Source organism: Rosa rugosa, chromosome 7 (assembly GCF_958449725.1).
Source record: "Rosa rugosa chromosome 7, drRosRugo1.1, whole genome shotgun sequence".
Taxonomy (NCBI): domain Eukaryota; kingdom Viridiplantae; phylum Streptophyta; class Magnoliopsida; order Rosales; family Rosaceae; genus Rosa; species Rosa rugosa.
This window is the reverse complement of record NC_084826.1, coordinates 38,838,007-38,910,095: the sequence shown is the minus strand read 5'-3', so window position 1 is coordinate 38,910,095 and position 72,089 is coordinate 38,838,007. Positions and strand designations below refer to the sequence as shown.

Sequence of the window (72,089 nt, the reverse complement as noted above, 5' to 3'; positions counted from 1 at the left end):
TTGAGGAAACTAAAAAAAAAATGAAAACCCTATTCTCTCTAGCAACGCTAGTTCTCGCACTCGCTCTAACGCTGTCTTCCTATGTCGACGATGCACATGGCGGTTCCGACCGACTTCCAAGCCCAAAGCATTTGGGTCCGATCCTCTTCCTCCCATCTGCCTTTGTGAGGGATAGGCCTAATCCTTTTGTTTCGCCAATTGTTGAACTGTCTTCTTCGAAGAATAGTGTTCTGCTCGATGGAGGCCTGAGGTCGTGGTGGCACAATTCACAGATGTTTCGACATGACGGTGGTGTTCCGGGCTATGGCGGTGGTGGGAAAACAGTCTGGTTGCAGGAGACATCCCACACTCTCTTTGCGACTTCAATGGCGTCATTGATTGAGACGCAGATGGATGGGCCTCGTCACCATGCTACTCTTGTGTTTCTGGCAACAGTGATGGGCGGAACTTGACCTGCGCTGCAAAAGACGTCAAAGACGATGGTGCGATGCCCATGGATCTGGGTGTCCAAATCAGTACGAATGGACTGCTTTTGGGCTCCAATCTGAGCCCAGTTCTTGGGAGTTCTGCTGGAGATTGCCTGGTTTCCATGGATAGCGAAACTGCTCTTTGACGGTGGTCCAAGTGGCTGTGTAAACGGCGAGCTGCTTACCTGCTGTCACGCCCCTGATTTTTAACACAATTAAAAATCGATATATAACCCCATAATTATACATGCGTGAAATGTTCAGCCATCAATACCAAATACCTGGAAAACTTTTTCCCTTTATACAACATACATATTGATGCCCTGAACCCACTATGTCCATATTGACCCGCCCACAGAGTCATATATTACATAAGCTTACGAATTAAATTGTCAACAACAAGATAAAACGCAAAAGCTCCTCAGAGTTTACTACATAGCGGAAGTCATAACAATGGCAAAGCCAATCAAGTTTGCTTCCTACCAGTTCTGCTGCCAACAAGCTACCTCAGCTTCAGCCCCAATTATCCTACCCTGCAGGATTAACCCCTACACCGTTGGAATGGTGCACCGGGTTGTCACACAACAAACCCGGTAAGCTTTTGCAAGCCCGTATGAGTAACTCAAAACAACTCGCACAAAACTACGGGATAAAAGCCCGCACGTTTCGATCGAGGAAACAACTCACACAAATCACGTTTAAATCAATAAACAAAGATTTACCACGAAGCCACTAATACATGAATACATATGTATATATATATATATATATCCCATAATATATATATGTACACACATAGTCATCCACTCAGAAATGCACGTTTAAATCAATAAAAAAAGCACGGGATAAACCCACACAAATCACGAGATAAACTCACTCAAATCACGTTTAAATCAATAAACAAATCACGGGATAAACCCACACGAATCACGAGATAAACTCACTCAAATCACGTTTAAATCAATAAACAAATCACGTTTCAATCAAGAAACAAAGCATGGCGGACAGACTAGAGCTCTAACTGATCGTATCCACAAACCCGGCCAAAGGCGTGAAGTCCCGATTTCCCACCCACAATCACATTTCGTGATCCACGACCCTCAACTCGTAAGTCTATGGATCCACGATATAAATACCAAAACATTAAAGGAGTCACACTGGACCCAAAATGTTACACGAATCTAAAATGAAAGATTCCCCGTAATTGATCCCTATCAATTACTCCCGGTACAAGACCCACATTTAAATAAACCACCCGCGAACTAAAATGTTCCACAACACAACACTTTTCAAAACAATAGAAATCAACCCTTTCACAAAATATTGTTTCACGAAAAGTCACACCCAAAACAATAAAATGAACGCACCCACAATTATTGTTTTATCACACAAAACCACCTACACATATATATTTCACGTAAATATATATATACGTAGTCATCCGCTCAGGAATGCCTACTCATACCAACTATAGTTTGCAGTTCACTAAATAACTAACAAAACGATAAGGTAAGCCCGTTCGTAAATGAACATTGTGAGATTACTCACCTCGAAACTCCTGCTGCGTCTTCACACCACTAGACTAGTTACAGAATGCACTCTGTCAAGCACCTAAGGAAAGTACAGCCTTGATTCAGTAAATGAAACACAAAGAATAACGTTCGAAACCCTAAATCGAACCAAAATTCCCAAAGTGACGCCAAATGAGGCGAAACCACATCCGAGACCACCCAAAGTCTCCGGAATACTACTACGATCGATATGTCCAAACCACAAGTCGATCGAACGCTCGGATCCTCACGGATCGAATAAATTCACCTATATGAAACGGTTAAAATCATAACAAATCCATACGAACTCCAAAATATGCGTATTATATATCAAAACGCTCGTATCGACGAGTAGAAGACATATAATATCAGAAACAGTCCCATACATGGCCGGAACACAGCCAGAACGCCGCCACAGGCGGTGGCGCACCGCCGCCGGCCAAAACTCCATATTTCACAAAACTCCCAACATCAAAAAGCTTCATCTAAGCATGCTTGTGAATTCTCATAACTAGCTCGAAGTCAAAAAACAATCACAAAGGGTCGAAAACTACCTCACAAGGTTTGGATTTTTGCTCAATCTGAGTTGAACCGATTTCTACGTAAATCGATCCAAACAAACACCATATATCGATCCAGAAGGTTGCTCTGAGCCCACAACAAGAAGCTTGAAGCCGTGCCGTCGCCGGAGCTAAGATTTCCGGTCGGGTCCGAAAACACCAAACTTTGCCGACTTGCAGCGCCGCCGTGGAGGAGAATCGCCGCTAGAGGACACCAGAGGGATGACCAGAGAAAGGATACGAACTGATCTGGAAAATTTCTAGGCCGGAGACCGCCGGAAACAGCCGGAAAAGTCGGGTCGGGTCAGACGGAAATCTTCGTTTCTGAAGGAGTCGACCGAGAGAGAAAAGAGAGAGAAAAGATGGTTTCCGGAAATGGAAATGAGGAAAAATGAAAATATTTTCTGATTTTCTCTATTTATACCAAAATGGAAACTTCTTCCAATGGCCATAACTTTCTCATACGGACTCCGATTCTCGCGTTCCATATGTCCACGAACTCGTATCGACGCGCTCTACAACTTTCGTGAAGGAAGTTTTCGGAGAATCCCAACGTATTAAAAGTCAACCTTTGCGCCCCCCCCTAAATCCACACTTTTCGAATAAAAATTCGTCCGAAACACTTCCGCTCCGTCCACGAGCCAAGAAACCATCCAATAATCACAAATTAGATTCCGGAAAATCCTCGAAAAATAATAAAGAATTTCCGGGGTATCACACCTGCGATGGAGATGGTGTGGACGGTGGCAGAGGTGTTGCCTTAGGGAGTTTGGATTTGGGCCCAAATGGGCTAGGGCAAACTGTTGGGCTAGTCCTTAGAGCTCTTGGTAATGGGCTCATCAATGTTGTGAGCTAGAAACTGAAAATGAAGGAAGAGCGTGGACTTGGGCTCTTCATTACGAGTTTGGGCAGCTGTGGGGCCCACTTCACCAAGCTATTGAGCCCAATATCTCTATGGACTGGACAAAGATTGTGTTCGACAAAATCTCCTAGCCCTAACTTGAAGGGCAAAGGAAAAATCTAGGTTCATGCATGTGGTGCTAGCCTATGTTCTATGTCTTAGTGTCTCCATAGTCATAGGCTCGCTTTAATAAGTGAGCGGTTAGTTCGAATATAGGTGGTCTATCCCTACTATCACAGTAGTTCTCTTACTACAACTTCTTGATCTGTCTAGTTGAAGGCAGCAGAAGGATATGTAATGGTCATCTTGGCATGTGTTTAATGAAATCCACATTTACTCAAAAAAAAAAAAAAGACTCTTAAAATAATAAAACAAGGTTAAAGCTATAAAATAAGGAAAATAGCATAACAAAATATGGGAAAATAAACAATATAAACATCGTATTTGATGGTTCTATCATCGTCTAGTGAGTCCTACGAAACCAACGGTCAAGTTTATTTTCCTGGGCCATGGTAATTAGTGTTAAATTTTATAAAGAAAATTTTCTTATAAATAGTTTTTCACTACTCGTCGGCACTTCAGTTTTATACTATTTTCAAACCTAGCTATGTAGAGTCCTATTGAGTAGCGAGGATATAAGCTCACCTCTACAATAGTCTTTGGATGCAAGTACTGTGTACGAAGATGAGACAATTGGACGAATGCTGAGCATGGCCCAGTTACTTTATTCGTTAAATTGTTTCATTGATTGAATTTGTTCCGCTTGATAGGTTCCCCATTCTTTCTTGTCTTGTTTTCTCTCTCAACGAGAAACCCTACCCCAAACTAGGTTTTTTCCAGATTTCCATCTCGTTGCTAGTCCGGCGGCTCCCGCCCATGGCAAGCCTCTGGCTTCGTCGTTGTGTGGAGAGTGCGGCCGGACGGGACTGTCTTGAGACTATGGCTCTGGTGGTCTGAGCAGTCGCTGCCGCTTCTGCAGGTTTGTTGAGGCAGCGGGGTCTGATTTAGAGCCTCCGATGCGTGGCGGTGGGATGTACAGCGGTGGAGCTTGGAGTTTGTTGGCCGTGGCAGCGTGGTCATTGCGGTGTGATGCAGGCGGCGTGGTCGTGGTGTTGATGATCGTGGCGGCTTTGGTGCAGGCGACGTGGGAGTGGGCATTGATGGTCGTGGCGGTGTTGATGATCGTGGCGGCATGGTGCAGGCGACGTGGGCATGGCGGCGTGATGGTCGTGGCGGTGGCCTAGACCGAAGGCAGGGAAGCCTGCTGTATGTGTTGCAAGAACGTGGAGGAGGGGAAGATTTGGGCCGGGTGCTGATCCACCTGCTGGGCTTGGGTTGTGGCTTTTAGTTGGGCTGCCTTTTGGGCTATTCTATTTAGTTAGTTTCTTGCTTTCTAATTAATTTCCTATTGTTTTAGGGCAACTATGAGTTTTTACCTTAGGCTTGCTTATTTACTATGTTATTTCATAGTGTATAGGCTTGCTTAAATAAGTGAGCATGGGTACCGTCAAATGATCGGACCTAATCTATGTATCGCTGTGGTTTACCACAAACTCTTTATCTACCCAGGGATGGTAGAGGGAGGATATGTAATGGTCATTTTTGGCCTGAGTATTAATATATCAACATGATATTCTTCCAAAAAAAAAAAAAAAAAATTCTTTCTTGTCTTGCATAACTTATTTGACGAGTTTTGATTTGTCCGTAATATATGTCTTGTAAACTCTCAGACTTTTTGACTTTGAATAGGACCATTATTCGTAAAAGGCTCTTTCCAACTTTGAAATAACTTGTGCATGTTTCAATGGATCTTTAAACATATTAAGAGGTTTTGACCTCGTTTAAATATAAACTTCAGCACTCACATTCTGTAATTGAATTCTCAAAATACTCTAATTTTTATTCTTTTGCCTTGTGGATTTTTAGGGCCTGAGTTAAGAATATCATAACTGGGGTTCTAAGAGTTTGCGGCCCTGTAATTGATTCAATTTGGTAAGGTGCAAATTGAGGTGTTACATTTCAATCCCGAAACAAATCACGTATGACCCTTAAATCAATAAAAATGTAATAGAAGCGTTGTCTTAAATATACAATACTCCCTAGATAGAGTATTATGGACAAATTTATTTAACTTTTTTTATTGAAAAAAAAAATTTCTTAATTCGAATAATAATTCAAAACGGGGAACACTATTCTCAAATGAGAACCCCCATTACTAGCATCATTTGCTTACATTAATAATTTCATGGAGCAATGGAGGCCCGACTTCCTAGCAAAACATAGCTTGCACCATCTTTAAAGCCCTTCTAGCAAGATTATGAGAAACTTAGTTGTTCCGCTTTCGTACATGTTTCCAAGTAGCCAGTTCAAATTCTAACATCATCTAACGAATTGCATAAAGCACTCCACCAATATCACTTAAATCAAGTTCAAACACGCCCAGGGCAACAATCACATTGGTTGCTTCCCCTACAATTACCAACTTATTCACTCCAATTTTCTTGAGAAACTTTAGCCCATTCTATAGTGCCAACGCTTCAATTCCATGGGTTTTGAATGATGCAGTCATGAGCATAGCTAAAGCCACTTTCAAGTCCCCATTCTCATTTAAGACCACTGCTTCCATTCCAATGTAACATGTAGCACTATCACATGCCTCATCAAAAACCAATATAATCTCCTTTTGTTGCAACACTCCCTCAACAGACCCACCCTATCCTCTCAAGTCAGACCTGCTCTCTGATGGAACACCCTTATTCCCATACACCACACTAACAAATTCACCCTGCTATTCAATACATTTGTTAATAATTTGCTGTGGCTCCAAGCCTTTTTTTTTTCTTTTTTTTCCAAGAAAAACCTCATTCATGTTCTTCCATGAATCAATTTCTCTTGGTTCACCAGCCTTAGATACAAAAAGAAGTAGATCAGCAAAGCAAGGCAATTTTCAAACTGTATAAACCCCAATTAGCCAACTAATCTTCCAAATTTTTTTAATCATAAGGCAAGACATGACCTTCCTCGAATTTCACCCTGAAATCCCAAATGACCCTGTGGGGCCCACTTTAGGAGTAATTTTACCAAAAATTTGGTAGAATTACCCCTAAATATGAACTACCCAAACCTGTGATAACAAATCAACAATAACTCAATCTCTATGAGTCTACATGCTCTCAACAATTCAACTTCCACCAAGTAATGTAAAAGAAATATTAAACAAAATATCCAACATCAACTTATTATTACAACTGAATTCAACATCCAGAGCAATCCAAACCAAGGATTGAAGTAAAATATAAGTAGGTTTAACATATAACCTACAATGAGGATAGAAGTGGTAGCTAGACTCTATGCCTCGACTCCTATGTACGCTCGACGTCAATTAATCTGTAGACTGGGCAAGAAAACCAAGATGCCCAAGGAACGGCATTTGAAAACTGTTAGAGTAAGTGGACAAATAATAAATGATTTCATGGAAAATAAATTAAAATTTAATGTTTTCCTAATTTAGTTCTTAAGTAAAAACCAAAGCACGTATAGTAAGTTTTCGTAAAGTTACTGTTAATCATCCGCTAATATTGAAATCTCAAAACATGCTATAAAATCCTCTATGGTAGTGAAACCTCCAAAATATATTATAAATTAACTCATTTAAAATACGAATATCTCATAAACATTTTAGAAATCTCAAATGTACTGTAAGTCATCTTAAAACATGATGATATCTCAAACTCCATTTCAACTCATCACTAAATCATATAGGCGATGACTAGAGGGTACTGATGACTAGTCATCTCATGCCACCTTGAGAGTACTGTCGACGAAGTGACGCATCGGAGGGTACTGCCGACTGAAATACGAGGAGGCAATGGCTAGTAACAAAACCCAAAAATGATTTCACCATGAAACCTGAACCAGACATGCGGGGCCTACCTTAGGTAAAGTTTTACCAAAAATTCGGCAGAACTTTCCCTAAAAATGGACTACCCAAATTTAACAAAACCTGGGCATGAAGCTCAAACTAACAACACAACACCAAATATACATTCCAAATATTTACATTCCAGGTATAATACATTGCGGATAGTAATTCATCTTAGCACACCCATAACATCCAAATTCTCAAGTATTAAACATTCTTCCAACTTAAGTTTGGTTATCAGAGCAATTCTACGAATCTAAGCCGATATAATACATAAGGAGGTTAACTGATAACCTACAGTCAAAACGGAAGTGCTGGATCCTAAGCCTCAAATTCCTGAACGCACGACCTCGGCAATCTAAAATCTGGGTAGCTGAAAACCGAAGGGCGTAGGGAAGAGCATTGAAAACGGTTAGAGTGAGTGGACAAAAATAAAGTAATTTACTAAAGAAATTAAGGTAAAGTGAATGCAATTCCATTTTCTTCATCTCAAATCCAGCATGCAGCTTAGTAAAATAACCATTTAAATCCATCATTTTAAAATCAAGGTTCAGTGTAAAACATTCGATGACTAGAGGGTACTGCCGACTATTCATCTCATGCCATCTGAAGGGTACTGCCAACCAGATGACCCATCGGAGGGTATTGCCAACCGAAATCTAGGAGGCGGTGATTAGAGGGTACTGCCGACTAACCACAGATAGTTAGAGAGTGATGCCGACTAACTACCTCATGCCATCTGGAGGGTGCTGCCGACCAGATAACGCATCGGAGGGTACTGCCGACCGAAATATAGACTGGAGGGTATTGCCGACCAGACTATTACCTGGAAGGTACTGCGGACCAGGTAATGCATGCATGCGACATACGATAGCCTCCTTGTCAAGTCATGTTTCAAAAACACAATTCTTTTCGATAACAATGAAATCGTATTTAATCAAATATTTTTATGTCTCGAATTAAATTCATAATCAAAAATCCATACTGCATGCATAATTTAATTTAAATCAAAAGTCCACTCACAAATAAGCCTCACAACTATGCATGTTGCCTGCCGGGATCCTCCTCACTCACAGGTTCACTACGTCCTGTACAAATTGGCAGCATATAAATAATAATAAGGGAACAATTTAAAATCAACAATTATTTTCACAAAATATTAATAACTCAATTACTCATATTTTCCCCTAAACCCGGCTTTTCCAATTTAGGATCCTTAATATCCGTAATCCAAGATTCTCAATGATTACCAATTTCCAAATCCTCTTTTACATTCTCTAATCCTTTGAGGATAACATTCGAATTCAACTCACAACAACAAATATAATACTCAATTAATTTCAAAACTAACACTTTTCGATCAATATCTAAATCCGTATTTCTAACACGAAGGATGGCCAAAGGTTTCTAATCACAGGGTATGATTTATAAGCTAAAACAAAGTATTTTAAGTGGCTGCATGCACCTCCACGCGCCACTACCAGTGGCGACACGTGGGCTTCACACTCCACCATACCAACACCCAAATCTGGTCACACCACCTATACCAAAATGATCCCCACAACCTATAGAATAACTTTTATATCTGTACAAACAACCAATTGGCCGGAAATCGGCCCAAAAGTAACAATTCCGGCGAAGCCCCGATGCATAGTTAGATTTCTTCTCCTTTGGTCAAATCGAGCTACAAATGGGTAGCAAAATGATCAGCACCTCCCAAGCATCAAAAACCACCAAGATTTTCGGCCGGAAACCGCCGGAAATCGGAAACCCAACGAAAATCTGGCAATTCGCCGATTTGAAAATCTCACTTTGATTAGCTCGAATCAAATCTTCTCAACGTAAAATACTTATATGGGTTGGAAGAGGAGGAAGAAAGGATCACTTTGACCAGTGGCGTGCTCAGTGGCGGTCCAATGGTGAAGAAATAGCCGAAATTCGATTCCGTGTCCGAACGGAGAAAAAGAAAAGGGCCTCGAGTTTGGGGTCTCAGTTTTGCTGTAATAACTCTCTCCCTCTTTCCAAAAATAGAAACCCCAATAAGTGCACCAAGGCTAGGAATTCCGATTTTGGCAAACTACGCGTCTACGGACTTGGTTCAACTTACTCTATGACTTCCACAAGAAATTTTTCTAAATTATCAGGTCAACGAAAAAGTCAACTCTTCATCCCCTAAACGGTAAAACAGAAACCCATGAAGTAAAATCGTCTTTTTCTAACGGTAAACTAGTAATAAGTTAAAGTTTTGGTACGGGGTATAACAATCTCCCCACCTTAAAAAAAATTCGTCCTCGAAATTTGTACCTGTCAAGGAAAAAGATATGGTACTGCTGTCTCATCTGATCCTCTGGTTCCTAAGTAGCTTCCTCAACAAGATGATTCCTCCATAATACTTTAACCAAAGGTATGACCTTGTTTCAGAGTACCTGCTCACGGTGGTCAAGGATCTGAACTGGTTCTTCTTCATAAGTCAAATCCTCCCTGAGTGTAATAGGTTGAGCTGGTAACACATGTGAAAGATCAGCCACATACTTGTGAAGCATGGATTCGTGGAAGACATTATGTATCTTAGACAACTGCCGGGGTAATGCCAAGCGATAGGCCACAAGACCAACTTGCCCCACAATCTTATAAGGACCAATATATCTATGACTAAGCTTCCCATGTTTACCAAATCTTACAACACCTTTCCAAGGAGATAGCTTCAAGAATACCTAATCACCAATTTGAAATTCCAGATGCTTCCTGCGGTTATCAGCATAGCTCTTTTGCCTACTTTGTGATGTTTTAAGCCTCTCCTTGATCACCTTGATTTTATCAGCTGTGATTTCGATAAATTCAGGGCCAACAAGTTTCCTTACCCCACTTCATCCTAACATAAAGGCGTTCTACACTGTTTTCCATATAAAGCCTTATAGAGAGCCATACCAATGCTAGAATGATAACTGTTGTTATAAGCAAACTCCATCAAGGCCAGATGATTATCCCAGCTTCCCTTGAATTGTAGAACACAAGTCCTTAACATGTCTTCCAAGGTCTAAATGGTCCTCTCAGATTGTCCATTAGTCTGAGGGTGGAAAGTAGTGCTCCAAAATCGTGATGTGAAACCGAAATTATGATCAGAACAATGGATTCAGGTACACCATGAAGTCTCACAATTTCATTCACATACAGTCTTGCCAACTTATCCAAACTGAAGGTTTCCATAACCACTAAGAAATGAGCGGACTTAGTGAGTCGATCCACAATCACCAAAATACCATCATTACCATCCTGAGTACGAGGTAATTTGTGAATGAAATCCATGGTGATATGTTCCCATTTCCATTCCGGAATTAGTAAAGTCTGTAATAAACCCGATGGTTTCTGCCTCTCTACTTTCACTTGCTGACAAACAAAGCATCTACTCACACAAGCTACAATTTCTCTTTTCATGTTCGGCCACCAATAATATTCATTGAGGGTTCTGTACATTTTCTTACCACCAAGGTGCATGGCATAAGCAGAATTATGAGCTTCATCAAGTATTTCTTGTTTAAATGACTCATCATTAGGAACACAAAGTCTCTTTCCAAACATCAGAGTTCCATCCTTTTTAATGGAAAAATCTGGCTGTGAGCCGCTACGTACTCCCTGCTTTATTTGGTCTATTGATGGATCTTGGACTTGTGTCGTATGCATCAACCAAAACCAGTCTAGCATGGAAACTAGCCATCAAGGTACCAACTTCATCAGTTGACAATTCAGCCCAAGTAGCTCTTCACTCAGACAAAAGCGGAACTTGAACAGTCCTTAAGTAAGACAATGTCACGAAGGGCTTCCTACTAAGTGCATCTGCCACCACATTAGCTTTGCCTGGATGATACTCAATAGTATAGTCATAATCCTTAATCAATTCCATCCATCTCCGTTGTCTCAAATTTAGTTCATTCTGTGAAAACACATACTTGAGGCTTTTATGGTCTATAAAGATCTGACACTGGGTTCCATATAGATAATGTCTCTATAGCTTGAGGGCAAAAACTATGGCTGCAAGCTCAAGGTCATGTGGGATAATTCAACTCATGTGGCTTCAACTGTCTAGAACCATAAGCAATCACATTACGATGTTGCATTAAAACACAACCTAAACCTTGTCTAGAGGCATCACTATAAATCACATACTCCCCGCTATCATCAGGCAATGCCAGAATTTGAGCACTAGTCAAACGATTCTTGAGTTCCTGAAAACCTGACACCCTTCCTAGTTAATCTCGTAAGAGGAGCAACAATTCTTGAAAAGTCTTGCACAAAACATTGGTAATAACCAGCAAGACCCAAGAAACTACGAATTTCTGTCACATTGGTAGGCCTTTCCCAATTCAACACTGCTTCTACTTTTTGGGGATCCATACTAACACCTACAGTCGAAACATGATGACCTAGAAATGCCACATTGTCAAGCCAAACTCGCACTTGCTGAATTTCGCATACAACTAATGCATCGTTAAGGTCTCCAATACAATACTCAAGTGTTGTTCATGTAACTTATCGCTCTTTGAGTAAGCCAAAATATCATCAATGAACACGATCACGAAGTAGTTAAGGTATGGGCGAAACACTCTTTTCATAAGATCCATGAAAGCAGTAGGTACATTAGTCAATCCAAAAGGCATAACAAGGAACTCATAGTGACCATAACATGATCGGAAAGCAGTCTTGGCTACATCATCTTCCCTTATGCGTAATTGATGATACCCTGACTTTAAGTCAATCTTAGTAAAGACCTTAGGGCCCCTCAACTCATCAAACAAATCATCAATACGGGGCAAGGGATATTTATTCCTCACTGTGACCTTATTCAGCTTCCTGTAATCGATACAAGGCCGCAAGGTACCATCCTTCTTCTTCACAAACAATATAGGTGCACCCCAGGGAGACATACTAGGTCGTATAAATCCGTTATCAATTAGCTCTTGCAACTGAGTTTTCAATTCCTTCAATTCTACTGGAGCCATCCTATAGGGTGTTTGAGAAATAGGTGCAGTACCAAGAAATAAATCAATGGTAAAGTCTATTTCTCTTATAGGAGGCAAGCCAGGCAAATCGTCTGGGAAGACATCTGGATACTCACAAATGATCGGAATGTGGCTGATATCCAATACTCTCACATTTGTGTTCACCACATGTAATAAGTAGGCCTAACAACCCTTATTCAACAATTTCTCAGCGGTTAAAGCTGATATCAAGCAAGATGGGAGAACATTTCGTTCACCGTAGAAAGTGATTTCTGGTTTGCCGGGACTCCGGAATAGTACAGTCTTACAGAAAAAATCTACCAAGGCATGATGTGTCCGAAGGAAATCCATCCCCAAAATCACATCAAACTCCACTAAATCAAGAGGAATCAAATCTGCCTCCAACTAGAGACCTCCCACCAAAACTCCACAAAATCGGTAAACCCATTCTATTTTATGCATTTCTCCTTATGGTAGCAAAATATGCAATTCTCCAGGAAGAAGAGATGAGGGCACATTGACAAAGAATGCAGACCTTCTAGATATAAAGGAATGGGAGGCTCCAGGATTAATCAAAGTAAAAGCTGGTTAACCAAAAACAAATAACGTACCAATAATGACGTCTGGTAAAGCGCGACCCTCTTGCTGGGTCATACCATGAAGTCGAGCCTGAGTCACCAAACGCCCTCGCTGTCCTCTGCTCTATTGTACGTTGCTCCTGACAGTCGAGTCAGTATGGGTAACAGTACTAGTAGCATAGTCAGTGGGCTGACTCACAGTCTGATCAGATACAGTAGCAAACCCCTAGCTTAATTGAGGGCAGGCCTTCCTGTAGTGGCCCCACTGACCACACTGATAACAGGTCCCTACATCTGACTGGCTCTGTCTTGCCTAACACTGGCCCATATGATGTCTACCACAAGTCGCACAGGGTAGTCTCTCTGAATCGATCGTCTGCTGGGGACTAAACTAGAACTAGTAGTGCTGCCACTAGGTTGTCTCCTACTAAACTGACCAGGTCTCCTAAAGCGTCCCCTAGAGCTCCGTCGGGAATCAGAACTCGAACTACTCTGTCTACTACCAGCTAACGATGCATAACCTGAACTGGAAGCAATCCTCTTAGACGGCCCCTGGCTAGGACCACCAAACTCTAAGGGTCGGGAACCAGCCAAAACCCTGGCCTCACATCTCATAGCAGCCTCAACAGCTAGCTTGTACTGTGGGTAGTCATGAGGCGCCAACCAATCATGATACAACAGTAGAAGACCCTCAATAAACCTCTTCGCCTTCATTCTTTCCGTCGCTACCAGCTTAGGTGCATAATGAGACGAAGTGGTAAAACACTCCTGATACTTCATCACTGTCATATGCTCATCCTGCTTCAACCTCATAAAATCACCCCGCAAACGATCCTGGGCGGCCAGATTTTAGTACTCATTAAAGAACTTGGTCTTGAACTGATCCCAAGTCATAGTACTCGGGTTGAAACCCCTGTTCATGATAGTATACCACCACATATAAGCATCACCATCCAGGAAATCAATGGCTAATGGGACTCTCTTGGCTGCAGGACAACCCAAAGACTCAAATACTCTCTCCATCCTAGTGATCCAATCCCCTTCTGTGGACTCACTCAGAGCACTAGAAAAGGTATAAGCTTCGTGGCATCTGGCACGCTCAATAGTGTTATTAGTACTAGGATTCGGAAACGCTACCGCAAAGCACTCAAACATACGCTTAATAATATTTAACAATCCACGAGGAACCCTCTCATCATTACCCTCCTCGGCGGGTGAAGGGCCCTTATCTGCACAAGGTTGGCGTCCACAACGCATTCTACCTGAAAAAAACCAAAATTTAAGTACACAAGAGATATTCGTACCAAAATATACACCTTACACACTTGATAAGTACATTAGCACCAAAGAGTGTATGATGGGGATCCGCTGTAGTTGGGCCATCACATGGAAGGTACTGAGTACAATCAAGCATGAAAGGAGACTATAACAAAATATCGGCCACAGAATCCAATAACCTAATGCTCTGATACCAAATAACAGAACCCGAACCGGATTTCACTTTGAAACCCGAACCGGGCCTGTGAGGCCCACCTTAGGTAAAGTTTTACCGAAAATTCGACAGAACTTCCCCTAAAAATGGACTACTCAAATTTATCAAAACCTGAACATGAAGCTCAAACTAACAACACAACACCAAATATACATTCCAAATATTTACATTCCAGGTATAATACATTCCGGATAGTAATTCATCTTAGCACACCCATAACAACGAAATACTCAAATATTAAACATTCTTCCAACTTAAGTATGGTTATTAGAGCAATTCTATGAATCTAGGCCGATGTAATACATAAGAAGGTTAAGTGATAACCTACAGTCAAAACAGAAGTGATGGATTCTAAGCCTTGAATTCTTGAACGCACGACCTCGGCATTCTGAAATCTGGATAGTTGAAAACCGAAGGGCCCAGGGAAGAGAATTGAAAACCGTTAGATTGAGTGGACAAAAATAAAGTAATTTACTAAAGAAATTAAAGTAAAGTGAATGCTTTCCCATTTTCTTCATCTCAATTCCGGCATGCAGCTTAGTAAAATAACCATTTAAATCCATCATTTTAAAATCAAGGTTCAGTGTAAAACATTCGATGACTAGAGGGTACTGTCAACTAGTCATCTCATGCCATCTGGAGGGTACTGTTGACCAGATGTCGCATCATAGGGTACTGCCAACCGAAATCTAACCATAGATAGTTAGAGGGTGCTGCCGACCAGATGACGCATCGGAGGGTACTGCCGACCGGAATATAGTCTGGAAGGTACTGCCAACCAGGTAATGCATGCATGCGGCATACGATAGCCTCCTTGTCAAGTCATGTTTCAAAAACACAATTCTTTTCGATAACAATGAAATCGTATTTAATCAAATATTTTTATGTCTCGAATTAAATTCATAATCGAAAATCCATACTGCATGAATAATTTAATTGAAGTCAAAAGTCCACTCACAAATAAGCCTCACAGCTATGCATGTTGCTTGCCGGGATCCTCCTCACTCACAGGTTCACTACGTCCTGTACAAATTGGCAGCGTATAAATAATAATAGGGGAACAATTTAAAATCGACAATTATTTTTACAAAATATTAATAACTCAATTACACATATTTTCCCCTAAACCCGGCTTTTCCAATTTAGGATCCTTAATATTCGTAATCCAAGATTCTCAACGATTACCAATTTTCAAATCCTCTTTTACATTCTCCAATCCTTTAAGGATATTCTCAACTCACAACAACGAATAAAACACTCAATTAATTTCAAAACTAACACTTTCTGATCAATATCTAAATTCGAATTTCTAACACGAAGTGTGGCCAAATGTTCCTAATCGCAGGGTATGATATATAAGCTAAAACAAAGCATTTTAAGTGGCTGCATCCACCTCCATGCGCCACCGCCAGTGGCGCAGCAACACCCAAATCTGGCCACACCACCTACACCAAAATTTTCCCGACAACCTATAGAGCAACTTTTATACCTGCAAAAACAACTAATTCACAATCAATTGGCCGGAAATCAGCCCGAAAGCAACAATTCCGGCGAAGCCCCGCTGCACTGTTTGATTTCTTCTCCTCCAGTCGAATTGAGCTGCAAGATGGGTAACAAAATGATCAGCACCTCCCAAGCATAAAAACCCCCCAAGATTTTTGACCGAAGACCGCCAGAAATTAGAAACGCAACGAAAATTCAGCGATTCGCCGATTTGAAAATCTTACTTCGATTAGCTCGAATAGGTTGGAAGAGGAGGAAGAGATGATCACTTTGTGACCTGTGGCATGCTCAACGGCGGTTTGACAACGAAAAAAATTGTTGGAATTCGATTCTGGATCCGATCAGCGAAAAAGAAAAGGGCCTCGAGTTTGGGGTCTCAGTTTTGCTACAATAACTCTTTCCCCTTTCCAAAAATAGAAACCCCAATAAGTACACCAAGGCTAGGAATAGTAACCTAAGTTTTTTTTTTATTATAACTTTTCCGTACGAAATTTTATTTTGGCAAACTATGGACTAGGTTCAACTTACTCTACGACTTCTGAAAGAAATTTTTCTAAATTATCAGGTCAACAAAAAAGTCAACTCTTCATCCCCTAAATGGTAAAACAAAAACCCACGAAGTAAAATTATCTTTTTCTAATGGTAAACTGGTAATAAGTTAAAATTTTAGTACGGGGTATAACATCTAGAGGTACTGCCGACCAACCATCTCATGCCATCTAGAGGGTACTGCTAACCACATGACGCATCAGAGGGTAATGTAGACCGTTATACTATGAAGCGTTGGCTAGAGGGTACTACCGACTAACCATCTCATGCGACCTTATGGATACTGCCAACTAGATAACGCATCGGAGGGTACTGCCGACCAAAATATATATTCTGGAGGGTACTATTGACTAGAATATTGTCTAGAGGGTAATGGCGACCAGACTATTAACTGGAGGGTACTGTCGACCAAGTAATGTATTCATGCGCTAACTTCATCATCTTTCATAATTCACCTCCTTGATTACATAACTCTGACTCATTAATTTCTGATAATATATAAATCTTTATTTTCCTAAAGAAATTCTCGATAACTCAATAATTCAAGTATCGGCATAAACTCTAAGGATACTCAAAACTCAAAATAAACTCAAAACTGATACTAACATTCTGAAGAAAAAAAAAATCAATATCAAATCTCGACCATTATCAAGTCAATACTCAAATCTCAACCAAGTCATCAAAAACATAAATTTTGATAAATCATAAGTACATCGTAAAATTAATGTTAAGTCTCCAACATTATCAACTTATATCAATATGAAAATTTAATAATAGAAAATATAATAATGCATGCATATTTAATTGGAAAAGTAAATGTCCACTCACTGAAATTCGGCTATGACAGTCGTCCAACGAATTCCTACTCGAGCTCGATCTACATGTCATCCTTTAAAGTTTCGGAACCCGAAATCTTCAATCGTTCGATTCTCACAACTTTGATTGATTCGTGCTACACCACTTGGAGGGATACTTAAGCATCGAGAGGGCTTGAAAACCCAAGTCTAAAATAATGGTCGGAGCTGGAAGTTTTGACCGGGTAAAGAAAACGGGTCGGTCGGAGAGTTTTTCGCTTGCTGGGCCTTCCACCGCCGAATTTGCCGTACATCGGCGCCGGCAAGGCCTACAAACGATGGCTTGGTACTCACACCCCTTGCAGCCCAGTCTCCATAACAAACAAACTTGGCCTGGAGAATCTTATTAATAAATAAAGAATCTGGATTCAACACAGTTCTCCAAAGTGTCTTAGGTAACAATGCTTGGTTAAAACCTCCCAAGTCTTTAAATCTCAAACCAACCCCCCCCCCCCCCCCCCCGGGGCCGCCTCCTTTTTATTTTAGCAAAGCAACTCCCACTTGCACCAGTGTATTCCCCTCTTATTTCCACTCTTGCCCCACCAAAATTTAGCTAATTTGGATTGATAGGATCGACAGATTCCTTTAGGAAGCCTGAAGTAGAATAGAACAGAATGGCTTGTGCAATAGCCTTGATACGTAGTTTAATAATAATAATAAATAAAAAAAGGTCACTGACCCATAAAGACAAAAGTCTCCCAAATATTTCCAAAAAGTTGACCATCCAAAATGAGGCACCTTTCTGATTCACTTAATTCAAAAATATACTAATTTACATTTTTACCCCTACCCACCCCAAATGCTTCTCTCTCTCTCTCTCTCGTTGATGTACGGCAACCGTCGTGACACACCTTCATCTTCTTTGGCAACTTCAAGGTGTTTTATCTAAAGATGAAGCTAAGGGAGATTACCATCGCTACCTCACCAAGTTCATGACCGGTGCCAAACACAAGGAGGCGACTAAGAACACCCTCACTGCCTACAAGATTGCTTAGGTACAACCTCTCGCTTTGGATTCTAATTCTATGCGGTTTTTACGGTTTTAATTTTGTATTCAATTTCTGAGAACCTGTTGGGTCTTTTGAGGATTCGCATTCAAAGAGGCGAAAATTCTTCTACCCACCCAAGTGAGTGGTCACCCGATTGATGTGTTAGACTTCCAGCCACTCTTAGGCAACTAACTCATGTGAGCCATCTATTGAGTTGTTAGTCTAATATGACCGTCAGTCCGTCACCATCAGAATTTGAAACACAGTTTGAAAAAAAAAATGAAGGAGAAGGTCTTAGGTAGGGCTGCCACGTGGTGGGGCAGTGAGGCCCTCCAATCACTGTCTAGCAGGGGGGTATTTTGGGTATTTTATTTTGCAAATTGAGGACAGTTTTGAAACAAGAATTTTTTTTTTTTAGTTTTGATTGGTGGGCCGCACTGCCCTACCACTTGGCAACCCCTACCCAAGACTTTTTCTAACTGAATGTGGGCTTAACCGGTGGTTTATGGGTCGGGTTGTGACTTTTCGGAGGAAGAACCATCGATTGACGCGGCACTTGCAATGACGTAGCTACATATGGAATGTGGCGGGCTGCAGCCCACCCCCAATTTAAAATATATATATATATATATATACAGGAAGGATCTGAAGCGGACGTCCGCACTTTCGCTAAAGTACGGACGTCGACGCAGCAGGCGGTTCCAGGTGACGACGGCGGCGCGGGGATGGCCGGAGGGAGGCCGGAGGGGTCCCAGACCTCTTCTGGGCGGCGTTCGAGGTCGGAGGAGGTCGGGCTTGCCGGTTTCTGAGCAGCCACCTCACCTGCAGTTGCAGGTTCTATGCAGCACCGCAGAACCGTCGCCGACAACTCCACCGGACCGCAGACCCCTCCGCAAGACCCTCGGCGTCCCTCTGGCAAGCCGCGCCGCGCCGTCGCCGCTCGATCGAGGCCGGAGGAGCGACGTCCGCACTTTTTCTGGGTTGCGGACGTCCTCTTCAGAACATTTTTGTATATATATATATATATATTTATAATTTAATTTTAGTTTAAACAATTAAATATTGAAAAATATCCCACCCCAAATTAGTAAATTTTTATTAAAATATTTGAGTTAGCCCACCCCATTTTAAAATCCTAACTCTGCTCTTGGTGGCAGAGTCATTTTTCGAGCTTGAGTCCTTGATCTATCTCATACTCAACAAAGAAAGAAAATTGGGGAATTGGGTATTTGAGTTTTTGGGTGAGAAATAAATGGGTTTTACTCAGATTGATGGAAGGTTCAAGAAAAGGGCCATGGCTCTGGCTCTGCCTCGAGAGATTTCAGAGAGAGGAGTGGGTATGTTGGACATGATCAAGATTTGTTAAAGATCAGAAATACCCAATTCTTGCTATTCCCTTTAATTTGTATTGACTCTTTAATGTGATTTGGGGTTTTGGTGGTGGATTTGGTTAGTTGATGATGAGAAAACTATGAAGATGTCAACCTCATTCATAGCACGTGCTGCAGTAAACAAGTTTTACCAAGTTGTACATTTTTTGTCAAAGCTAACATCTGTCAGCGCGTGTAATACACCACTATGCCAAAAAAGCCTTCAGACGACAGATCACATCTGTCGTCTGATGAAGTAAAAATCTGTTGTCTAGGTGGCTGCCGTCTCTAAGCCACTCAGACGACAGATATTCTCCGTCGTTGATAATGCACTCAGACGACAGATTCAGTTTAAGGTACTGTCGTCTGAAGTACCTAATATTGAAGAATCGGGGTCTATCTGTCGTCTGAAACACTATACGACTACATATTAATGTTGTTGGAAATTCACTTCATCAACGGATTAAAAAAATAACCGTCGATGTAGTTAATGTAAGATGACGGAGTTTTTGTTGTTTCTGTTGTTTGATTGAACCAATATTAAGCTTAGTTGATGCTTCTGTCGTCTGATTTAAAGTACAATGACAGTTATATGTCGACTGATTTCGTATGCAACAACATTTATATCGTGAGTTATGTTGTTTGAGATTTGTTTGGACTACAGATAATTGTGATTCTGTTGTCTGAGAGCTCTTTGAACTCCACTTTTCTGTTGTTTGAAGTAGGTAGAAATAACATATCAACCACCTACTTATGTTGTCTGAGAGCTCTTTGAACTCCATTTTTCTGTTGTTTGAAGTAGGTAGAAATAACATATCAACCACCTACTTCTGTTGTCTGAGAGCTCTTTGAACTCTACTTTTATGTTGTTTGAACTTGGTAGAAACAACAGATGATCATTTGTTTATGTTGTTTCTATTTTCTTGATACAACATAAATTGTGAAACCTGCATATATATATATATATATATATATATATATATATATATATATATATATCTGTTGCCTTTCAACCATTTCAACATCATTCATTTACAATCATCAAAACCATAAAATTGGACTAAAATCAGCATTCAAAATTATGCCTACGTTTCATTGCATCAACATCATCCAAAATACAATTCATAGTTCCAACTCTAAACCTAGCCAACAGTTACATAATGATCGAGATCGAGAACCAAAAAACCATCTTATCTCGATCATTTACCTAATATCTGTTTTAAAGTAAAAAATCATGTCTGCAAATCCATTTCTCTGAGCTCTGCTTCCATGTCAATTAAGATAAAGTATTAAGGTTATCTCTTGTTCATAAAGACAACAGTTGAACCATTCAGACATTGTGGACAAGGCAAAACTTGAATCTTAGGAGATAGAAGATACTAATTACAACTTTGACCACACTAGACTTTAACATGCTTCAAACCTTTATCTGCAGCGATCTTTCCTCCTATGTAGCCCTTACTCCACATAATACCTGCAACCAAAAGTAGAAGCAGAAGTGTTGCAGTTAATATTCCGATTGATGTTATGGCTTTCTTCTTTTTGCCATCATCTGAAGGAACTTCAAAGTCTGCAAAGATGTACATTAATTCCAATCAAATTAATCAAACAAAAAATAAGCTCAACTTAACTTGTGTTTTCCAATAAAAACTTATACTGCATTATCAAAAGCATCAACAATGAGTGCAGTTCTAATTCATGCATGAACGATTTCAAGTAGGATAAGTACAAAGTGAGAGTGTAACTTAAAAAGACTTACTAGGATCTACTGATATAGCTGATATGAGAGGACCATAAAATCCTCTATCTGGGATGCCAGTAGTTCCTTTTCCAGCCCAGTAAAAATGGATCTTGAGTGTATGACTTGAAACCATCGAAGTGAATGTCTGCATCAAGGGCTTACCAGTACTGCATCAACATCATTATCCATGAAGTTCCCTGTACTGCTGAAGGCCCAGTTCTGGTTCTGAGATGAGTAATAGAATGAAGCACCTTTTTGTTCTGTATCAACTTGATACTTAACCCCACCGATATTTATCTCCCTTCCACCACAATTAATATGTAAGGAATGATGTTCTGTTTTCCATCATGACAAATCAAAACATGTTCATAAGAAATCTCTCTCAATATACTATCTGAATAAATTGATGTGAAAATAGATTGAAGTAGATCACACATGTAGAGGTCAATTTTGGGACCAAAAGATATTCTTACTTGCTCCCGAAGCAGAACATGGATAATTTATTTTTAAGCATGTTGCGACTCTACTTCTGTAACAAAGAACAATATGAGAATCAAGAAGAGAATGACAAAGGTTGGCATGTTTGATCAAAAACCAGAGAAAGCATTAAGTTTCTCCTATAGTTCAGAATCTTACATATTATCAGCTGATGAGGAATAACTCTCTACTAAATTTCTGCAATAAAGAACCAAGGCAGTCTTTATCACACTCTACAAAGTAATTGGCTAAGATTTAAGAGAAAGATATGTATAGCATATATCATCATACTCACACACTCCCTCTATCACATTCATTAGGAAGTGAGCTTGATTCATCATATACTACTAAAACCAGAGAGATGAAGCAAGCCCAAGATGTTTACTACTGCAAGGAATAAAACACTTGCAAAGAATATATATCTTGAATGAGGTATTTAATAGTTTTTAATTTTAGTTAACTAGAGTCTTACTATATACAATACAGGCACGGACCAGCCTTTTTTTCCTGCACTATGCCCCACAATTTTTTCTATATGCCCCACGACATATACAACTTAAACACAACGATACTAACATGTTCAATCACCACAATAGAAGCTGATGTGAAACTAAACAAAAGTAAAGTCCAAACTAAACAGGTCATTCCAACATAGCTTGTGAACAATAAAGGAAAACAAAAGAAAAGAGAACCTGAATACTCATGTCTGCGCTGCCGAAATATGATCTTTCCAGATAACATACAGCAAACTCCAGAGACAGTTGCACAGTGGCCACAATTATTGCTTCCGCTTGCTCCACTATGTATGCAAATCCAAAAGAAAACCAAAAAAGTCAGTACATTTATAACCAAAACAGTAAAAGTTCTACAAGCGTTAAAAACAGAGAGAAAATCAGATATGAATTTCTACTTCAAATTCCAGACCATCTACTTCTACATCCCTTTCTTCTCAACACGAAAGCATAATCCTTCCGAATCAGAACCACTTGAAGCACGAAAATTCAAACGCAAACCGATGAAGCAGAAAACAAAGGCAAAAGTTACCTGAGAGAGATCGAGAGGAGACAACGGCGTAGGCGAGGGAATATACAGCTTGAATTTGCGAATCTGTCCATGATTGGAGCCCTAGCTTTCCGTCTGCGTCGGCCTCGACGCCGCGTTTTAGAATCAGGAGAAGGTTCTGGAAACCCGGTCTGATGGAGTCGGAGTCGGAGTCGGTGCGCAACCGAAACAAGAGATCAGTGGCGGTGATGGGCTTGGAGTCGGAGTAGAGAGAGTTGGTGAGCTTCGCCAAGGCCTCGGCCATGACAAAAGCGAGACGATCGGGTGTGAAAGTGAATAGAGGAAATCAAAGTTTGGTTTAGGGAATTAGAATCATCAAGATGACAAGACTTCCGTATGTGGAAGAACATTACTAAAAGTTGAAACTGACAATATGGAGGTTTAGGGAGTCAAGTCGAACTTACTGTCACAATCACCAATGTGGTATCCGCCAACGAAAACATTGGGCAGAGTACGCTGTCCAGTCCACTCAGCAAGCGCCGATTGTATCTCACTACCATCACCTTCATAATGCCACAACAAAAACCACCATTAATCACTATTTCATTTCCTAAATCAATAATCCTATGCTTAATGTCAAGTCTAATTTATCACTGATCATCTATAATCCATCTTCAAACTTCACAAAACTCAACACAAAGGATCATTGTGTTTCATGCTGCAAGTAAACCAACCGAGACCAAAACCAAAATCCAAGTCTAGTTACATCACCTTAGTTTGAAGCATATAGACAGACACTGCATCACAAACTCAAAAACATTAATCAAGGTTTTCACCAACTATACATATATAAGTAGATACATGTACAGATATATGGTATACACATATATAAGAATAATGAGTATACGAATTTGAAAGGAGAAGAGTGGGTACTGACTCTCTTGGTCCAATTCAATGGCCTTGTACTGGACTCCCAATTTTAGAACGAAGAGCTGCTTCACGCAAACATAGTAAGGACAAAACTTGTTGCTGCGAAACAAAATCTCATTGTCAAATTTCCAAATTGGTTCAAAACGATCGACAATTCTATATATATAGACACACAGAAGAAGATGAAGAGGTAGAGAGAACCTGAAGATGACTACCGGATTGGACGAGACGAGCTCCTTCACCTTGCCCAACGCCATTTCGAAAACGACGACGCTTTCGATTTCGAAACCCTAAATCCCCAAATCGCTTCCGATTCTGTGATATCGGTTGGGTGTAGATCCGGACTGGCAGTCGGAAGCATGTGGTGCTGACTTTCGATATCGTTGGATGACGCAGCCTGGGTCAACTAATTGGAGGCCGAAGAGTCCATTGGTAATGGCGATGTCACCGGATGATGCTCGGAGGTAGAAGATGGAGAATTGAGAAACCAGATCTACTTTCTCTCTCTTCGTACTGTCTTCTCTCATCTCTACGCTTCAATTTCTATTTCCTTGAAGAACTTGACTTGACCCGGCTTTGGTTGTTGGTTTGTAGACCGATATGAGAGACCAACGAGGGTGGAAGAACATCGAAGAAGAGGTGCTGCTAGGTTTGGGAGATGGAAAATGAGTTTTCTGATTTTTTTTCACCAAGTGTGGGAAAGCTGATTCTGACTTTGCTCAGATTCATGAAATCCATACCAAGGCATTCAAGATAACTCTTTACTTTGCTCAGAATGGACAACGTGTGTCCCTTTACTTTGTTGCTTTGAAGAACATCTGGTTGGAGATTGATCAGAGGCACCCTAATAAGATGAAGAATGCTGATGATATCAAGCTGCACAATGAGGAGAAAGATTTATTGCGGGTGCGCATATTTCTGAATGGACTTGATTCCAAGCATGCTAGTGCAAAAAGTGAGTTGTTAAGGCTTGCTACTCCTCCTTCCCTTAATGGAGTCTTTGCCTATATTCGCAAGGATGAGGCTCAACTAGAGAGTGCTAAGGCAATTCACTTTGAATTATCTAGTCTCACAATTCAGTCTAATCCTACACCACCTAAATATGTGCCACCACATACTAATTAACAGTTGCGTCCTCAGTCTAGCTCTACATCACCTACTAGCAATCCTCCTTTCTGTAACTATTGCAAACAGCTAGGGCACATTAAAGCTAAATGTCACAACCTGAATGGATATCCTGCATCTTGGAGAAAACCAGCACCTAATCAACAAGGACGTGCTACGTACAGCTCATTTAGTCCAAAATCCTGATTACTATGGTGTGGAGGGGCGAGATCACACAACTGCTGCTGGTAATCCTTCGGTATCCATGGTTGGACGTGGTAAGATTGGTGTTGCTTTACATATATTTGATTTTGTTGGGGAAGATACCTGGATCATTGATTTTGGGGCATCAGACCATATGACTTATGATAAATCATATTTTACCCACTTGTCACCACCACCTGTGTCTAAAGTTACCAATGCAAATGGCGAAGCCTTCCCTATGTTAGGAACTGGTTCGGTTAGACTTACACCTACATTAGAGCTCCATAATGTCTTATATGTCCTGCTTTATCTCACCACTTGATATCTATACCACAATTAAATGCTGAACCTAAGTGCTATGTGACCTTTTTTCCTATGTATGTTGTGTTTCAGGATCTTCTTAACATGGAGACTATTGGTCGGGGAGATCTGAGGGGGAGGTTGTACCATTTGGACAAGATGAATGCAGGGGAGAAACCAGGGAAGATGGCCCCAGTTGCTTTGATTTCGAGTTCTGAGCAGTTGAGTGAGCTGTGGTTATGGCATTGTCGCTTAGGACATCCTTCATTTAGTAACATGAAAAAGTCTATGCCTTCTTTGTTTTTGGGCATTAATGATTCTTCTCTTAGATGTGAAACTTATGTCTTGGCCAAGAGCCATCGTGTTAGTTATCCTTTAAGTATTTCCAATAAAAGTACTACCCCTTTTGAGTTGATTCATTCAGATGTTTGGGGACCTTCTCGTGATCCTACTCCTACTGGCATGTGTTGGTTTGTCTTATTTATTGATGATTGTACTACAGTTTCTTGGGTGATTTTACTTAAGTCTAAATCTGCTGTCTTCTCAGCTTTCCAAGCCTTTCAAGCCATGATTCAAACTCATTCCAATGGTCAAATTAAGGTCTTTTGATCAGATAATGGGTTGGGGGGGAGTACATGAGTCATGAGTTTCAGGATTATCTCTAGGCACAAGGCATTGTCCACCAAACAACTTGCCCACAAACACATGAGCAAAATGGCTTGTCTGAGCGTAAAAACCGTCATCTCCTGGATGTTGCCCGCTCCACCCTCTTTAGTGCACATATCCCCAAGTAGTTGTGGGGAGAAGCTGTTCTCACTGCTTCTCATATGCCTTCTAGTGTCCTTTAGGGCCAAATCCCATTTGAGGTACTCTCCACACGTCTCCCTTCCTTCTTTTCATAACCTACCTGCTAGAGTCTTTGGTTGTGTAGCCTTTGTTCAAGTTCCCAAGAACCAACACTCTAAGTTGGAGGCTCATGCCTTAAAATGTGTCTTTGTCGGGTATGGGACTCTTCAGAAAGGGTATAAGTGTTTTCATCCTCCCACAAAAAAGTTTTATGTTAGTATGGATGTTACTTTCTTCGAGGATGCCTGCTATTTTTCTCCCACCGACACTTCTCATCAGGGGGAGAAGTTCAGCTATTTTGAAGAGATGGTCAGTGGAAGCTAAGAGGATGAAAAAGATGAACAACAGGATGAAAAAGCTGAAGAACGGTCAGTCGTTCCTGTTGTTTCTGAAGAACGGTCGAGCGTTCCTCTCGTTCCTGTACCTCCTGAAAAACGATCGAGCGTTCTTGTTGTTCCTGAAGAACGAGCTAGCATTCCTTTCGTTCCTTTCAATCAATCGAATGAAGAAGTTTCTACATCAACTCCCCTTCCTCCATTACCCCACTCCGACCAAGGTTCCTAAGGTTCTGAAGATCATTCTGAAGTAAATCCTGAACATGTGTCTAATCCTCTTAATATTGTTAATCATGATGAAAAGTCTGAACCTACCAAATACACTTTGCCTAATCGAGTCAATCGTAGTAAACCTTCAAAAAGATATGAACCCACCATTAGTGCCAAGTAAAAGTATTCTGTTGCCAATTATGTGTCAACCCATAGGTTATCTAAGTCATATGAATCTTTTGTACACCAGATATCTTCTGTATCTGTTCCTAACAAAGTACAGGAAGCTTTGAGAGATCCCAAGTGGTCTAAGGTAATGGATGAATAGATGGAAGCATTGCAGAAGAATAATACATGGGAGTTAGTACCACTTCCAAGTGGAAAGAAGACTGTGGGGTGTAGATGGATTTATACAGTGAAGCACAATGCATATGGTTCAGTTAATAGATACAAGGAAAGATTGGTGGCCAAGGGGTTCACACAAACTTATGGTGTGGACTATGATGAGACGTTTGCCCCTGTAACAAAGATCAATACCATTAGAGTGTTATTGTCTTTGGTTGCAAACCTAGATTGGCCACTTCGGCAATTTGGTGTGAAGAATGTGTTCCTTCATGGGGGTTTAGCTGAATAAGTTTACATAAGCCTTCCTCCTGGATATAAAACTACTACAAATATTGATGCATGTGGTTTGCAGATTAAAAGAGTCCTTGTATGGTTTGAAATAGTCACCTCGTGCATGGTTTGGGAGGTTCACTCAATCAATGTGCCGCTTTGGTTATAAACAAAGCAACTCATATCACACTCTTTTTCTCAAGCGTCAGAAGGGTAAGATAACTGTGTTGATAATCTATGTGGATGATATGGTTATTACAGGAGATGATAATGATGAGATTGGAAGACTACAACAGCAGTTGGCTTCTGAGTTTGAGATAAAAGATCTTGGAGACCTAAAGTATTTTCTGGGATTGAGGTAGCAAGGGGGAGAAGTGGAATCTTCTTATGCCAACGGAAGTATGTTCTGGACCTCCTAACTCAAACAAGTTTGTTAGATTGCAGACCCATTGACACACCTATTGAGGAAAATCACAAGTTGGCAGAGTACCTGATCAAGTTTCTACAAATAGGGCTAGATATCAAAGATTGGATGGAAGATTAATTTACTTGTCTCATACCAGACCAGATGTAGCATATGCAGTCAGTGCACTATGCCAAAAAAGCTATCAGACAACAGAGTTCAGACGACAGAATAGTCATTTTCTGTCGTCTGAGTGTTTCAGACTAAACTCAGACGACACATAAATTAAATGTGTTGTCTGAATACAATGAGAAACCATGCTTGTTTCATTTTGATGATATGGTCAGACTCAGACGACACTTAAATGTCGTCTGAAAAGATGAAAATTTTCTTAGCAGAAAGTTTAGATTTCCCTCCAACAAGATTAAAGATTTTCCCTCCCAAATGCCCAAACCCTATCGGTGACTATAGTGAATGTAAAACTATTCAGACAACAGAGATAAGAAATTCTGTTGTTTGAAGAAGGTGAGTTTGACTTTTTTTATTTGAAGTCTCTTTTGACATAACACAAAACCTAGCTTCGTGTTTTTCATTCCCACAAACATTACCTCTGTCTAAAACTCTCTTACCAACCAGAAACTCGGTACCTCATAGAATTTGGAGGAAAACTTAGCCATTTATACCTCTCAAAAATCGGCCATCTCTCAAATCTTATCTCTCCTTACCCAAAACTAATCTCTCCTTCAACCCCGACATCCTTAAACGCATTCAAGTCTGGCTTAATGGAGTTCTCCACCAGCAACTCAAGAGATTAGAAGAAGCTGGACTATTCTATTTTCGATTGGGTTATTGGTAAGAATTTTGCTTCATTTAGTTTAGGGGTTTCGATTGGGTTCAGTGTTCCATTTTAGGGTTTTTCTGGAAATTGGTTTGGGGTTTTTCATTGCAAATTCGATGTAGTTGTTAGGTCTTTGTTCGATTGAGTTTCGATTTTGCTTCATTTAGTTTACGGTCAACATTCAAAACGACGAATAAAGAGACTTCGTCTCTCATTCTTTAAACAGAAAGTCTGATACGCAGTCCTCTCTCAATCCCCTTGATTCAAAACTAAAAATCTGACCTCTCACAATCCTTTCTAAAACCGAGTCCTCTCTCACCCAGATTTCTCTCCTAATCTCCTTGACAAATCGATGATCGACAGCGGTTGCATGACGGGCAGCGACACATCTCTTCTCTCGGTCTCTCCTCGAATGACGGTCTTCATCTCTCTCTCTCCACATCAGTCGATATCTCAGTCTTTAATTCAAAATTTTGATCAGTTTACTAGGTGGGTTTTGATTACTAGGATTGGTTTTGATTGATTGCTCTGAATCTGGAACTGATTAAACCCAGTTCTTGGCTTATTCTATTGTTCTGTTTATAAATATGATTATATGAATTATGAGAAGTGATGTTATTTTGTTAATCTGTTATCCTCAAAGGGAAGTGATGTTATTATAGAAGCCAGGCAGGGAGTGTTATTCTGTTTTGAACTTTTGATGGGTTTTGAATTGAATCAATCGATTACTCTTGTTGGTTTTCCAGTCCATATATCCACTTAGTCATTAATTCTTCTTCCTTGCTTCTACGTTGTGAGTCCTGAAATAGTTTTCACGTTGTAATTGCAGGAAACAAAGGAAATACAGTTTTGGAGAAGGAAAACCTAGAAGCGAGGGATTTAGCCACAAGGGAGGTAAGGGTGATGTGCTTCATTATGTTTCCTATTGTTTGGAATAACTGAATTGGTATTCTGTCATATTCTTCAATCATGCTTCTTCTAGTCACTTTGCTATTATTATTCAATTTGGAGAACGTGCTTGTTTACTGACTTATTTCTTTAGCTTCTTTAAATCTTATATCTGTTAGAATGCCAACACATGTTAATGTGTTAGTTGTTTTGCATTGCGTCATATCTGAAATACATGTGCAATATATATGTGCCGAAACATTGAAGGTATTACACTCAATTTGTTTATATGGTGTGAAACCAAGTATTGTGAGTATGATCATAGTGTTTATTTGATTTGTTTGTGCCACTTGATTGATCTTTTCGATGTGGGTGTCCGTGTTTGGATTGAAAGACCAGTAATATTCATAGGATCATAAATTTTGTGTGATTGTCAAGGAAAGTAATGCGACTATAACTTCAATGGGACAGAGGAAAGGTGAATGAGGAAAATGGTGAATAACAGTGCAAGAAAAGAAATTAAGCATTCCATGCTTGGTACCTTCATATATTCAGCACAAGTAACAAGCAACAAGAAATCTCATCACTTTTGTTCTTGCTTTTTTCCATTTTTTGCTGATACTCAGTAATCCAGGGTTTTTCCACCTATACTGATTTGAAGTGCAATTTTGTTTTCATTCAAGACCTTGGTTCACAAAAAAAAAAAAAAAAAAAAAAACCTTTACTTTTCTAAGATCTTTGTTATTTGTGACTATATAGATTAGATTGCAGCAGAAAATAATTAGAATGCCACAAAAAGAGCTAATCAATTGATACTCCTCGAGCATAGCATAAAGTATTGGGTGCATTTTAGTTTAGTTGTGTGTATGATCAGCATGATGCCACTGCAAGTAAGGGTACGATCACAATGGTCTTCAGTTTGTTTTAGTTAATGAGAAGGTAATAGCTACCATTCCCTTCACAATCTAATTATAGCAGCAACTCATTATCATACCTCAACAATTACCATCATTCAGCTAACAGATACTTTTTATGTCCCATTTCTCTTAAACAGAACGAGGCAATCCAAGGATCTTTTCTAGAAGCATACTACACCACAATAAGGACTGGTATAATAATCTGAAGTTTACTTTATCTATTCGAAATGAGATGGTACTTACTGTTTCAATCGGTTTCTAATATAAATAAAACTATATGATTAATTTCTCGCGTGATTCTCAGGTCCGATTGCAGCTGTATCCGAATATTGTCTGGGTTTTCTTTAAAGCTCTAATCTGTGGATGGAAGTTGAGGGTTTCGGGGTTGTGTATTTTTGATTGTGTTGTTTTTTGGTCAAATTAAGTTTTGGGTATGGTTTGTTTCATGTTTGATTGTGTAGTTTTGATTCTTTAAGTGATAAATTTATTGTGTGTATTTGCAGCTATAGTCAAAAGATTGAATCGATTTTTGTCATCAGAACGAACGAACGAACTTGGTAATTTTTTTTTTTTTTTAATTCATGTAGAAACTGGTTGTTTAAATAGAGGTAAAAGATTGGAATGATGCGGACATCATTCATATGGTTATGGAAAGGACCGATCAAATAAATAAAGCATGTTAAACATTAGAAATCAACTATATAATCTGTAAACTGAGGTTAGATGTGGTCTACATATAAGCCATAGTTCTTTGTGTTCTTCTCTGTGTCCATTAATTTTATATATGAGAGCTTTAGGTGATATGAGTTGATGTTTCTCTATAGATAGGTGCTGCTCAATTTTTGCAAATTTCATGTTTTAATCTCTATAATGATCTGTAATTGTCATTACATTGTACTTCTTCTGTGCAAATAGAAGTCCTAAATAACACTCTTTAAATCTCAGTAAATTATAGTGACAGTATTTATTAATCTCTTCTAAAGTATCTATTTGTATTATTGTAGCTGCATTTTGGTTCAAAGAAAAAAAAGATTTACATGCTGCTTTCTATTATGAAATCTGATTTTTGATTTGGTAAAGCTGTAATATTTTTTCCAGATATAAGCTTAAGCTATTAGGGAATGACTCAACTATATTTAACCTTACAATATCATGCCATTTTTGTTTCAGGTATGTCAATGTTCCTCAAGAAATCAACAGGCTGAGGTGCGGGGTGAACTATCACGCTCTTAAATTTCTTCCCGAGATAGAGCAGATGGTTGATTTATTGGCATCAAGGATGAGAAACCGCACTGGAAGTTCCAATCCTTATATGTATGTACATTCTTACATTTTAGCTTCTTAAGGAATAAGAAATCAATGTTTCGACACTGTACTTTTTCTTTTTGAAACATGGTTAAAGAACGTAATGGCTTGGTATATTGGAAGGTGAATTTGGTGTATTGGTGATATATCAGAATAGTATTAGAATGGTTCTACAAGCAAATGATTGTTAACTTTTCTTTAATTAAAGGTAATAACTTTTGCTCTTCCAAGTGATAGCTTTTCTCTGATGATTTTCATGTATAATGTGGATAATTGTTTGCTTTTCAAAGGTGTTACTCTGTTTTTAAACATTGATTTCATCTTTGTATCTTTTTTATTTGATTTTTATGTTTCCTTAATCTAAGTTTCAAGCTTTTGATTTTTTTTTTTTTGGTTTTTTTTTGCTTTTATGATCATACTGGTATGTGTTTTTCATAATGACATACATTTTTGATTCATGAACTGCTCCTTAGTATACTATAATGATGAAGTTTTAATTTTTTTTTTCTTTTCATTCATAAAACATGCAGTAGAGTTTGTTATTAGGTCTCTGGTTTCAGTCTCTACTTCTCACCATTTAACAAATCTATTAATCTCTTTATGTTCCATTATTGTTTTCCAAAGTATCCTATAAGTCTCTCTCTGACAGGTTATGGAGGTCATGAAGATATTGGAGATTGACCTTGAAAGTGGATGGATTTTGCCCAAGTTATTTCAGGTAATTGATAATAACTTTTACTTGGTCAAATTAAAAGCATGCCTCCAGAGTTTTTGTTGTATCTTTAGGATTATTTGTGATAAATAAAGACAGCAATGTATGAAGTGCTTAAAGCTGTTGACTATGAGTGTGCATATAAACTTTGTTAATTTTCACTTCTTTTACTTGCTACCTATTTACCAATTTCTTTCTCTCTCGATCTGTTGGTATCATATGCCAAAGCTATTCATGTGTTATTTGATGTGCAGATGTTTGAGTTCTGTACTTCTGTATATCTGTTTTTTTTTTCGGGTCCAGGGCATAAATGAAATAAATCTAAGAGAAGATTTGCATTTGTTGCTTTAAAGCGGTTTCCCTTATCATGATCTCTCCTTCAAAAGAGAAGAACAGAGTGAAACTAATCCATATTAATAGTCTGTGAACTCTATGTAGCATGTTTCAGTGAAATGATCAATTTTGATTAAACATTAAAACTAATATACATTAATAGTCTCTTTGAATCTGCACTACCGGTTACAAATTTAGACCGACTGTTTCTGGTTACAAATTTAGACCGACTGTTTTTGTATCCAGAATTAATTAAAGCTATGGTTCATCTACTGTTTGTTCACTTTGAAGAATCAACTTTGTTTTAAAGTGACAGGCAAGCAGAAAAACATGGAACTACATCATCATCATCAGCACCATTGTCAGCTGCTAAAACACAAAAACAATTGAATTGAAATAGCTATGTTATAGCTTTTGCTAGACTAATCAATTTCGTGCAGCTGCAACTACAACTCCAATCGGAGCCGTCACTTTTTTTAACCAACACCAGCATTTTACAAAGCTGCAACTGAAACAACCAACTGGAGTACTTTGTCTCCTTAAATACACTCCAGCAGCTCCTTTTGATAGATTAACCTATCGCTTATATCCTTTTTGTAAAGCTGCAACTAGAATAGCTAGCCTTTTTATGCAGCTAGCATGTTTGCATCATCTCCTTTCGAATAGACTGCAGCTAAAATCTAAGATGTATGAAAATAGTTTTCACTATTTGAATGAAATGTGATGATTTTCCTTTTGTATGTTATTTTTCTAATTTACTCACAAGAACAAATTCCTCAGCAAAGCGCGGGTAGTATTTCTAGTATATATATATAAATATCAACTCCTTCCAATTCTGATTACTGTTGTGAAACATATCCATTCACATTAACTTGTATTTTTTTTTTTAATACTTGCAGTGGGAAAGGAAAGCAAATCACTTCTACACACAAAAAGACATTGATCAGGTCCGGGCCAAGTGGGCAAAGTATGTCAGCCAATTTCAACAAAGCTAGTGTGTCGAGAAGATTCTAATTTTGGACATGCATCATCTATAACCCATATTAACTAGTTATGCAGTTGGTCTAAGTATCTATTTTTGGCCTGCAAGTACAGTTTATGATCAGTAGTATGAGATATCAGTGTTTTTTGGGTTACATTTGTTGATCATGCCAATTGCTATGGGTTATTGAACTGATGTTTATTAAGTTTAGCTCCATGATGGATGTATGTATAGCTGCAGGAACAGATTGATCAAATATTGGTATTTTTGTGAATGGATTTCATATTTGATGAATGCATTGTGTTGTTCCCAGATTTACATGATTATGGCACAACAGGGATACGAGTATGACATCTGGAAAAGAAAGCAACAACAAAATGATGTTGTTGGACGCGTCAAAGAACAACAGAAACAAGAAAAAATGTGTTCATATTTGGACACTCAAACAACAGATAATTGTCGTCTTCATGTCAAAACAAAGACAGAGTCGAAAATGAAACAACATTTAACTGTCGCTCAAATTAGCTTCAAGCAACAAATAATTGTCCTGTCTGTGCTCTTCAACCTTCAGTTAATTGTTGTAGAGTATAAACCACAACAATAGATAAATGTAACCTTAACAACTTTTAAACCACACTTAATTGTAATTCCAAGTTATATGCCACAACAGATAACTATTACTATAAGTTAATAAAAACCACAGACAACTGTTATTTATATTCCCTTTAAACGTCATTTAATTGTCATCTGTGACTAAACTCAAACGGTAAATAAATGTAGTATTAACTAAGTTCAATGTACACTTATCTGTGACTATAATGCATATAAAACAACATATAAATGTTATCGTAGGTGACTAAAGACGATAGATAATTGTATTCTAAACTGAATAAGAATGACAGTTAACTGTTATTGAACTGGAATAAAACAACACTTAACTGTTATTATAAGTCCATTCAGACCACAGAAATTCTAAGGAACTGTTATTTGTTTCTAGATCACACGACATTTATCTGTCGTTTGAATTCACTAGCCTCATGTCTCGATTTCATCAGACAACAGAAGACCTAACAAATTTCTGTCGTCTGATAAATAAGACGACAGAGGAAATCTGTCGTCTGATGCCCCAAGAGACGGCACCGTACTAGACAACAGAAATTTTTTTAATCAGACGACAGATCTCCTCTGTCGTCTGATAGCTTTTTTGGCATAGTGGTGTAGTGAGTTAGTTCATGCACAACCCAAGTGAGGCTCATATGGATGCCGTTGTGAGAATTTTAAGATATCTAAAGACTGCACCAGAGAAAGGTCTGATGTTTTCTAAACATAATCACCTAGAGGTGAGTGGCTTTACTGATGCAGATTGTCTTTGTACCCAATTTTGGTAAATCGGCCCTTAAATCTTTGGCCGATAGATGAGGAAAATATGGTGCTTTTATTAATGGTATCTCAATAAAATTTCATTTTATGAGATTTTATTAGATATCAACTTTAGGAGAAGAAATTAGAATGGAAAGAAATAACGGCGGTAATTATTTGTTGAGATAATTAATGCCGAGATTTTATTGAGTTTGAAGGCATTGAAGACAATATTGCAGAAATTAAAACAAATCAAATATAATGGCGCCGTAAGAAGGAAGTAGTAATAGTGCGATTAAGGAATGAAGTAATATGGAGCATATCTTAATTTTGGTCATTAAGATCGAAATTCATTTAATTTAGTTGTAATTTATTTCCTAAACCTTATGTATGTGATTGTATAAATACAACCCTCCTAGGTCATTGTAAAAGGTCCCCGACCAACACAACTCAAAATCAATACATCAAATTCTCTACAATATCAATATTTTCATTCTTTCCAGGGCACGATTGTGGACTGGAGCACAGCCGGGGATGAATCAGGTGGCCGGACAGGAACTGGGTCGAGTCTGAGCACGAAGCAGATTGGGCGACGAACTGAAGAGATTGATCTCTTCTCTGGTGTCGGAGGCAGACGAAGGCAGCTGGACAACGAGGCCGACTGGGCAAGAGGAGCGACGGCGGTCTCGGGGTTGGAGACGAAGCCGATCGAACTGACTGTGAGATGATGAAGTTGACCGAGGAAAAAGATGATGACGTCTGCCAACAGTGAACGACGTCGTCTAACCCAAATGGGTTCTAAGCCAATTGTCTTCCTCGTATTGAGAGAAGACTAAAGAAGAAAAATAAAGAGACAAAGTCCTTTTCGGATCTTCGCTCTGATACCAAGTCAAATAAGACACTATTGAGAGAATAAATTTTCTGATATATTATTACACTCATTCTGTGGTGTATATAAACAGATTACAATCGTACTACAACGTACTACAACTATTGTGTACTACTGTACTACACAACATATACAAGGTAAGTAGTTACAACAATATATTCCCTTGTGGTCTATTCCTAATAGGGAACGATGACTCACACTAACACTTACTGCATGCAATTAGGAATGTAATTATTCCTTTAATTGTAATTAGCACTTACCTAGTTAGTATATGTAACCATGGTGTATAAATACCTCCTGTGAGAAGAATAAAATTATCTCATTATTCTCTCAAATACGTTCTTATTCTCAAGTGTATGCTCTCCCCCCATTGTTATTTTTGTAGCCATGTCAAACCAGTTGTTTCTTTTAAAAATAGAATAGTGTTGCTTAAGTTTTGTCTGATTGCATGTATTGGATAATTGTTGGATGTTTAGCTTTGACAGTCAACTTTAATGGTCTTGTTCAAGTAAACAAAATGCATGATTCAAAATCTTCTCCTTCCCTTTTATAATCGACGATGATATTCCCTCTCAAAGGTTTATGATCTTCCCCAATAAATTTGATAGAAAACTGTACGTAAGCGTTGGTTATTGCTCAAAGATGCGTCCAGTTTGGTTTAGCTATATATTGTGCCTGGAAAGCACAAACCAGATTCTTTGCGTGCCTCGCTATAAAGAAATGCCAAGGTAGAGAAACAAAATAAAGAACAATTCTCTTTCTAGACAAAACCCAGAAGAAACCTGTAAGGCCGGCCAGAATATATATACCAGAATACCAGATCCAGATATATATAAGACAAAGATATATCATCCATATATTTCAGTCAAATTAATCATTATTAATCCTAAATATATAGAGCAGCTTTTCATTCCCATATATGGATACCAATAGTGATGTGGTTACCATCGTACGTTCTTATGAGGATTTCATGCCTTATTGCAAGCTCCAAAAAGAAGAACTACGTGACACTTACCAGATTCCTCTCCATGGTACCGTATCATTTCATATATCTTTTTTTCTGGAGAAATTTTAGCAGTTTCAGTATATAAAAGTTTCTGTAATTGTTGCTGCCTTTTTACGTGTGTGTGTGTGTGTGTATCTATACAGGTTTCAAGATTGAACAATTCAAGGTCTGTGTTAACGACAAGAAAGGAACGATAAAGATTGAAGGTGAACGTCCTGTGGATGGAAATAGATGGAGCCGCTTCCGCCAAAGTTTCAAAGCTTCTCCTGATGTTTATAGAGTCAAGGATATTTCTGCAAGGTTTCAGAATGGTGTTCTTTCTCTAATATTACCAAAAACCAAACCTTCAAATGATCACACATCTAATCGATTTCCGTTTGCGAATACGAGTTTGCTTCTGAGGATTGCACCAGCTCTTGTTGTGATGGTCGCTGTTGGAGGTTATGGAATCTTCAAATATTTCACATCTATGCATGTTATAGGGAGCTGACTCTTGTATTGTACGTATGCATGGATTTAACTTATACATATAGTTAATTATGTTCATGAATATCTGGAAATGGGAGCTTTTTACACGATAAAATGAAACTTTATACACGGACATGCACAGGCACTCTCTAGCAAGAAAATAACATATCTATTAACTTGGTGTTGGTTATTACAATAATACGACAATTTGTGAATGACAACATGAATTTTTTCTTCTTAGTGGAATAATATAGTGTAAGTTATCTACAAAAAAAAAAAGTATGTGGAAGGCCATAAATCTCCACTCTAAATTTTTTTTTTTTGTTATAATGTTTATTTGTTAAAAAAAAAAGAGAAAAGGTTATTATAATATCACTGCCTCATATTTGGATGGAAAAAGTTACATTACAATGAGGGTATATATTGGTATTATTTGTCAAGTTCAGGAGGTAAATTTCCGCAATTGCAAGTTTGGAATGTAAACGACAAGTATTGCCAGTTTAAGGGGTGTTTTGGCAATTAAGCCTTAAAATTATAATTTTTGCGGAATTACAATAAGGATTATAATTAATTTCTAGTTGAGAAACTCGTTGACAATTAGACTGAAGCGCGGATATCTCGTTCTCTTTAAGGAGATTCAAGCCATATCTGAATAATACAAGTGCATCATAAATCTGTTGACTTGTTCCCTCTAGGATACAACAGCTAAACAACAAGTTATATAGCTCACACTAATCTGCACAAATTGGAGGAACCCAAATCTCCAACAAACGAACACCCTTATTTGGACACAAAAGAGACACAAGACACTTGGAAATTTTTTTGAGAAAAAATTGATGGGTGAATATTATTGTTTGAGTAGTTGTACATAAAATCATTGTCACGCCCCGAATTTCGAATAAAGAAATTCGAATCCGAAACACGATAACTCAAACAAATGCCCAGAAAAATAAAGAAATTTATTCAATTAAATCTAAGAAATAAAACAACTGAGTCAACAAAATGTAAATACCGACTCGTTCTCTAGAGTCACATATTACATCACTACGTGTTTACATAAACTCGAAAGCATTAAAGTAAATGTAAATGCTCACTAGGAGCATACTACAAACAACAGTAAATAAAATAAACAAAATAGGTTCTAAACCTAATACTGCTGCGACAACAAGCTGCGGCCTCAACCCTGGTTACCCTGACCTGCAGGAAAATCCATACGCCATGGAATAGTGCACCGGGTTGCAACAACAAACCAGGTAAGCTTTTTAAGCTCGTATGAGTAAACTCAATTAAAATGACTCAAACAACACATGCTTATATTTCTCAACTCATGAGATAGATTAAGCAACAACATTTAACTCCACAAAAACACAACCAAACTTACAATCACACAAGGTAAACATTAGTAATCCCTGCATAGAAAATTAGTTCAGAAGATTACATCAAAATGAAACAAAAGAAATTATAGTAATCCCTGCATAAATTTTAGTTCAGGAGATTATATTAAAATCAAACAATAGAAATGAAGAAGTAAAATAATAAGGAAATCACAAGACGTAGGCTGAATTCAAGAAACCACTCTTCCAACTCCAAATAAACGATCCCACAAAATGACTCGTTTCAAACTCAACATCCTTCCTCTTAAGGGTAACATACATCACTAAAGTGATAAAATCATATTATTTCAACTCACACCATAATATGAAATCAAGTCCCTCCTCGGACATTAAAAGAAAGAATACACCCCAAATTCTCTTTTAAAAACACGTACTCATGAGTTGTAAGTAACCTACTTGTTACCCCCCATGACATAAAATGGCTGACAGACTAGAGCTTTAACTAAGTCGTAACCATACCCCGGCTAAGGGCATTGTTCCAATAACCAGTCTTTCACTATTGTGACCCTCGGTACAAAAACCCTCGGTACAAAGACCAAAACATTTAAAAAGTCACTCAAGACTCAAAATGTTACACAACCTCAACACTTTCCAAAACAACATAATTGACTGCAACAAATATTATTTTTCAAAGCTCAACTCTCTTTTAAAAAACAATATAGAAATCAATTTCGAAATGTTGTTTTCACCTCTTAAACCAACAACACAATTTGACAAGAAAAACTCTCAAATACAAAACGTCGATAATATAATTGTTTCCATTCAAAAGAACCAAAATTGATTCATTTCCTTAGAAAATTAAATTACAACAATAGCAACATCAAACACACAAAATATGTTACTTCCACATCATTACACAATTGCACCAATATATATATTCCACATAAATATATATATATATATATATCTACACACACACACACGTAGTCACCCGCTTAGGAATGCTACTAAAACCCGTAAAAATCATTTTTTATAATAAAACTTCATTTTACTTACCTATGAACCGTTGATGATCAAGTTCATATAATTTAAAATAAATATTTATTTCTGAAAACGATTTGACAATTTATCAAACAATTCCGAATAATAAAGTAATTTCGTTTATAAATGAACTACGTGAGATTTACTCACCTCTAATTCCAGCTGCGTCTTCTCTAACAGCCAAGATCACACAATCACAAAATGTTCGCCCAATACAATTCCATCAAGCACCTAATCATATACGGTCTCAACTTAGCACACAAATCGCAAAACACAATTATACGACGATACAACGATCGGATCCTCACGGATCGCCTTTAGGATCATACTCACAAAATTATACGACGATCCAACGGTCAAATCCTCATCCGAGACCACCCAAAGTCCCTGAAACACTCCTACGGTCAATACAACAAAACTACAAGTCGATCGGACGATCGGATCTCATGGATTGAAAATCAAGACGATCGGAACGGTAAAAATCCTAACATATTCATACGATCTCCAAAATTTACGTAGTATATATCGAAATGCTTGTATCAACAAGTAGATCGTATATAGAACCAGAAACTGTCCCTGACATGGCCGGAACCGCCTCCAAGCGCCGCCACAGACTGCAGCGCCACCGCCGGCAACCTCCAAAATTGGGTCACAATACCTATGCCAAAATCTTCTTACAACATGTACAACAACTCTCACAACTACACTGAAGTCAAATTGTAAGCCAATTGGCCGGAATTTACCTTGGAAGGAAGAGGGCCGATTGAAACCCTAGAATTTCAATTCCAAAATTCGATCTCCACGCTTTGAATCATTGCAAGCCATTTTTGGAGAAAGCATCTATGTCCTCTGGGTTCCAAAAGCCCTCAAGAATTATCGCCTGAAGTGGCCGAAATCTCGAGTTCCGACAAGCCCCTAACGCAGAGCTGCCGTGGATCTTCTTCTCCTTGTTGCGCCCTCCATAGCTCAAATGTTGCGACGATTCTACCACGGACTTGTTAAGGGAGGAGAGAAGAAGAGTTTGCGACTGATGGCCGGACGGTGGAGAAATCGATGGATGAAGGGAGAGAGAGATTTCGGATCGGGGAGAGAGAAAGAGAGGCCGGTTTCCAATTTTGGAAATCTGTCCTTTTTTGCAATTTTCACAAAATTTCGTCCTTTATACAAAAATGGAAACTTTTTCTGAAAGCCATAACTTCTTCATATGAACTCTGATTTTCGCGTTCCATATATTTACGAACTCGTATCGATGTGCTCTACGATTTTTGTGAAGGAGATTTTCACATAATCACAATGAATAATAGTCAACTCTTTGACCCCTCGAAAATAAAACGTTTCGAGTAATTATTCATACGAAACATTTTCGCTCCACCCTCAAACCACGAAATCGTACTAACGAACACTTTATTAATTCTAGGAAATTCCAAGAAATTAATAACGAATTTCCAGGGTATTGCAATAATTTTTTTTTGAATACGAATTGATTTCATTAGTAATCAAGCCATCGAAACAGGCCAGAGTCTAACAGAACTTACATAAGAAATTCTGGGCCAAACCGAAGAACCTATCTAAGCTACAACTAAACTCATTGAAGTCTAAAGGGACGCTCGCTGAAACAGCAAGCCTAAACTAGGCAAGAATAACCTCGCTCTCTAAGGAAAACATATTCATGTAGTCTTATCTGCCAATCACACACTTGTGGTACAAATATCAACTACAAACGTCTTAGAAAAGCTTATAGAAATTACTCCTACTTCAAAAGGCTTGAGTCCAGAATGTCTAAAAGTCGACAGAACATAAGAAAGCGCCAGTCCCTCCCCCTTAGTGTAACGTCCTGTATTTCAATTTACCTGTTTACTAGTCATTTGGACGGTAAACGACAACTACTTTTACTTTTTACTTTGTTTTGATACTTGCAGTGGCCCTAAAAAATCGACTTTTTGATCGGGTCAAAATTTGAGAAAGTTTCCTTCATGAAAGTTGTAGAGGACGTTAAACCGAGCGCGTGCATATGTGGTACATAAAAATCGGAGTTCGTATGTGAAATTTATAAGTGAAAAGGTGAATTTACTGTTCACAGTAACTCTCTCTATATAAGGAAACTTACCGAGGTAACACTACACCAATTTCGGAATCAGACAACACATATCAGACGACAGCAAACATTTTAACTGTCGTCTGAAATAATCAGACGACAGCAAGAAATATTATGTCGTCTAAGTTTTTGAATCCAACAATAATTTTTTCTTGGCTCTTGTGCAAAAGCATTTCAGACAATGGTTGATTTTTTTGATGTTGTCTGAATGAGTCAATTCAGACAACAGTTATTATGTGATGTTGTCCAAGGTTCATTTATACAATGGTTTATTTTTGCTGTTGTCTGATTATTTTCAGTCACACAACTGTTTTATTTTACTTTAGGTGTCTGTTGTCTGATATCTTTTAAGTCAATGCCTGGTGAAAGATGTTGTCTGATTGATCTGATTCACACAACAGTTTTTTAGTTGTCTATTGTGCTACTCTCTTTTAGACAATGTACTGAAATTGATGTTGTCTGAGTTTTAGGGTTCAATATGCTGGCGCGCTGGTTAATTGACTCAAATTTTTAGCGAAATTTTAATTTCCCTCCTAGAAAGTAGAAACTGACGCCAAATTCTAACTTATCTCTCTAGAGTCCAGATCAACTCTCCATTCTTCTCTTCTTCTGTGTGTTTTTTTTTTTTGCTTCTCAGTCTCCACCAAAGATAGAGAAAAAAAAAACCAAACCCTCACCCCCTGCCTTCGATTAACTATGCAAAAGCCAAGCCGGTGTCTTTTCCAGATTTGAATATATGCAAGTCGACGATAACCTAAACCGGCTTCAATCTCTTCTCTTCGGAACCGAACTCGCCGCCGAGAGAAAAGACTTCTCCTCCGCTCAGATCTGCAGTCTTCGTCCCACAGTCCCACTCGATCTCAGCTCGACCATGCTTTCGTCAGCCTTATTCTCCGCAAAGCCGTCTCCAAGCTCGGTGAGGCTCGTTGTCCGCGCATTTCTGATTCCGATTGGTACGCCTATTTCTCTTCCCCTCTCAGAGATTCGACTCTCTTCACGGTATTATTTTTCAAGTTGTTTTTTCCTTCGCTCGCTTAATTATTGCTACTGATAGTGGGTTTGGCTTGGAATCCTTGGATTGTTGATTATGGATTTTGGGTTCTGTAATTTCATACCAGTGAGTTCTTGTTTCCCCTAAAATTGTTAATTTTTGATATGATCTTTATTTATTGTTTAATCGTGTATATTAGGTTTATATTGATCTTGTTAGGGATTTGAGTGTGGAATTTTGGGGAGCGGATTCAGTTTACGACTGAATGTGGAATTTTGTTAGGTACGACTGAATGTCAGCACAGGAGACTCGAGTCCCCGACATCTTCCCCCCTCATGGCATCAACAGCTTCAATTAACTTGAGTGTCTCGGTGATAGTCACCATTTCAAAAAAACAGCAGTCCACACCACCTCTTGGCGACCCAACCCGGAGATGAGTTCCGGCACCCACCGACCTCCTTCACCAACTCGATCATTCAAGCAACAGACACTCCGAGATCATTCAAGCAACAAACACTTCGAGATTCAAAAAAAAAAAAAAGATGATTTGCTCAGGACACCTTGTATCTCAGCACCTTCTCTAAGTACCCCGGACAATCATCTCGGTGACTTCCTGCAAGTCCACTCGTGACACCAACTTCGCTTGCAATTGCCTGGAAACTGGGAACACAGCAACTAAAACAAAGCTAAGCTATCTCAGCTTCTCAGTCTTAATTATACCATGAAACTAACTTATTCCTTCGGCATATATATATATACATTATGACAGCTCACCAAGCATGAAGTGTATGTACTACACCACACATCATAGCATGCACAATTATAAATGGACATGTGTTCTTTGCTAGTCCCTTATGCTCATGGTCATCATTATAGTCAACTTCCTTTAAAAGTAGAGTTACAACACATTTCGTATGCCTGTGATCTATATATGCCGCTGCCAATACATGTTGCAATAGGATACTTTGCCTCTTAATTGATATTATGTTCAACATGCACACGTCCAACTTAGGCTCTATGGCACAATTCATAGATGTCAAGTGTACATCTTACCATTATATAATTAAATATGATACATGGTATTGGCAGAGCACATCTAGTGCACATCAATATAGCATATTTCCTATATCTACATTTTACTTCTTCAATTCCACATTAAATTTGTTGCTACTTACCTTGCCATGGCTACCCATGATTATTATGAACTTGTGATCAGTATATATCTCCCATGCACCAAAGCCTGAGACCCCAAGGCGCAACTTCTTATTCTTAACAACTGCACCAACATGCTAGTTAAAGCATTTTCAATTAAACATCTTTTGAAAGTGGCATGACCTAGCTAGTGTAGAACTTCACTACCACTTGAAACATCATGAGTGTTACGGGTATACACATGCTAGCATACTACCGGTACCACGCATCTACATGCATGGTCAAATATGGCTACTATTTGCTAGCTCGGGTACATGCCATGCATGTATGTGTTACATTTAGTCCTCACCACATGGGAGCTGCATTGCTCGATCACCACGTACTCTTCAAGTATAGTGTACATATTTCTTTCCTGCTAGTATGCAGACACTTATCATAGAGGTCTATATCTCATTCATTTTAAGGTAACCACCATCATGTGTTGCACACAAATTTAATTGTTTTCACATGTTCTTTTGGGCGAGGGAATTGATATATTCATTCTAACGTGCATACCATTCACACCACTCTGACCGAATTCATAATTCGCCTATCACATAATAACTTAATTTGTGCCTATTCCATGCTACTTATGTTCCCAGCAACAGACACAAGAACTTCATGAGGCCTTTGTTGGAGCTGTCAACCAGCTAAAATAATTGTCTTCTTTATTTCTTTTGTTTCTGTTTTCACATGTTTCTGTGCTCTGTTTTCTTTTAATTAACTAGAATAGCAAATGATCTCCACAATCCCTAAAAATTTACCAGTATCCAGTTTAGTGTGTTAGCTTAGTGTCTGTAAAATTTCATTGAAATCGGAGTAGTTTAAGTTAGGTTTTTATTCTCATTTTGGTTTCTGGTCATAGTGTTAGTTAATCTGTTATTTAATAGAAGATTTGTTGATGGATGAATTGTAGCTTCATTATGCAAGCGAAAACTCGAGCATTTCTTTAGAACAGATTATTTACCATAATGCAATTTTTACTCCTTTGGTTTCAGGGGCAATGACGGCTTTGCTTCGAAATCTTGATCATTGCCTCTCAAGCTATTCATCTGTAAGTTCAATTCATCTCCTGGAGTTTGAGAATAAACCGCTGTTGATATGTATGGATCAAAACAGAAAATATAACTAGATCTTAGAAATGTTGATGAAATGAATTATCTCACGTGTTTGTAGGTTATACGAAAATCCGAGATAGAGGATGCAGAGGAATGCTTCAAACTATTTTCTTTGGAATAGGCGGCTAAATTTGACGAAGTGACCCTTGCCAATGTGAACAACTTCAAAAAGCGCTCAAAAAGCCAGTCACCTAATGCAATCCACAAAGAATATATAGTGGTAAGATCCAGATCAGTCTGCATCATTTCTATTGTTTTGATTTGAGTTGGCTAGTTCTAGGATGGTTCAACACAGAGGCTTGGAAATGTTATTTTTTTCTCTCTCGTTGAATTTTTGATGATCAGGTTACAATTCTGGTGGCTACTGATGGAGAACAGAAGTTGCCCACCATCAGTGGCACTCATGACTTGAAGAAAGCATTACATAAACTTGGAGCCATTTCCTCGAACAAAATAATGGTAAGAACACAATTACTTCTAGTGGTAACTTGCAAGTTTCTCCTTTAGATAGGTTTTTATTCTCATTTTGGTTTATGCTCAAGAAGAATTGTCAATTGCAAATAAACTAGAAAAAAACATAACTGGATATACCTTTCATTTGTCAAATCCAGCTCATGTTTCACTCCCTGTTACACTCTTTCTTTTAGTTTTCTCATTGCAAAAGTTAACAGAGTAGAACTTTCTTGTTTCCATGAATAACACAATTCTGGTTATTGTTGCTGGCAGATGATTTCTTCCAAGGAAGCAAGCTGCTTGTCATAGAGGAAAAGCAAGCCCTGCAAGCTGACTGCTTCCCATATATGGAACAATTGTTATATTTATACAAGTCCAAATGTTGTTCATCGTAGTTTCATTGTCTTTTTTTTTTCGATGCTATTGCATCGCCCCATGTACTCTTTACTTTCATTTAATAAAGATTGACGTTCTTCCATACAAGAAAAAAAAATGTCATAAGAATCACTTTCATACCACTCTTAACTAAGTAAAAACATTTGTTAGAGAGAGCTAAACACAACTAAAAGGATAACAAAAACTGTTGTTGGAGTCATTTTAGCACAACAAGACTACGTCAAAAACCATTGTCTAATAAAAACTCAAACAACAGCTATTTAGAGAAACCTATAGTATCAAAAGTGGATAGCCAACGCCATTTTTAGCAGTCTGTTGTCTTGTTTAAATTCCGTCAATAGAAAAAAGCTAGTCTTTTGATGTGGAAGCTTCGTAGAGACAACAGCAAGCATATATGGTGCTGTTGTTCTTTCTGGTGCTCAGACAACAGACAGTTTAGTAGTCGTTGTTGTAGTAAACTTTATCAGACGACAGTTTTCTGGTATTGTTTAATTCATGTATCAGACGGCATTGAGATAGACAACAGCAGACTCTATACTCAGACGACAGTGAAAAACTGTCGTCTGATTGAAAAATTGGTGTAGTGTAAGTTCCCATTTCAGAACTTACCCTGACTCTCTCCCTCTCCTCTCCCTCTTCCCCCGCGTCGCCCACCCTTCTTCTTTTTCTGATTTCTTCTCCGTCCGGCGTCCGATAGACGTGATTCCAGTTGTCCTTGGACCGTCTCTTCCTCCTCTACACGGTGGTACCAGTGGGTATCGGCGATTTGGCTAGAAAACCCCGAATTTATGCAATCATTGTTACTGTAGCAGTTTGCTTCTCCGGCGTGATTCTCCAGTTTCCGGCTATCTCTGGCGGTGAAATTGGTTCTATTAGGAGCGCCTCGAGTCACTGATCATCTTCCCTCAAGACTTCTAGCAGAAATTTCCACGTTTGGAAGGTGAATTTGAAGGATTTCCAAATTGGTGGGTTTGGAGATTTCCGGGTTTGTGTTCATCGGCAAAATTGGAGCACTTCAAGGTATTTCCAAATTATGAAAAATGCTTAGAATGTTGAAATGATTCTGTGGTTGAAATTTGGTGGCCGGAGGAGGAGTTGGCCGCGCATGAACAGTGCGGTGCGTGAGTGGTGGCGTTTAAACAGTAATTTAAATTCTATTTTTTTTAGCTAGTTAAATCCTATAATTTTTGTACAGGTTGAATATGTGAATTTGGTTGGAATTAGACAAGTTTTTAATCGATTATGAATTTTTGGAAATTTAGGATTTTGATTATCGATTTACGAGAATCCGACCGTCGGATATCTCTCGGTTCTGACTTGGAACCTTTAAGATAACGAATTGATATTAGAGGTAAATTTTGGGTTGAATCCGAGAAGAAGTGGAAAGATGATTTATGAGGATTTGATTTTGGGAATTGTATTTAATTGTTGAATAGTTATTCACGAAAAATAATTGTGTACAGGGCGGCATACCGAACTCTTGCTCGATGAAGGAACTCGTATACATGATCGTCGGAATAGTACTGTGAGTGGACTTTTGTTTTAAATAATGATGCATGCGTTTATTTTCTTGAATTAATGATTTATTTAATTAACATATTACTTTTCGAGCATATGAATTGATTTCGGAATTTGATTTCGATTTATCTCGTGGATTTGCTTTCAATAATGATTTTCATGAAGTGATTATGATTTATTCCGGTTGTGAATTTCGGATATTAATTTGTTATGCTCGGGTTCGAATTTATAATTTATGTTGATTTTCGACGAATTATTTTTCCGAGGTGATTTCCGGAATTTCATATTTATTTTCATTTGTCGATTTGAGATTTCTGAAAGAGTTTTCGAAATGGGATTTCGATGGAATTATATTTCTTGTTTATTTATTGACTTTCGGTTTTGGCATTGGGAATGCCTTGATGATGATCTTGGAATTGGTTTTGTTTCGATTTATGGAGATTTTGTTTTATTATTATTTCTCGCCTATTTATTTTTGAACATGAGATTATCTTGGCGTGTGGGACACGTCATTGGAAATTCATTTGAAAGAGATGGGGAAGCCTTATGTATTTATGGATTTACTTGGTTTTCGGATTTCTTTTGCCATACTTTGGGTGATTATTTATCATGCTAGCATTGATGTGTCCGCCTTTGTGGCGAGGTGATGGGATCACCAAAGCCCGTCCGCCTTTGTGGCGCGTGGGTATATAACGGGAGTATATGGGAGTACTTTAGCCTGGGAGGCTATCACCCGAGCCTGGGAGGCTCATTCGTATGGCTATCTTCTTCCCCTACTTGTATATTATTTTTGACTAGCGGGGCTAGTCCTATTTTCTTTTAACCAGCGGGGACTGGTATGTTTTCACGAGACTCCGAGTTTTAACAACATACGTTTTATAAACGTTGCATGCATCGAAGTTTTATGAATTTAAATCCGTGAGAAAGTAATACAACTTCTTTTCTTTTAAATTATTTATTTAGTTGTATATTTTTGTCCACTCACACTGACGTGTTTTAAATTACTTTCCCCTGGGCCCTTCGGTTTCAAATGCCCAGTTTGCAGGCGAAATTAGTTGAGGTCGGGCGTACATGGATTTGAGGCATAGTCAACAGCATGGCTTCCGCGTTTTCCTTTGAATTAGGTTTTCCTTGTTTACCCTTTTTATTAGAATTGCTCTGATTACCTGTGGGATTATTGTTATTTAAATTGCGTTTTGTGTTTTGTGAATTGGGGAATGTTGTGATTTGGGGAGCAGGGTGGCTCCAGGAGAATAAGGATGGATGATTTAGAAGTGTAAATGTTTTCCTACAGGTTTTGGGTAACCTACTTTTAGGGGAAGTTCCGCCAAATTTTTGGTAGAATTTCTTCTAAGGTGGGCCCCGCATGGCCACTTCGGATTTCGGGGTGAAATCCGGGGCGGGTCCTGCCACTTAGAGTTGGAACCGGCACCATCTTCAGCCTCCTCATGATGTTGTATATTGTATGTGTTTCACTTAGATTAATATACTTAGGTTGTTATTAATTTAGTTAAATACTTAATTGTTGTAAGTGTGTAAAATCGTATGAGTAGACAATGACCCTTTTGTTAATATTGGCCTAAACCCTTCATTAGTACCTTGCTAAGGTCTCTTGAGGTTGAGGGCGGCCTTTATTAGCACTTGGAGAACGGTCTAACACATAAGTTAATTTTCCAGCTGAGTAAGGGGCGCATACGGATGGTGTCTTTGATTGGGACCCTGGGTGATGGGTTCAATTGGATCTCAGAGATACTAGTTCGGCAGTAGCTAACTATAAAACTTGCACGCAGGCAAAGGGATTGCAAGGCTTGCAGGCAAAGCTAATACAATACGAGTTCGGCAGTACCTAACTATAAAACTGCACGCAGGCTCAACAGTTAGGCAGAAAAATTGAATTACAAAATTGCTCCCTTTATGATGAATTAATTAAAGGAAAAAACGTTGCATATATTAAAGTTTGAAGGGACTTCTGCCCTTTGTTAGGTTGCTTGTGGTACAAGACCAACCAGTCTGAGTTTATAGCTAGACTTATCCAACATCTAGACGTACAAGGCCACCAGTCTGAATCCTGGTAAACTTCATTGTTGATAGAGACGGCATTGCTTTCATCAATGATATATAAGAGTCGTTACCGAATAGATCTACAGGCTAGTATGGCCAGGATTTTGTGTTGACATTTTGAGGTATGAACTGGCTCATAAATTCTTCAATTATTATATGCAACTTTCTACGTTTAATAATAGAACACATCATTTGGTGAGCACAAAATTTGATCAAGCTGTTTGTTAAAGTCATCACATTTCTTTAAACAATAAAGCAGAGAATAGCTAGTGAGTTATTTCCTCCGGCTCCTACCCAACCATTTGAAGGTAAGCTGTACCTTAACTTCTCTAAGCCTGCGTCCACACATTCAAGCTTTTAAAAATCAAAATAATCCTTTCCAATCTATATCATATGTGAAAAGATAGCCAATAATTCATTGCCAGTCAACTTATCCTATAAATTAAGCCCCACGAGATCAGTTGTAATTTTTAAGTTTATTTTGTTTTGTGAGAGATGGATTTCTTGAGTTGTATAGTACTCCTGTGTTTGTGCTCTCTCTCCTGGTTCTTAATCCAAGCCCTCCAGAGGAGAACCAGAGTTAGGCTTCCACCAGGACCAAAGCCATTTCCATTGATTGGTAATCTTTTTTAAGTTGGAGACAAACCTCATCTCTCTTTGACCAAGCTTTCACAACACTATGGCCCCATAATGTCTTTGAAACTAGGCCAACTAACCACTATTGTAGTTTCTTTATCAACCATGGCCAAAGAAATCCTTCAAACACATGATCAATTGTTTTCGCCATTGAATTTGGCGGGTTTTAAATAATTTTCCGCCAAACAAGTAACGACGAAATCGTTATTTCCTCGCTAATTGCTTCTTTTCACGAGGAAATAGTTAATCGTAAAACACGGGCTTTGTTAATGCTCAAAGTCTGGCGGTAGCCAAACCTTCGTTTAACCCTAGTCCGGCGGGCGGACCGCTACTCGGTATACTTGGTGATTCTTGCTGGCTGCCAAATGAAAGACAGGGCGTCAGAGGGAGACCGCGTTGGGCGGTCTTCACTTCTCCGATGCCTAAGTCAGTTGATATATAGACAGCACAATAATAAATGAGTAGTTAATGCGTAATAATGAAGAGAGAAGAGAGAAGAGAGGACCTTTTATAGGTGAGGAGAGGTCTGATCTTCTCTCTGTTTTTGATGTGGGACTGATGTGCTTCAGTTCCCAGTTTCAGTAGCTTCTGATGCCGTCTTGGCAGAGTGCGTGGCGGCGCGTCAGAGGTGATCCCGGGGAACTCTTGTGCTCAGGCCGTGGCCCGCCTGGCTGCTTATCCATGGGTCACTCCTTTGACGGTAGTTGGTACCTCTGGCGGTACGATGAACGTGGCTGATTATAGCTAATTATGCTTTGCAAACGTACATGTAGGTACAAGTCCCCCAAGTCCCCAGTCATGGAGGGCAATCTTGGTTGGGGAGTTGATCGGCGGTTTGAAGCGTTTTCTTCCGCTAGACTTTACAAAAGCATAATTAGCGTCAGTGCGTTGTCAACCATGGATATTACTAAGCAAACGCTTTATACCCTTTCGGGTGGGCCCCTGCTAGGCCCCCCAGGGAGTCCCCCACTCCCCGGCTAAGATGGACCTCCGGACGGTCGCAAAATTTGTTTGGTGAGGGGGAGCTGCACGGAGCAGAGGGTGTTAGGTAGCGAACCCAATCTTAGTACCCGAGTGACGGGGGTCAACGTACCTGATCAGGGTCGTCGTAGACTGTTGACTAGTCCCCGTGTCCCGTAGGGACGATCTGACTGTAACGCCGCGTGGCGGTCATTTGTCAGAATGCGGCGTGGCCTCGGGAACCGCTGCTGGTGGGTGTCCCCCCGCTGGTGTACAGCAGTAAACAGCGTCTAGTGGACGTGCTTGGCGTTACTTTATTGAGCGGTACCGCGCTGAATAAAGTACGCGATTTGCCAGATAAAAGAGGTTTCCGCTAGAGGTGTGTAGCGGAAGGCGCCCCGTTTGCATGATGACAAGGGAGAAGTTCCGCTGTTGGGAGACTTCGTGAATAACAGCTAGTGAGAAGTTCCGCTGGCGGGGTTCCGCCCAGCGGAGACAGACTTGGAGAGGACCAGTGAGGAGTTCCGCTGGCGGGGTTTCGCTCAGCGGAGACCGTCACTTGGAGAGGACAAGTGAGAAGTTCCGCTGGCGGGGTTTCGCTCAGCGGATACCGTCACTTGGAGAGGACAAGTGAGAAGTTCCGCTGGCGAGGTTTCGCTCAGCGGATACCGTCACTTGGAGAGGACAAGTGAGAAGTTCCGCTGGCGGGGTTTCGCTCAGCGGAGACCGTCACTTGGAGAGGACAAGTGAGAAGTTCCGCTGGCGGGGTTTCGCTCAGCGGATACAGTCACTTGGAGAGGACAAGTGAGAAGTTCCGCTGGCGGGGTTTCGCTCAGCGGATACCGTCACTTGGAGAAGGGTGTGCTTGTGATGGCTTCCGTGATACGCCTTGTCTGACGGAGGGTGACACGGCAAATAACTAGAGGGTTAGCGTGCGGAGACGCGTCTCCTCAGTCCGGCCGTCTTCTCGTCATTAATGCGAGTAATGATGGATTTCGTAACCGGGGCGACGCCTCTGTCAGGACCCACCCCGGAATTTCCCTCCTAACTCCGAGATGGACCTGCGGGGCCCACTTTTCGGGAAAATTCGACAGAACCTCCCCTAAAAATGGACAACCCTAAACCTGCTGAAAACACTCCAAGTATAACAATTTCTATGCTTGAAGCCACCCTGCTACCAAGCAACAATCCGCAATTTCCAAGTATAAACATCGAACTACTTATATAGATTACAACCCAGCAAATCAAGTCATTCAACTTCCTCCAATATTATACAACTCTCATACACACATAATTATACAAATGTATAAATCCACCCTTTTAAGTAATCAGAGCAATCTAAAGATCATACTCGAAATATAATACATAAAGTAGGTTAATAAATAACCTACTGAGGATAGATGGCAAAGGTGGTGCTAGCCTCCACTCCTAAGCCGGTCAGCAACGCTGCGATCTGGGCAATTGAAACCAAAGGGCCCAGGGGGAAAGTACATAAAAACGTTAGCGTGAGTGGACAAAATAAATAAGTATAAAGGAAGATAAGTTTATACTTTCCCACAAATTTAAATTATAAAATCTCGATGCATGCAACATTAATAAAACGTATTTCTTTAAATTTAAACTCGTGAAAAACATACCAGCCCCGCTGGTTAAAAGAAATCGGACTAGCCCCGCTAGTCAAGTAATGGTAAAATATGGGGAAGAAATTTCACCATACGAAAGAAGGGAGCCTCCCAGGCTCGGGTCGGAGTGTCCCACACTCTGGAGCATCCCATGCTCTGCTCTTACTCACCCACAAACACATAGTAAGCAGGGAGGAGTACTAATAGGCTAGCTAGCAATAAAATATAACGACCCAGGTATGGCGGGTAAAAACTATTAAAATCCAATAAATCCTTAAGGCTTCCCCATGTCCCACGAATAAAGAAAACACGGGTACGATTCCCAACCGTACCCAGAAATTCTCGTAGAATCGTATAAATTAACAGCGCGTCCCACACGCTAAAGGAATAAGTAGATGGTCAATGAGGCATTCCCAATGCCAAAATCGATAATCAATAAATAAACATGGAGATTTACTCCAACAAAATTCAATTTGCAAATAAAGTCTCGAATCAACGAATATAAATATAATATAAATAATATAAATCCGGAAATCACATCGAAAACAATTCGTCGAAAGTCCACATCAAATATAAATTCGAATCCGAGTATAACAACTTAATAACCGAAACTCACAACCGGTATAAATCATAATACTTCACAAAAATCATCATTGGAAACAAATCCACGAGATAAATCGTAATCAAATTCCAAAAATCAATTCATATGCTCGGAAAATAATAGGTTAATTAAATAGAAAATACTTTAGTAAAATAAATGCATGCATCACTTATTTAAAACAAAAGTCCACTCACAGTGTACAGCTAAGCCTGTCGTCGATCCGAACCCTCCTCGAGGGAATCCTCCTCACGTCCTGTACAATATAACGCTCGTAAATCCATAATTACTGGATGGAAAACTAAATTACGATAAGTAAAACCAAACCCCAACATTAAATATATTTGCCCAAAACCTCCCAATCTTCTTCACTAATGTTATTCCCTTAATGTATGGGCTTTAGGGCCGAATCGAGGAAATCCGATGGATGGATTCCTCGCAATTCAATTAACAATTCCACCATTGAACAACATCAAAATCCATGTTCATTCCATCTCCAATTCTATCCCAAAGCTGCAATTATGAAACTAAATGTATAATTAACTATTTAGCTCAACAACAGAAGTTAAAGACTGGCCAAACACAGTCTCACGTGCCACCAACAGTGGCGGCGCGTGGCACCCACGCGCCGGTACCAACCTCCACCACCGGCTACCAAATTCCATGTATAGCTACAACTCAACCCACTGATTAATTTCTTCAACTACAACACATCCAAATAACAATTAAAAACGGCCGAAATCATTTGATGAACACAAACCCAGAAATTCCTAAGAACCCTAGAATTTCATTTCGTCAATTCGACTCCTACACAATAAATCACGATACAAGGCCATAGGGGAAATGATCAGTGATGAAAACCGAACCTTCGACGCCGGTTTGGTGGCCGGAGATGGCCAGTATCGCCGGAAATCGCCGAAAAACCAAAACTGCTACAGTGATCTTCTTGGTTCAGTTCCGAGCTCCTCCGGTCGAGACACCGTGAAATACCACCATGGGTGTGACCAGAAGGAAGAGGCGAGCCTAGGGTGTCTGGGTTTCGTCGTGGGGTGGCCGGAAACAGAGGAATTCGGAGGAGGAAGGATCGGGCCGAAAGGGGGAGGAAGAATCGGGGGAAGAAGAAGAAAGAGTTACCGGGGCTAGGTAGATTTCCGAAAATGGAAATCTACCAACAGTAACTTCCATTTATATATTAATTACCATGAACAGTAACTCTTACATTTTCGGCCATAACTTTCACATACTAAGTCCAATTTTTACGCACCACATATGCACGCGCTCGGTTTAACGTCCCCTACAACTTTCATGATGAACATTTCTTCAAATTTTGACCCGAACAAAAAGTCAACTTTTAGGGCCACTAAATATCGATAAAAAGAAAAGAAAATTGAAAGTATTCGACAATTACCGTCCAAATAGTGCGTAAACCGTTAATTCTAGGTTCGGGACGTAACAGCCTCGGTTAACCCGGAGGGTTAATGCGAGCAGGGGACACGTGTACGGCTGGGGTGTGATGTCGTTTTCTAGCGGACGGCCCAGAAGCTTCTGATGTTGACATAAAAGGGGGGAACGCATCGAGAAGGGACATCACAAAATCCATTCGAACCTGAGTCGTCTTCAAGCTCTGCCCATCCCAGACTGCAGAGAGAGTGCCGCGCGCTGGTGGAGTTCTCGTGGTTGGAGAGACGAAAACGTCCGTCGTCGAGGCATAGCGAGCATCAGTGCGCCGGAGAGTTCACGACTGAGGTTAGTGCTCTGGTAATCCTTTTTGTCGGTTTCGTGTTTTTGTCGATTTATGGGTTTGGTGCTTGTTTCTGGGATTGGTGTGTGAACTGGGTTTGTTGATGTTCGTCGGGGGTGTAAGATGAGATTTGGGGGTAGGTTATGGTGTTTGACAGAGAGTTGTCAGTTAGGGTTTTGCTAGATGGTTGAATCTGGGTTGAGGGGGTTTGTTCATATTTTGGTTTTTTTTGGGTAGCTGTTCGTGGTGTTTCTGTGCTATGCCTGATATAGGGATAGGTTAGGTCCTTCTGTGGGCTAACTGATTTGGGTTTTAGGGTTTTGGGATGGCCAACGTCATAGAGATCTCGAGCAGTGAGGACTCCGGGTCTGACGTGTCAATCAGTGCGGCGGATAGGGTTTTTATTGACTCGTTGCGTCCGTCTGCCCGTGCAGGAACCTCACTGCCCGAGCCGCTAGACATCGAGCCGCTACAAACCATACCCTGGGAAGTTGTCATGGGCCGTACGTCGCGTCCGGAGAGTTCTAGGGCGGGTGAGAATGCTGCTGCGCGGGATAGGGATGAGGAGCGGCTAGCGAGTAACAGTGCCACCAGTGGTTCCGCTGACGGGGGAAACGTGACGGGGGAGGAAACAGAGTCGGCGTGGGTTCTCCAGGATGGGACCCCCGTTGACGAGGCGGGAGGGCGGATGACTGCCGCCGCTGTCAACCGGATGAAGCGGATATACCGGCTGCCGGGAGTGGTGAAACTTCGTCAACCGACGGCGGACGAGAAGGCCTCAATTCTTCCAGCAGGGTTCGCTGCTGTTCACGAGGCAATATTCCGCCAGGGAGTGACATTGCCGCTCGTACCCAACCTTCAGATCTTGGTGTGCGAGTTCGGCGTCGCCTTTGGGCAAATTTGTCCCAACATGTGGCGGTTGATGCTGGCGATGAACTCCTTGTGGCGGCTATCCGGGTGCGAGGGGCCGACTGTGGCGGAGGTTTTGCACTTCTACGAACTGGTGTACGTTAATCGCCAAGGGTGCAGAGGGCAAGTAAATTTGAGCCGCCGGCAGGGAGCGCCCAAGCTGATAGAGAATTTGAGGGATTCGATGTCCTACTGGCGGGGGACGTTTTGCGTGGCAATGACAGGGTGGGAGTACCAATCAGAGTTGAACGAGGGGGAACCGACGTTTAGGATTAAGTCGGAGTTTCAGCCAATCAGAGGTTGTTCGTCGATCTCCGCTGAACATAGTTGGCGGTTTACCGTATGTATTTCAACTGTTGTACTGACGCCTTGTTTCTTGTTTTGTAGCGGGACTGCGTTATAACCTGACATGTGAGGAAGAGTGTCGTATTGCGCGTATCAAAGGCTGTTGGAAGAATCGCAATTTGCTGGACTTCCGTCTCCTTACCGGCTGGGAGTTGTTGGTCGACCAACGGCTAACGCGCGCTATTGGTAAGAGATCTCTGCCACATTGTATCTCTTGATAACTTGGTTAAAGCTGACGGGTGTATGCATGTTCTCAGACACTCCGCCAGGCAACAAAGCGAGCCGCGACGCCTTTGACAAAGCCATGGATCGTGCGGAGATCGACAACTTCTTGGAGGCGATGTATGCGTCAGGGGAGGCGGCCCAAAGGACAGTTGTGGACCCGGAGACTCTGGAGGTGAGTGCATCCGAGGTTCCGGTGGTGCTGCCCATGCCGCACCACTCCCACCTAGGGGCCGACGGTCTGCCCAGCGTGCAAGCGGATGGGAATGCGGGCGGGGGAAAAAAGGGGTCCTCTACCGTGCCGCAGAAGGAGAGAGTGGTTGCCACTCGACGTGGGCCACAGAGAGAAAAAGTAGTGGCGCCAGTGGGGGCTGCCGCTACAGAGGTGGGGAGACAACCGCCGAAGGGGTCCAAGGCTGCGCCCACTGGAGATACACGGGGGATCCAGCGGAAGCGGCGCCAGTGTGACTCGGCCGGGGAGGAGGATGATGACGAGACCCTCGGGGTCCACATGCAGAAGAAGGGTCGACAAGACCCGTCGAAGGCCCCTGTGACGGCCGAGAGAGAGATGCCCGTGAGCGAACTGGACTCTTTCGCCGCCTTCACCGAGTTCATGACCGACAGCGAGCGGGAGTTTCTCTATCACCTGTGCGAGCGGTTGGGGTTCGGCGGTCTGGCAGGGATGACGCGGCCAACGGCGATCGAGCAGTCGCCCTTTAGCTCAGCCTTTGGGCACCTGGCGGTTGGGCTGAACGAAATGTTCTTGGCGGCCTCCAAGCAACCCCGAATTGAGGGACAGCTCCGGGAGGAGGTCAAGAGGCTTGAGAGGGAGCTGGCGGAGGCCAAGGACAGGCTGGCGGATGTGGAGCGACGCCTGATGAAAGCGGACTGTGATGCTGCGGATGCTCGAGGCAAGCTAGACGTGGCCATCCAGCGGGACATAGAACGAAATGATCATGTCTCAAAGCTGGAGCAAGACATGGCCTTGCTGCGAGAGCGTGTGGCCGCTAAGGAGAAGAAAATTGATATCCTGCAGCGGGAGTCTGCCGCCAGGCAAGGGGAAGTGAAGAGACTGGAGGGTGAGGTGACCCGGCTGAGGGACGATGGAAGCCGAGCCGCCGCCGCCGCTGTGGAGAATTTCAAGCAGTCGGCGGAATACAAAAACGCGATGAATGAAGCGGCGAAGGCCGGCGCCCTGGCGAATGTCGAGATGCTGCAAGCGAAGGGTGCCATTGACTGGGCCAAGGCGTCCCTGCCCAAGGCGCCGCAAGCAAAAAATGTAGCGCCGACGAAGAAACCCCCGCCAGTACCCAGTCCCCCAGCAGGAGGTGGTAGCTCAGGCAGTGGGTATCATACTCCGGCGGATGGGACCATAGAGACGCCAAGTCCCACCGCTCGAGGGACTGACCAAACAAGCTGCGTACAGCCGCCGCAGTCTGAAGTAGGCGACGCCGGGGCCAACCCCTGAGATGCCGGACGTGCCCTGTTTTGATTGTGCAGCCGCTGAGGCTGAAAATATATGTACTTTTTTTTTTTTTTTTTTTGAATGTAAGGAACATTTTTGGGTGGGGAGTCCCAGCCCTGAATATATGAAGTATGGACTTTTTGACGTTGTGTGATGACATGTCTATACCGCTAGAGTTTTGACTTGGGATTTTCTTTTGCAATCAATGAAATATTAAAGGAATTAAGATTGGTCCAAGTGCACAACGTAGCGGACGTGGTCCGCTGACGATTGCTGGCGTTGCCAGCTGCCCTCAGTGCTAGACTTGGTAACAATGGTTTGAATAATTCCTCGTTTCATTGATAACTGACTGGTCAGTGTTTAACAAAAGTGGGGATGTACCCGTTGGGTAGCTTCCCTTAGCTAAATATTGAACAAAAATTTAGCTAAGTCAAGATGCTCCTGGGTAGCGACATGACTATTTGTAGTAATATCGAAGGTGTTCGGTATTCCAAGGGTGGGTCGTAGTGACGCCGTCCTTGTCCATTAAGTAGAAGGTGCCTGGGCTAACAACTTCTACTATTTTGTATGGACCTTCCCAAGTTGGGCGGAGTTTTGTTGGTGCTGGAATGACTTCCTTCATTACCCAGTCCCCCAGCAGGAGGTTCCGGGCCTTGACTCTGGCGTTGTAGAAACGCGATACTCGTTGCTTGTTTTGCAGGTTTTGCAAATGGGCCTTGTGTCGTTTTTCCTCTAGGAGGTCCAAGTCCAGGTGGATGCCATCGTCGTTGGTCTCTGGGAGGTAGCACTCGACCCGAGCGGTGGGTTGAGTTACCTCGATAGGTAGAACGGCCTCAGTTCCAAACGTCATACAAAAAGGGGTTTCACCAGTGGCGGAGGATGGAGTCGTCCTGATAGCCCATAGGACTTCTGGAAGCTTTTCCGCCCACAAGCCCTTGGCAGTGTCGAGTTTCTTCTTTAGCAGCTTCTTGATTATCTTGTTTGCCGCTTCGACCTGGCCGTTGGTTTGGGGGTGGGCGACAGATGCGAAGCTCATCTTGGTGCCCAGATTGGCGGTGAATGAGATGAGCTCCTCATTGTTGAACTGTGTGCCGTTGTCTGTAATGATTGTGTGTGGGACACCATAGCGGCAGTAAATGTTTTTCCAGAGGAAGTGAATGACTTTGGCGGTAGTGATGGCCGTCAGTGGCTCTGCCTCTATCCACTTGCTGTTGTAGTCGATAGCAACAATGATGTACTTGAACTGTCCTTTGGCGGTTGGGAATTTTCCCATCAAATCGAGGCCCCATGTAGAGTGGACCCATGGACCGATGATGATTGAAAGCGGTTCCGCCGGCGCATGTGGGAGATCGGTGAACTGCTGGCATTTGTGGCAAGATCTTGATACCTGCCGGGCGTCCTCACCAAGCGTAGGCCAAAAGTAGCCCTGTCGCATTGTGCGATTGGCCAGGGATCTGGCGCCCGAGTGGTTTCCGCACTCCCCGCCGTGGATTCCTGCCAACACGACCCTTCCTTCCTCCGGGGTTAAACAGCGGAGGTTGGGGTGAGTGAACCCCTGGCGGTAAAGCTTGCCATTCTGTATATTGTAGCGGGTTGCTCTCCGCTGAATTTGGCGTGCCTTGACCTTATCCTCTGGTAATGTGCCGCTGCGCTTGTATGCAGTGATCTCGTCCATCCAACTGGGGTTGATTTCAATGTTGAAGATCTCTTCTAGGGTCTTTGTGATGCTTGGCTTGTCAAGGCGTTCCACCTTTGTGTCCGCTGGACTTTGATGTGGCTGGGCGGTCGCCAGTCTCGCCAGTGAATTAGCCTTGGCGTTCTTTTCCCTGGGGATTTGTGTGATGGTGTGAAAGTCGAACTTTTTTAGCAATGTTTTGACGTATCCCAAGTATGCCGCTAACTGCTGGTCCTTGGCTTGGAAGCTGTCGTTGACCTGGTTAACGACTAATTGAGAGTCGCTGAATATGTTGACGCTGTCAGCCCCTGAGTCAATGGCGAGGAGCAGACCGGCGATGAGTGCCTCGTACTCCGCCACATTGTTTGAAGCTTTGAAGTTGAATTTCAACGCGTACTCCGCTTTCAGTCCCCCGGGTCCTGTTAAGATGACTCCGGCGCCGCTGGCCTTGGCTCTGGCGGACCCGTCCACATGTAGGTTCCAATCCGACTGGAGGGGACTTGCCTCCCCGACGGTTACCACTTCCGCTCCGGGTACTATCTCTACACCGGGTTCAGGTTGACGTTCGGTGAGTTCAGCGATGAAGTCCGCCACTGCCTGGCCCTTCATGGCGGTTCTTGGTTTGTATTCTATGTCGAACTCGCTGAGCTCGATGGCCCACTTGCTGAGGCGCCCTGAGTGTTAAGGGTTCTGCATTACTTGCCTCAGCGGTTGATTGGTTAACACATGGATCGTGTGGGCCTGGAAGTATTGGCGGAGGCGCCTGGCGGCAACGATAAGTGCAAGGGCCAGTTGCTCCAAGGGAGGATACCTTGTTTCTGCTCCGTTCATGCCTCTGCCGGCGTAGAAAACCGGGAGCTCATCTTGGCCTTCCCTTCGGACAATTGCGCAACTTACCGCTGATGCGGATACCGCTAGGTATATGAATAGGGTTTCTCCTTGGACAGGGACGGAGAGGAGAGGGACTGCCGCCAGGTATTCCTTCAGGCCCTGGAACGCCGCCTGACATTCTGGATTCCAGTCGATGACCTTCTTGTGCGTTGTTTTGAGGAGTTTGAAGAATGGGGCACACTTATCAGTGAGTCGAGAGATGAATCAAGAAAGGGCGGTTAACTTGCCCTGGAGGCACTGGACGTGGCCAGGTCAAGGATGGCCTGGACCTTGTCTGGGTTAGCCTCGATGCCCCGCTCGCTGACAATGTATCCCAGGAATTTGCTAGCGGTGACTGCAAAGAAACATTTTTCTGGGTTGAGGCGCATACCATAGGCCAAGAGAATGGTTACTATGATCCTGAGGTTTGCCACATGTCCGCCGGCCTTTATGCTCTTAACTAGCATGTCGTCCACGTAGACCTCGATGATTTTTCCCAGATGCTCCGCGAACATGGCGTTCATTAACCGCTGGTACGTGGCACCGGCGTTCTTCAGACCGAAAGGCATGACATTGTAGCAGTAGAGGCCTTTGTCGGTGGTGAAGGTTGTGCATTCCTGGTCGCTGGGGTGCATTTTGATCTGATTGTATCCGGAGAAAGCGTCCATCATGCTGAGGAGCTCATGTCCGGCGGTTGAATCGACCAACTGATCGATACGGGGTAGCGGGAAACTATCCTTTGGGCATGCCTTGTTGAGGTTTTTGAAGTCAACACACATCCGCCACTTGCCGCTGGGCTTTTTGACCATTACCAAATTTGAGATCCACTGGGGATAGATGACTTGGCGGATGAATCCAACGTCCTGGAGTTTGGCGACCTCTTCTCCGATTGCCCGGTATTTTTCCTCATCAAAGGCCCTCCGCTTCTGCTTGATGGGACAAAATGAGGGTTTGATGGTCAGTTTATGAGTGATAATCTCAGGGGAGATACCTGGCATGTCCGCGTAGGACCATGCAAAGACGGAGGCGTTATGACGTAGGAATTGAATGAGTTCTGCCTCTACTTCTGGGTCTAGTTGGGCGCCTATCCGGACTGTCCGCTCAGGGTGCTCATCCGAGATGCAGACAACTTTTAAGGATGTGTCCGGGTTGACCGGCTCCTTCCTTACATACTTCTCCTCCTCATCCCTAGGATCCTCGAAGATATTTGGTGGCGGTGCCTGGTTTCCCACTGTCAGGACATCATGGCGGCGTGTTGACCGTGCCATAGTCGTTGAATAACACTCGCGTGCCAACTGCTGGCTTCCCCTCACACTGCCCGTGCCGTTAGGTGTGGGGAACTTCATAAGAAGCATGTATCCGGCGATAATGCACTTAAGCTTGTTGAGCGCCGGTCGTCCGAGGATGGCATTATATGAGCTGAGACAATCAACGATTATGAATTCTGTATGTACCTCCGCCATACACGGACTAGCGCCAATAGTCAACCGCATATAGTCAGAACCGAGCGGCTGTGTGACGTCACCAGAGAAGCTGAGCAGTGGCTCATGGTCCTGGAGCAACTTGTTATTCCGCTTAAGATGGCTGTAGCAACCGTTAAAGATGACGTTGACAGCGGACCCGCTATCTACCAATATTCTCCCCACTGAGAACCTACCAAGAATGGCGTCGACCAAGAAGGGGTCATCATGGGGTAGGTGCACCCCGCGCTCCTCCTCCTCAGAGAATGTAATAGGTTCCCAACCCACCTTTGGGACTTTGGCGGATCTCTCGTAACGGATATGGCAGACCTCCTTTGGGTGATTAATGCGTGCATAACGCTTCCTGGCTCTGTGATACAAGCCCGTGATTGGAGCACCGCCGTCGATTGTGTTAATGCGACCCAACGTCTCTACGTTGGCGATCACGGGTGGTGGTTGGCGCACCTTGAACTGTTCCATCTTGCCTTCACGGTACAAGGTCTCAATTGCCGTCTTCAGTGCGTTGCAGCTGTTGGTATTGTGGCCGCTGTCTTCATGGTATTTGCACCATCTGCCGGTGTTTTTAGGTTTGCCCGTCTTTGGGTATTTTGCTGGAGGAGGTGGCGGGATTTGATCCTTGCACTGATTGTAAATTTCCTCGTACGAGGTTGTGAGGACTGTGAACACTGCATACCGCTGAGAAGACTCCGTTGGTCTGTTGCGGTTATCTTCCTGGGTCGGGCGGTTGCCCTTGTGGTATTGATCCTTCTGCCGCTTGCTCTGGTAGTGGCCCTGTGGCCATTCCCTTTTCTTGTCAGTTGGCGATGCGGCGGGTGCTTTATTAACGGTCTCATGACTGGAGATGGGCTGTGTTGCCTTTGCTGGCGTTGCCGGTGGCGGTGGGACTTCTCCATATGTAATGAATTCCGCCTGGGCGTGAATGACCGCCTCACTCATGATATGGTCATATGCCGCATTTGGATGATTGTAGTTGAGGTGATAGAGGAATGGCCCCTTGAGGAGTCCTTGCTTGAAGGCCGCCGATGCCATCGATTTGTCTAGATCGCGGCACTGAGATGCTGCCGCTCGCCACCTTGTGACGAATGCCTTTAGTGATTCGTTCTCTCCCTGCTTGACGCTGAACAGCTGACTCGTGTTATGATGTCCGGCGAACAATAAGATGAACCGGGAGAGGAAGGTATGTGATAGTGCGTTGAATGAGTCAATGGATCCAGGCGGACATTCGAAGAACCAATTCATTGCCTCTCCGTCCAGTGTTTCGCTGAACAAGTGGCACAGAGTGGGGTCGTCAAATCCCTTGTTGTTGGTGACCTTCTTGAAGGTGTCCATGTGGACGAAGGGGTCAGTTGTACCGTTGTAATGCGACATCTTTGGAGTTTTTGCGCACGCAGGCCTGATAGCTTGTAGGATTGCAGCGGTGAAGGGCCCTGGTCTGGACGTGAAAAGTGGACTTTGAGTTGGCGGCGTGGCGCCCGACTCCGCCCGGACCAACCTTTGTTCCAACTGTTGCATCCTCTCCAGAATTTGGGTTGTTGCGTCGCCGGCGGGTCCGGCGTATGTACTCCGCTGGGTCTGCCTACGCCTTGGCGCAGGCGGATCGCCCTCAGTTCTTGCCCTAAATTCCGAGCGGTTGGTGCGTGGTACTGACTCTGCCTCCTGCTCCAACATGAGTTGGGGAATGGGCGGTGGTCCCATCCCCAGTAGTTCAGGGGGATCCAGCGGGACCTGCATCTGCACGACTGGTTCTGGTCCCAATGTACCAGCGTTGGGATGACTACGCCTTGTGCTATGCGAATGCTCGCTCTGTGCCGGGTTGGCGGTTCTTTCCAACGTCCTCTTCAGGTCATCAAAACGTGACATCAGCGTAGCCACCTGCTTTTGGGCCTCGGTCTTCTCTATGCGCTCCTCCTCACGCTCTCTGTTCGCCTTGTGAAGGTCTGCCAGTGCCAACTCGTACATGGCGGCGAGGTCCTGGCCTGGTGGGCGGCTGCTGCTTGGATTCGTCTCACCGCCGGGGTTAGTTAGGGTGTTGAATAGTGCGCGGTTAACACCTACCGCTGGATTGGATGGTTGGGGGATGGCGGATTGGTCTGCCTGCTCATCGGCGTTTCCCCCGCTACCGCTAGTCATGGTAGTTGTGATGGGATGACCTTTTGTTCAAGGGTTCCCACAGACGGCGCCAATGTTAATGCTCAAAGTCTGGCGGTAGCCAAACCTTCGTTTAACGCTAGTCCGGCGGGCGGACCGCTACTCGGTATACTTGGTGATTCTTGCTGGCTGCCAAATGAAAGACAGGGCGTCAGAGGGAGACCGCGTTGGGCGGTCTTCACTTCTCCGATGCCTAAGTCAGTTGATATATAGACAGCACAATAATAAATGAGTAGTTAATGCGTAATAATGAAGAGAGAAGAGAGGACCTTTTATAGGTGAGGAGAGGTCTGATCTTCTCTCTGTTTTCGATGTGGGACTGATGTGCTCTAGTTCCCAGTTTCAGTAGCTTCTGATGCCGTCTTGGCAGAGTGCATGGCGGCGCGTCAGCGGTGATCCGGGGGAACTCTTGTGCTCAGGCCGTGGCCCGCCTGGCTGCTTATCCGTGGGTCACTCCTTTGACAGTAGTTGGTACCTCTGGCGGTACGATGAACGTGGCTGATTATAGCTAATTATGCTTTGCAAACATACATGTAGGTACAGGCTTTTAGCAAGGAAACCATTTTTTCGCCATTGAATTTGGCGGGTTTTAAATAATTTTCCGCCAAACAAGTAACGACGAAATCGTTATTTCCTCGCTAATTGCTTCTTTTCACGAGGAAATAGTTAATCGTAAAACACGGGCTTTTAGCGAGGAAACCATAATTTTTTCGCCATTGAATTTGGCGGGTTTTAAATAATTTTCCGCCAAACAAGTAACGACGAAATCGTTATTTCCTCGCTAATTGCTTCTTTTCACGAGGAAATAGTTAATCGTAAAACACGGGCTTTTAGCGAGGAAACCATAATTTTTTCGCCATTGAATTTGGCGAATTTTAAATAATTTTCCGCCAAACAAGTAACGACGAAAAATCGTTATTTCCTCGCTAATTACTTGTTTTCACGAGGAAATAGTTCATCGTAAAACACGGGCTTTTAGCAAGGAAACCATAATTTTGTCGCCATTGAATTTGGTGGGTCTTACATAATTTTCCGCCAAACTAATAACGACGAAATCGTTATTTCCTCGCTAATTGCTTCTTTTCACGAGGAAATAGTTCATCATAAAATACGGGCTTTTAGCGAGGAATCCATAATTTTGTCGCCATTGAATTTGGCGGGTTTTACATAATTTTCCGCCAAACTAATAACGACGAAATCGTTATTTCCTCGTTGAATGTCGTTTTTCGCGATGAAAAAATTCCTCACCCTAGTCTCATATTTCCTCGCTAATAACTTGATGATTTAGGAGACCAAACTATGGTCACCTTTAGTGATGAACAAAAATATTCGTCGTAGAAAGTGGTGTATAGTGAGGAAAATATGTTTCTCGCAAAAAACCTAATGACATTTAGTGAGGAATCGAAATCTTCCTCGTAAAAAGTGACATTTACTGAGGAAAATAAATTCCTCGCAAAAAACATAAAATACTTAAATTTTCTCCTTGTCCTTTACACTAGGGCTAGGAGGTTGAGTAAGGAAATCATAGCAGGCTTCTTATGCTTTCTCAATCTTCTTCATGGAGGGTTGCTTGTTCCTTGATCCTAGGGGCCTTCCCCGCTTCTTCTTCTTTGTCTCAGCTCCATTCCCCTCCTTTGGGACAAGTACACAGCTTGGCACCTCCACCAAGGAGAGGGATTTGCTAGTAAACTTGGATGTGAACTCTGGGTGCTTCACCTTTTTAGTAGGAGCTTCATAGCATACAGGTAGGGCTAGCAGTTCCGGGACACCCTTAAGCATTTTTGGTGAAGAGAAAGGAGAGGTGGGACGACCTCATTTTGTGACAGTGGTGTTCATGGGGACAACGGCTAGCTCCGTGTTGCTGCATTCCCCAATGTCCTTTGAACGTAACACATGCTCTTGAATAATAATAGGTTTTCGTACCTGTTCTTTCGGGCCAAAGAGCATTCGACTTACAGGAGGGAGGGCAGGGGTTTTAAGTCCCTGGAAGGTGAAAGTGCCATTGACAATCTGATTTGCAAAGCCTAGCAAAGGCCCTGTTATGTCTGTAATTTTCTCTACCGGTGGTGCAGGTGCCGCTTGAGCAGCAAGTGAACAAATCTCATTCTCATGGAAGATTAAATGACATGCATTACATTTACCCCCAAATTCTCGAAGAAGAATGAGATATCAGCAATCACATTTGTGTCCAACTTTAGGGTTTTTTTGAAGTGAAAAGGTTTCGAGATATCATGGGATACACGAACCCTAATCCTTCCTGTAGTATTAAACAGCATGTCATCAAGCTCGAAAAACTTACATGCAACAGATGCGATGTTTCTGATCGTATGGCGCTCTTCGAAGTCCGGCGGTACGTCTGTACTGCGCACTCAAAAGAAGAGTTCAGTCATGGGGATCTGTTGAAAAGGTGACACACCATTAAAGATCTGCAGGATTACCGACGCCTTGTTGTACCGCCATGGACCGCCTTGCAGCACCTTGTTGCGGTCTTGTCGAAGATCCAAGAAGATGTGAAAGAGATCTTCAGCTCGTTGTTAGATCCGGAAGCCTGCCTCCAGAACCCATATACGACTCTACCGCCCTCCACTGCGCTCCCCCCTCCATTTTGGTGATGTCGACGACTTTATTGCCGACCAGGGTCAAAGAGCATGCGAAGGGCGCTGTGATTGCATCAATGGATGCCATCTCGCTACTGTTTTTGGACGATTTGTCGTTGCCAAAAACTGGTATTAGGGTTTGGACGTCGAGAGCAGCATCTTAGGGTTTATATCAGTAATTTGTATATTCTAATTCAACATAATATTTCTTTTATTATATTTGGGTTGCATTATCGTTGAGATAAAAAAAAATTCATGAAGTCAAAATTATATGTGTGTGTGTGTGTATATATATATATATATATATATATATATATATATATATATATATAAGCACGTAGCTGCTAAGAGAATATAGAATACTAAAAATAAAGGCATATATGTTCATGTATGCTTCTTCCAAGCAAAATACAAATTTTATGTTTGGTCAAATTCAAAAACAAAGAAGTACAATAGTGTTACGTCCCGTATCTTAAAGTACCAGTTTACTAGTTATTTGCACAGTAAACGGCAATTACTTTCACTTTTATTGTCGTTTTGGTACTTTTAGTGGCCCTAAAAGTTGACTTTTAGTTCGGGTCAAAATTTGAGAAAATTTTCTTCATGAAAATTGTAGAGGACGTTAAACCGAGCGCGTGCATATGTGGTACGTATTAATCGGAGTTTGTATGCCAAAGTTATGAGTATTTTTGTGTGAGGGGTATTTTGGTCATTTCATCACACCTTAATTATAAGGATCAGCCCCATTTCCAGCCATTCTCCCCATCCTTTACGACAGAAACCAGAAAGAAAAAAGAGAGAAAGAGAGAGAGAGAGAGAGAGAAAGAAAGAAAGAAAGAAAGAAAGAGATCTTCCGGTGCGGATTCCGGCAATTTCCGGCAGCAAAAATGGTATCAATCTCTTCCTTACCTCATGGGTCTTCTTTATGGATTTATGTGGTTTTCGGATTTTCTTTTGCCATACTATGGGTGACTATTATCATTGCTAGCATTGATCTTCCGCCTTTGTGGCGAGGTGATGGGATCACCGAAGCCCTCCGCCTTTGTGGCGCTGGTTACTGTCTCTGTGACAGTAATTCTGAAGCCCAGTATCCTATCGCTACACTTAGTAGCGTAAGGGTATATTACGGGAGTAATGGGAGTACTTTAGCCTAGGAGGCTATCACCCGAGCCTGGGAGGCTCACTCGTATGGCTATCATCTTCCCCTACTCATTATATTATTGCTGGGCTAGCGGGGTCTAGTCCGATTCCCTTAACCAGCGGGGCTAGTCTTATTTTCTTGAGTATCAGAGTTCTTTCCTCTTTGCTTGGTTGTGGCTAGCGGGGCTAGTCGGTTTTCTTGAGCTGAACTAAAGTTGTGTTTCTTTAAATTGTTGCATGCATCGGGTTTTTAAAGAGATAAATGTGGGAAAGTATACACTCTTCTGTTTTTACAATTATTTATTTTTGTCCACTCACACTAACGTTTTTATGTACTTTCCCCTGGGCCCTTCGATTTCAAATGCCCAGTTTGCAGGCTAGGTTAGTTGAGGTCGGGCGTACATGGAGTCGAGGCATAGCCAACAACATTGCTTCCGCGTACTCATTCTATTTCTGTTTTCTGTGATACCTAATAGATTAATATTGCTCTGATAAGCTGTGGGATTAATATTGTTTTTGGGTTGAGACTGTTATTTGAGAAATTGAAGTTGTGATTTGGGGAGCAGGTGGCTCCAGGATTATAAGGTTGGTTTGTTTGAAGTACTTTGTGTCTTTCAACAGGTTTTGGGTAGTCCATTTTAGGGGAAGTTCTGCCAAATTTTTTGGTAGAATTCCTTCTAAGGTGGGCCCCGCAGGGCCACTTCGGATTTCAGGGGGAAATTCAGGGCGGGTCCTGTCAAATAGAGACGGGAGTTTAGAGCCAGAACAAATGCCACCTCTACATGTGGATTATCATTGGTTCTGATCTATCCCTAAAAGAAAGGAAGCATACAGCTATCAAGATATGTTGCCTGTGCATGTTGTGTAAAGGTGGAGGAGTCTAAGGCTAATTCAAATTCAAAGTCTTACCTATTGCTCCTATAAAAGAGATTGCTTCAAGAAGAGAGGGGGAGGAAGATAGCAGCGTGAAGAGGACCGTGAAGAAACAGAGGACAACAGCCGAGGAGAGGAAGAAAGCGAGAAAGAAGAGGGTGAGACTTTCACCGATCTGCACCTTTTCCTTTGCTATTCTCAAATGATGCAGGCCTCCAATGATATCGAGCTCCGACACGGCGTGCCATAGGGTGCCGATTGTCATCGAGTTGCAGCGTGGCATGCCTTAGGGAGCCGAAATTGTCTTCAAAGCTCTGGTGGCGGTACTTTAGGGTACCAATACTGTTTCAGAACTACATGGCATACCCTAGGCATTGTATCATCCTCAAATTATGGCGATGATTTGTTCTTTTGAAGTCCCAACAACAAGCCTTGCTCTCCCAAGTCCCAGCAGCACCACAAAACTGCTCTGCTCAAAGTTGCCTTGACCGAAATCTGCAACAAATCTGCAAGGAATATCAAATAGAGTTGAACTCATGAGGTTGTCTAGGGTACTTTGATGTATGTCATACCCTTATTTTTTTATTTTTTTTTATTTTTAATAAATTAATGTAATGGAAACCTATTAAATGTTGACATGTGTCATTTTTAAAATAAAATTTATTATATTAACGACACATTCTTTCTTGATATGTAATATTGTTCAGAAACATGTAACAAATATTGTCAAAATAATCAATAACACCTAGTATAACAAAATTATAATTTATGACCACACTTATTGTGGTTATTGTAATTGAGTGGTGAAAAATGTAAATATCATAGTTAGACAACTTTTATCAAAGGGAGAACATTGATTATCAAATGGAGAACCTCCTTACAATACTAAGTACTTACATATCTTTTGGTCTAATATTAATTTTACCATGTTCACAACACAAATGTTGTCAGAATTGTAAAATGGTTGATAATCTTGTAAATGATGTAGTTTTTAAAGTAATTACTACAAATAGAACAAAAGTTACCGCTTTTACATCAATTATTGTGGGTTATGGTAAAATATATAGTCATTGTAGTAATCATTTCATTAAAGATAAAAACATAAAGATTTACCACTGTGACAACAAATTTGTTGTCACACTTGTTAAATTGTCCATAAACTAGTACATTAGTTTAGGTAGAGTAATTACTATAAATAGAACAAAAATGACCCTTTTTACATCAATTGTCGTGGATTGTGATAAAATCCATGGTCATTGAAGTAATCATTTTATTAATGATTAAAACATAAAGATTTACCACTCTGACAACAAATTAGATGTCACACTTGTTAAATTGTCCATAAAATAGTACATAGGTTGTATGTGGAGTAATTACTATAATTAGAATAAAAATTATCGTTTTTACACTAGTTGTTATAGTTTGTAATAAATTCATCGATTGAAAGCAATTACAACTTCAACGATGGAAATTACATAATATATTACTTAAATTATGCAAGGGAGAACTTCATTACACCAATGAGGACATACGTGCTTTTAGTCAAAATATAATGATCTACCTATATGATAACACATTGTAGTAACATTTGTAAATTAGTTCAAAAAGCAGTAATAACAAGTTGTACGTGAAGTAGTTACTACATCTAAAACAAAGAATTATATTTGGTTAATTGTTGTGGTTGTAGTAAAATGCATGTAAAAAGAATTATATTTGGTTAAGGAAACTACTAATGCTATAATTAATTAATAATAAAGACTATTTCACTAATACTAATTCCGTGAGATATTTCTCCATGACTCAATTTGATAATATATGCATTCAAAAACCTAGTTAGAAGCCGCCAACTCTCTCTCAACCTAGGGCAAGGGTTTCGGTTTCTTTGCTTCTCCTTGTCAACAAGATGAGCTGATTTGATGATGCCATGGATGCTAGACTAGCCACCTCTCTTGCTATCGCTGAACGCAAGAGGCAGATTGATTTGCACCCAACACAGGGCCAGGGTTTGAGACAAGCAAACGTATTCTTGGTGGGCAAACTCCTCACAGCCTGCGACTTCAAGATCAAGTCATTCATAGGGATGTTCTGCAACGCCTAGAGGATTAATGGAACATTGCAAATGGAGGAAGCGAAGAAGCAAAGGGTGCTCTTCACGTTGTCAGACCCTACTGATCGATGCGCCATGGGGGTATAACCATGCTCCAGTGGCATTGGCGTGGTATGACGGCATCATGCCGGTTGAAAAAGTCCCTTGACCACGACGTCGTATTGGATTACTCTCCAGGAGATCCCGCAGGCGTTCCGGTCTGAAAGAGTCATGACTATGATTGGATACACCTTGGGGGATTTTCAAGAGATCAACAAGAATGCCAAGAAGGCCAGGAAGCTTCGGATTAGGGTTGAAATCCCATTGAAAAAACCGTTGCCTTTCAAGCGATGGTATCTAGTGGAGGATGAAGTTGAATTTCGATGCAAGTTCCAGTATGACAAACTTTTTGGGCGGTGTTCAAATTATGGCCTTGTAACGCATGTTGGACTGCCGTGCTCAGGGCCGGCGTTGGATGAGGATGATGACAATGCAGAGCGGACCATTCTGGGGTCCCAGAGTTTGGCTCCAGAGGTGACTGGTGGTGGTATGCCAGTGCAGGGGACTGTAGGTGCGTCATCTTCTGGCACAGCGAGCAGCAGCGGGGCATTACTGGTATGAGGGCTAGGGTTCCTACCCAGTGCCAGTCGTTGGTATTTTGGGCTCCAATCCATGGTCCGGTCGGTGAGCCCTCGTTGGGCGCCTTGTTTCCGAAGCAAAAGCCGCAGGTGGTGGTGTGTGACGTACAAGAAACAGCCGGAACTCCAAAGCGCCTCACTGGAAAACGTCAAGGTCGTGAAGATGGCTTGACCATATCCCTTAAGAAGTTGAAATTGAGTTTGGCTGTGGGTAAGAGAAACCTCATTCTGGATTCTGAAAACCTTGGACTGGACCCGAATTTGCAAGTAAAGTCCACCTCTGGTAGCA

General features: G+C 41.4%; 3 protein-coding genes and 1 long non-coding RNA gene across 8 annotated transcripts; 2 read left to right on the top strand and 2 right to left on the bottom strand.

Annotated features, from left to right (window-relative positions):
• Positions 1-9,817: 9,817 nt before the first annotated feature.
• LOC133723272 (uncharacterized) lies at positions 9,818-10,979 on the bottom strand. Its single transcript, XM_062150087.1, has 2 exons — positions 10,424-10,979; positions 9,818-10,086 (listed from the first exon to the last, which is right to left on the bottom strand). The coding sequence occupies exons 1-2, from the start codon at positions 10,977-10,979 to the stop codon at positions 9,818-9,820; spliced, it is 825 nt and encodes a 274-aa protein (XP_062006071.1).
• Positions 10,980-23,393: 12,414 nt separating this feature from the next.
• On the bottom strand, positions 23,394-24,139 carry LOC133723271 (glutaredoxin-like). The gene is made up of 3 exons (XM_062150086.1): positions 24,084-24,139; positions 23,890-23,981; positions 23,394-23,515 (listed from the first exon to the last, which is right to left on the bottom strand). Exons 1-3 carry the CDS (start codon positions 24,137-24,139, stop codon positions 23,394-23,396), a joined length of 270 nt encoding a protein of 89 aa, XP_062006070.1.
• A 12,806-nt stretch (positions 24,140-36,945) lies between these two features.
• Positions 36,946-37,812, top strand: LOC133723776 (inactive protein RESTRICTED TEV MOVEMENT 2-like). The gene is made up of 2 exons (XM_062150641.1): positions 36,946-37,153; positions 37,272-37,812. The coding sequence occupies exons 1-2, from the start codon at positions 37,042-37,044 to the stop codon at positions 37,616-37,618; spliced, it is 459 nt and encodes a 152-aa protein (XP_062006625.1). The 5' UTR covers positions 36,946-37,041; the 3' UTR covers positions 37,619-37,812.
• Positions 37,813-42,624: 4,812 nt separating this feature from the next.
• On the top strand, positions 42,625-46,121 carry LOC133721284 (uncharacterized). 5 transcript variants are annotated; one of them, XR_009852152.1, is made up of 6 exons: positions 42,626-43,019; positions 43,121-43,183; positions 43,340-45,302; positions 45,425-45,586; positions 45,712-45,825; positions 46,093-46,121. It is a non-coding gene; the product is annotated as an uncharacterized LOC133721284 (long non-coding RNA). The 5 variants fall into 5 exon arrangements; XR_009852149.1 differs by having other exon boundaries at positions 42,625-43,019; positions 43,121-45,302; XR_009852151.1 differs by lacking the exon at positions 43,121-43,183 and having other exon boundaries at positions 43,257-45,302.
• The last annotated feature ends 25,968 nt before the right edge of the window (positions 46,122-72,089 follow it).

Excerpts from the sequence above, each read along its gene's own strand:
- LOC133723272 (XM_062150087.1), bottom strand. The coding sequence starts at position 10,979 with ATGTTTGGAAAGAGACTTTGTGTTCCTAATGATGAGTCATTTAAACAA. Across the intron at positions 10,087-10,423 it reads ATTTAGACCTTGGAAGACAT|GTGTTGTAAGATTTGGTAAA; the intron begins GTTAAGGACTTG and ends CTCCTTGGAAAG.
- LOC133723271 (XM_062150086.1), bottom strand. The coding sequence starts at position 24,139 with ATGGCGTTGGGCAAGGTGAAGGAGCTCGTCTCGTCCAATCCGGTAGTC. Across the intron at positions 23,982-24,083 it reads AATCCGGTAGTCATCTTCAG|CAACAAGTTTTGTCCTTACT; the intron begins GTTCTCTCTACC and ends TTTGTTTCGCAG. Across the intron at positions 23,516-23,889 it reads CATTGAATTGGACCAAGAGA|GTGATGGTAGTGAGATACAA; the intron begins GTCAGTACCCAC and ends GGCATTATGAAG.
- LOC133723776 (XM_062150641.1), top strand. The coding sequence starts at position 37,042 with ATGGATACCAATAGTGATGTGGTTACCATCGTACGTTCTTATGAGGAT. Across the intron at positions 37,154-37,271 it reads TTACCAGATTCCTCTCCATG|GTTTCAAGATTGAACAATTC; the intron begins GTACCGTATCAT and ends GTATCTATACAG.